This window comes from Sus scrofa, chromosome 1, assembly GCF_000003025.6.
Source record: "Sus scrofa isolate TJ Tabasco breed Duroc chromosome 1, Sscrofa11.1, whole genome shotgun sequence".
Lineage (NCBI taxonomy): Eukaryota > Metazoa > Chordata > Mammalia > Artiodactyla > Suidae > Sus > Sus scrofa.
Window position 1 is genome coordinate 269,748,323 of NC_010443.5, and position 56,930 is coordinate 269,805,252.

Here is a 56,930-nt window from a genome sequence, read left to right on the forward strand (position 1 = left end):
AGCCACAGCAACGTGGGATCCCAGCTGCGTCTGTGACCTACACCACAGCTCATGGCAACCAGATCATTAACCCACTGAGCAAGGCCAGGGATCGAACCCACAACCTCATGGTTCCTAGTCGGATTCATTAACCACTGCACCACAATGGGAACTCCCCAATTCTGAGCTTCTGAGCAGACTCTGTATGCAAAAACCAAGGATCACCAGGTACATGAGAGAAGTTCCTAACTCAGAGCCAAACAATAATAAACAGATTAAAAGCAACTTGGAGGGAACACAGATGATGATAGTAAGAAGAAAATGCCAAAACAAACAAACAAAAAAAAAACAGTTATCATCAAAGACATGAGCTACAGCACACATTAAACAAGTACAGGATATTTTTCAACAGGAATGATCTGAGAACAAAAACTGTCTATAACTTAAGACAAATTAAAAGAGTAGTGGAGGAGTTCCGCCGTGGAGCAGTGGTTAATGAATCTGACTAGGAACCATGAGGTTGTGGGTTCAATCCCTGGCCTTGCTCAGTGGGTTAAGGATCCGGCATTGCCGTGAGCTATGGTGTAGGTCACAGACGCGTATCGGATCCCATGTTGCTGTGGCTATGGCGTAGGCTGGTGGCTACAGCTTTGATTAGACCCCTAGCCTGGGAACTTCCATATGCTGCGGGTGCAACCATAGAAAAGACAAAAAGACCAAAAAAAAAAAAAAAAAAAAAAAAAAAAAAAAAGAGTAGTGGAAAATTTGGAAGATAAGGTTGCACATGAGGCAATTTCCCAGAAAGCAAAGCAAAAGGAGAAAGCAGAGGAGAGAAAAGACATCAAAATGAGAATCAACCTGGGAGATCCAACATCCAAATAGAAGGTGCCCTAGAAAGAACAGAGAAAATAGAAGGAGGGCAGGGGTTACTCAGCAAATATCTCTTCATTTTTATTTTATTTATCTTTTGGCTGTGCCCATCAGGTTCCTGGGCCACGGACTGAACCCAAGCCACAGCAGTGACAATGCCAGAACCTTAATCCATTGAGTCACCAGAGAACTCTGTATATTTTATTTTATTTATTATTATATTATTTTGCCTTTGGGCCACACCCATGGCATATGGAGGTTCCCAGGCTAGGGGTTGAATTGGAGCTGCAGCTGCTGGCCTACACCACAGTCACAGCAACTCAGGATCTGAGCCGAGCTGTGACCTATACCACAGCTCATGGCAACGCCAGATCCTTAACCCACTGAGCAAGGCCAGGGATTGAGCAGCATCCTCATGGATCCTAGTCAGTTTTGCTAACCCCTGAGTCATGAAGGGAACTCCTCTGTGATATTTTAGATCACAAAAAACAAATGAGAAATCATACAAGTTCCCCAAAAAGGAAAAACTAAGTTTAACACAAAGCATCAAAAATCAGAATAGCATAAGACTCCTTATCAGCAAAACCAGAAGTTAGAACACAATGGAGCAAATGGCTTTAAAATTCAGAGAAAAATATATTTCAAACTTAGATTTCTATACCCAACCAAACTATCACATGAGTGAAGAATAAAGACATTTACAGAAATGAGCAATCTCAAAAATTTTTTAACTCCAGTGTATCCTTCCTCAGGAATTTACTAGAGGATATTCACCATGAAAACAAGGGAATAAACCAGGAGAGAGATGGTGGGAAACCAACGCATAAGAGACATTTTGTGAATCCTTAAGCTATTGATTAAGGGAGACCCCAGCGGGCCTGGAAAGCACCCAGAAGGAACTGAAACAGAACAGAAAGGATCTGTGGGAAATATTTCCAAGATGATACAATAGGAAATGCCTTGGATGTATCAAGAAGCAGCTGGTACTACTGGGGAAGAATTTGGGATGAGTTCATGGTAGTTACAAAGAAAACTAAGCAAATAAATAAATAAAAACTAGGAAATACTAACCATAAGGAGTCAAAAGATTGTGGAAGAAAAATAACTTATGTTCTATGTGACACAAGGATGAATAGCATTTATGTTGTCGTAATAATGTAAACTTTACTTTTTTTTTTTCTTTCTTTTTAGGGCTGCACCTGCAGCATATGGAAGTTCCCAGGCTAGGGGTCTAATCAGAGCAACAGCTGCAGGCCTACATCACAGCCACAGTAAAGTGGGATCCAAGCCACGTCTGCGACCTACACCACAGCTCATGGCAATCCTCAAACCTGCATCCTCATGGGTACTAGTCAGGTTGTAACCCGCTGAGCCACAATGAGGACTCCTAATAATGTAAACTTTTTTTATGATTTAATCTGATGGAAGAATAGTGGGACAGGAAGTGTGTGTTTGCAAGGTAGAGGGAGGGGTGGTGCTGGGGAAAGTTAGATAGTTTCTCATCTTCTGTTGTGGAAAGTTGAAGGATAATGCCTAAAACTTGGGGTGGGGGGGAATGGGGAAGGAATAATAAAGCATGTTATTTAGTGATGCAGAGGTAAACTTCAAAACCAATAGTTAAAAGAGTTGAACTTGCTTGCCCTTGGGGAAAAGAAAATGGAAGATTTTGAGGATAGGGCACAGGAGGCTGTAATTTTCATAATTCCTGTGGACCTACTTGATGTCTCAAACTATATGCCTGTATACAAATGAAACTTTAAAAAACAGATGAGATAGATTTGAACAATACATTTCTCATATATGTCTATGTGCCAGCTTGAATCCTCTCATCCCAACTAGTCTACAGCAGTACCTGGCCTATTGTTCTGTCTCAACCAATTCTACACAGTCTCTGATCAACTCCATATAGAAACAACCTGATAGCATGTCTGCCCCCTACCTCTATGGGCTTCTCTGTGGCTACTGATGCCTGAAATGCCATGGATCCACTCAATGCTCAGGCATGTGCAAGAAAGTTCCATGAGATCAAGCCATCAATTGTAATTAACATCAAGCAGCAGCCAGTCAATACTGTACCTTCACATTAGTTGTCCCTCCTTTCCTCTCCTCCCACTCAGAAATTTTCTGAGACTGAACTCCCTAAAACATTAGTTGTACTTCACTTTCACCTTAATTCTGCTTCCTGAGGCCCTGTAAAGCAGATCTTTGGTTTGGGATTTGATGTTGGATTATTCATATCATACATCACTATGACAGACTGAATATTTTCCCCTTATGATCAGGAATAAGGATACTTGCTCTCATTACTTCTCTTCAACACAATAAGAGAATTCCCAGCCAGGGCACTAAGGCAATAAAACAAAGCATACAGCTTGGAAAGAAAGAAATCTTCTATTCATATGCAACATGATTGTCTATGCAAAAATATCCTACAGAACTAATAAATTTAGCAAGATCACATAAGCCAATATACAAAAAGAATATTTCTAAAGACTCACAGTGAAAAATTAGAAATTAAAATTAAGAAATAGCATTGGAAAAACAAAATACTTAGGCATAAATCTGTATGCTGAAGACCATAACATACTAATGAAAAAAAGGTAAATACCTAAATAAATGGAGAGCTATACCATGTTCATGGATTGGAAGGCTTAATTTTTTAAGCTGTCAGTTGAGTCAATTATCTCCAAGTTGATCTACAGATTAGTCTAATGCTAAAGAAATCCTAGCAGGCTTTTTGGTAAAAATCAACAAGTTGATTCTAAAATTTACAGGGAAGGGCAAAGGAACCAGAATAATCAAAATGAATTTGAAAAAGCAGAACAAAGTTTCAGGGCTCACACTACCTATCTTAAGACTTTCTATAATGCTATAGTAATTGGTTGGAATTTGTCAAGGGATAGATACATGATCATGGAGCAAGGCATAGAATCCAGAATAGTGTCACACAAATTTGGCCAGTTGATTTTTTACAAGGTGCAAAGGCAACTTTATTGAGAAAGAAGCTGGTTATTGTGTTTGGGTTTTCTCCAACAAATGAGGTTTAAAAATTTGGATAGCCATGTTAAAAAAAGATCGTCATTCTTTATGTCACATGTTATACAAAAATAACTCAAAATTGGTCATAGACCTAAATGATAAAAGTCAAAAAAACCAAAACAACAAATAAGACTTCATTGGCATAAGAACATTTATTCATACATACAACACACACAAAAAACATATCAACAGAATAAAAATTCAAGTTAGAGTGGAAGAAGATATTTGCAATAGATATTTTATTTCTAATAAAGAAGTCATGTCCAGAACACACGAGGAACTTCTACAAGTAATGTGGAAAAAGGCAGCTTCATTTAGAAAATGGGCAAAAGACTTGCATAGGGACATAAAAAAAAGAGGATATCCAACTGACCAATAACTATTTGAAAAGGTGCTCAATATAATTAATTGTCAAGAAAATGCAAGTCAAACCATTAGAGGTCAGAAACAAATATACTCAATGATTCCACTTATAAAACGTTCAAAAACAAGGAGTCCCCACTGTGGTGCAGCAGAAATGAATCTGACTAGGAACCATGAGGTTGCGGGTTTGATCCCTGGCCTCACTCAGTGGGTTAAGGATCCAGTGATGCTGTGAGCTGTGGTGTAGGTCACAGACGTGGCTCGGATCTGGTGTTGCTGTGGCTGTGGCATGTGCTGGCAGCTACAGCTCCCATTGGACCCCTAGCCTGGGAACCACCATATGCCACAGGTGCAGCCCTAAAAAGAAAAAAAAAGGCAAAAAAAAAAAAAGTTCAAAAACAAGCAAAACTTGGAGTTCCCATCATGGGGGTGCAGCCCTAAAAACGCACACACAAAACAAAAAAAACAAGCAAAACTTACCTATGCTGATACAAGTCAAATTCATGATTACCTTTTTGGAGTTAATGACTGAGAAGACAAGAGGGGAGGCTTCTGGGATGCTGCTAGTATCTAATTCTTGTCTGGATGGAAATTACATAGATGGGTTCACTTTGTAAAAATTCACCAAACTGAACATTGAAGATGTGTGCCCATTTTCTGTGAGTATGCTATTATTTTTCAACAAAATGTTTACTTTAAATGAATGGTTAGGCTGTTTCACATAGATATCATATTTAAAAATTTGGTACAATAAAAAGTACAGAGGAGGATAAAATAATCCATGTTCTCCCATCCATACATAATCACTATTCACATCTTGGTGGATTACCTCATTCATTGTACATAAGTTCCAAGAGCTTCACTCATACTAAAGACAGAACTTATAAGCTAAAAATCAAATATAGGACATGTATAATTAATTAGTCCTCTAATCTTCAAACAAAGGATTCCAAATCTAATGAGTTAAAACAACACACATTTATTTTCTCATGATTTCTGCAGGTCAGAAGTCCAGTCAGGGGTTAGCTTCTTCTGACTAGGGTCTCACATGGTTGCAAAGTGTCAACTAGTCTGTGCTTTCATCTGAAGGCTTGACTGGGGAAGCAGTCATTTTCAAATTCAATCAGGAGGTGAATTCATTACGCTGAGATTCAAAAAATAAAACCTTCTTAGAAATGCCTTCATTTATTTATTTTCTTTTTATGGCCACACCTGCAGCATAGGGAAGTTTCCAGGCCAAGGGCTGAATCAGAACTGCAGCTGCCAGTTTACACCATGGCCACAGCAACTCAGGATCCAAGCTGCATCTGCAACCTACGATGCAGCTTTCAGCAATGCCAGATCCTTAACCCACTGAACAAGGCCAGGGATTGAACCCGAATCCTTGTGGACACTAGTCAGGTTCTTAATCCATGGAGCCACAAAAGAACTCCAGAAATGCTTTTATTTATTTGTTTGTTTATTTATCTATTTAGTCTTTTTAGGGCTGCACCTATGGCATATGGAGTTCCCAGGCTAGGGGCTGAATTGGAGCTGTAGCCACTGGCCTACACCACAGCCACAGCAATGCCAGATCTGAGCTGCATCTGTGACCTACACCACAGTTCATGGCAACACTGGATCTTAACCCACTGAGCAAGGCCAGGGATCAAACATGTATCCTCACGGATCCTAGTCAGATTCATTTCCATTGAGCCACAACAGGAACTCCTAGAAATACTTTTAAATAGACATGCTTAAGCCCCTCAAATAGATAAGGGAAAGAACAACAACACAAAAAAAAAAAAAAAAAAAACGCATGATACAAAAAAAGATATGAATCAAGAATAAATGGGTATAAAAATGTATAGTCACTGACATAGTAGGTCAAAAAAAAATGGAATAAACTGTAAACTAGACACAAAGAAAGAGCTGGATAATAGAAAGACAGCACTGAAGAATTCATTTAGGAAGCAAAATAGAAAAAGTGATGGAAAACATGAGAGAAAAGTTAAGAGAAATGGAAGATAATATTAGAAGATCATGTATACATATAATGGAAAATTTCAAAAGTATGATATAGAAGGAATGACAAGAGAATAATAGTGAAAGAGATAGTAGCTGGGAATTTTCAAGAATTGAAAACACTCAAAAACAAAAGAGTTCCCTGGTGGCCTAGTTGGTTAAGGACCCACTGTTATCACTGCCATGGCTCAAGTTTGATCCCTGGGCTGGGAATTTTGCATGCCAAGGGAGCAGTATGCCTGCATGCCAAAGGAGCAGTACGCCCCCCTCAAAAAAAAGGTGGGGGGAGTTCCCCACATGGCTCAGTGGCTGACTGGAACAATGAGGTTGCAGGTTTGATCCTGGCATTGCTCAGTAGGTTAGGGATCCGGTATTGCCGTGGGCTGTGGTGTAGGTTGCAGATGCGCTCGGATCCCACGTTGCTGCAGCTCTGGTGTAGGCCAGTGGCTATGGCTTCGATGGACCCCTAGCCTGGGAACATCCATATGCCTCTGGAGTTGCCCTAGAAAAGGCAAAAAGACCCCCCCCCAAAAAAAGGGAAAAAAGACATGCGTTCTCAAGAAAAAAAAAAAAAAAAGCCTAAAAAATGCCGTGCTAAATAAATAAAAATAAAAATTCCACCTAGAGACATTCAGAATATCAAAGGTGAAGGGAGGGAGCTCCCATTGTGGCTCAGTGGGTTAAGAACCTGACTAGTATCCATGAGGATGCTGGTTTAATTCCTGGCCTTGTTCAGGGGGTTAAGGATCCAGCATTGCCTCAAGCTACAGCATAGGTCACAGATGCAGCTCAGATTCCAAGCTGCTGTGGCTGTGGTGTAGGCCAGCAGATGCAGCTCCAATTCAGCCCCTAGCCTGGGACCTTCCATATGCTGCAGGTGTGGCCCTAAAAAGGAAAAAATACATAAAAATAAAGGCTGTAAAAAAAATGTAGAGAAAAATACTTAAAATCAACCCTGAAGGGGATTACCCACCAAAAAATGATAGAAAGGTTACCACAAAGAAATGATAAATAAACTGAAAATGACACCTCTCAACCATAAAAAGGGAAGAAAACAATGCATTACTACCTTCAGGTATTCAGGGTGTTGAGGAAAACTAATGACTAACTTAGAATAATATACCTAGCTAAACTATCACTAAACAAAATGAATATTTCATCCCCCAAACTTTTGATGAAAAAACTCCTAAGAGATGTTTTCTTCCAAGAGGAAATATAAACCAAAAAGGAAGGAGTAACAAGAAGCAATAGTGAATAAGTTAGTAAATGATATTGGCCAATCCAATTATCATATTAGGACATAGGTTTGGCTGATCTGACTATGGTCCAAAATTCTAGTGACTCACAAAGATTGAAATGTGTTTCTCCCTAAGTAGCAGTCAGGGCATAAATAGTCATATAATAGTTCCAAGTGTCTGAGCCTCAGGCTCCTTACATTTTGTTTTGTGCTTCATGACTCCTGTAGTGTTGCTCTCGTCTGCAGAGTTCAAGATGGCTCTTCATTGCGTCTACCTTCCCATTAGCAGAAACAGGGAAAGGGAAAGGCACGCTGTTTCCTTTAAAGAGCAGGATCTGTAAGTTGCACAGATATCACCTCCACTTGCATCCCATTGGCCACAGAAAGCTCCAAGGATGGCTGGGAAGTGTAGTCAAGATGGCCATCTACCCAGATGAAAGTTATCTTACTTTGCAAAAGGACAGAACAGATAGTGAGGGACAACCAGCAACTCCACCACAACCACTGACAATAATATAATCCTAATTAAATTTCACCTTAAAGAATAAAAGTAAATTAAAAAAATATGTCCAAGTAGAAGAGTTCAGATCTGGCATTGCTGTGGCTGTGGTGTAGGCTGGCAGCTGCAGTTCTGATGTGACTTTTGAAAGAAGGCAAATCAGTTGGTTGCTACCTTCATTCTGATAGTGGTTGTGTGGGTATATTCACTTTTCGAAACTCACCAAAATTATACATGTATTATATGTAGATCATATCTCAATAAAACTGATAGGAGAAGAGGAGAAGGAATTCAGAGGATACTAGAAAAATCCTCAAGTGCCTGTCTTCTTCTCCTGAAGGCATACAGAGCTGCTGAATAACTTTGTGCTGTGTAATCCAGCCACAAGCCAAATGCGGCTATTGAGTATGTGAAGTGTGACTGGCCCAAAATGAGGTATGCTGTTAAGTGTAAAATCCATACCAGATTTCAAGATTTAGCACAGAATATACAAACGATTCCATTAGTAATTTTATATTGATTCCATCTTACAATAATCTTTTTGCTCTATGATGTTAAATAAAGCATATTATTAAGATTAATTTTACCTGTTTCTTTTTACTTTTTAATGTGGCTACTAAAAAATATAAAATAACACAGATGACTCATATTTTTATGGGATAGCACTGCTTTGGACATTATTGGAAAAATATATATCTAGGTGTCAATGTTAAAAACTGAAGGGCAACCAGTTAAACAATAGAAATACATCTATAGTTTGGAAGTTATGAAAGAAAAGAGGTGAATAAAGAAAAATGTAAATTTACCAGATGCCAGAACACGAGAATCATTTTAAAAGGTAGGGTAAAGAGAACAAAACAAAATGGTAGAAGTCGGTCTAAATATATCAACAGTCAGTATAAATGTAAATTGATTTCATTTGTCTCTTTGAAGACAAGAGAATGTCTTATTGGATCAAAACAAACAAAACAAAACAGGATAGCACGCTGGTTAGGAGAAATGCTCTAAAGCAAAAGAAAAGGGAAAAGCTGATAAAATAACAGAAAAAGGTGCACTAGGCAAATACTAACCAAAAGAAAGCTGACATAGACTCTGTTAATATCAAGCAAAATACACCTGAGGCCAAGAAATATTAATGGAGATAGAAAGAAACATGATGGGATAGGTAACGATTCACCAAGAAGATCCACCAATAATAAGATTTTTAGACCTAACTACCAGCCTTGAAATAAGTGGAGCAAACACTGGAAGAATTACTTCCAAAAAATCAAGGAATTCACAAAGGGAATGAGTTCATGGTTGTCACGAACATTTATAAAAACCATCCTTGTGTTGGGTCGTAATGAAGCCTACACGAATTTTGTAGTGGACGTAAAGCAGACCACATTCTCTACCCACAACGCAGCAAAAATAGAAGCAAAGGCCGATTAAAAACAATAACAGCTGTATCTTTGAAAAGTGAAAACACACTCCTCTCTCATGGGTTCAACAGGAAATTGTTGCAGGAACATTTCTTTCCTATCCCTGATGTTTCCTCTTTCCGGAGGGAGCCAAATCAGCGTGGCACTCCCAGCCTCTCTCTGCCCCAAGGAAAATAATAGCGCTGCTTGATTCACCAACTTCCTTTCTCTTCTTGGGAGTGAGCTGCCTATAGGCAGCGGTCATTCTCTGTCCTCCATCCACCACCCACAGCATCCCAGTGACCAGGGGATAAGGTTGCCAAATCCCCAGTGTTAAGAAATTCACTTAGCTGTCTCATCTACCCTCATCCTCCAACCTTATCTTTATCAGGTAAACACCCCCCATCCCTACCCTTTAGCCTGTCTCTCTGTATAGAACTCTAGAATCCAGGAGAGGAAAGGGAAATTATTAACTGAGCCCTTCAAGGACATCAACAGAAACCACAATGGGAATTATGAAAAATTTGTACTGAGGTAAAGAGATGAATATAAAACAAAACTTAAGAATGGAACTAAAATGATGTTTGCAGAGAAATATATAGTCTTAAGTGCATTTACTCTAAAACAAGAAAGACTTAAAACATACATGAGTGAGCTTTCAACTAACTAAAGAAGCTTAAAAAAAAAGCTGAAGGAAGCAAACAGTAAAGATAAAAGCATAAATGAAAAGGAAATCAATAATCACAGAAATGATCAACAAAGCTAAAACCTGACTCTGAAAATTTCAGACAATAAAATAGACCAACATCCAGCAAGATTAATCAAGGAAAGATGAAAAAAGGCACAAATATCTAATATTAAGAATGAAAGGAAGGACGTTCCCTTGTGGCCTAAGGATCCAGGGTTGCCACAAGCTGCAACAGTTGTGTGGGTTCTATCCCTGGCCCGGGAACTTCCACATACCACAAGGCACAGCAAAAAATAATAATAATTGAAAAAAAAAGGTTGAATAGGATGAATCTATAGATATAGTGGAAGTTTTAAGGATCACAAGCAAATACTATGAGCAGCTTTATGACACTACGTATGAAAATATATGAAAGAGAATTTACAGAAAAATAAAGTTGATTAAAATTTACTCAAGAAGAAGAAAACACTAAATCCATCAATGACCATTAAAGAAAAGAAGTCAGTATTTTAAATCGCCCTTCTCCACTCGCCACCTCCCGAAAGAAAGAACACATACAGCAGAGAGGAATGAGACTGGGCTGCTCCTCGGAGGCAGAAAGAAGCAGCTAGAGATCTGGACCTCACTGATGTCTACTCCATTCCTGCCCTTGTCACTCTTTGGTTTCACGTGTGAGCTCATAAGCTCCCCTTTTTTCCTAAGCAAATGCAGCTGAGTTTCTGTCATCGATGTAACCCAAATACAAGCAGAGGTACCACACGTCCCAGTAAATTTCAAGACACGGAAGCCACAAGAAATAATGTAGGCGTGGCATCAAGTCTCACACAGTCCTAGGACTCCCCATACACTCTTCAAAATGTCACATTGTGGCTACTGCAAAAAACAAACGTTTCTTCTCTCTCTGCTTTCAAACTCCTCCACAGGGCCCCTCACTCTCAGTTGGTCCTGTTTACTTCTTCCCTTTTTTGGTTGCCACATCATCTCAATCCTGGAGTGGGGTCTGCTGCTCCTGCCTGCTGTTCTGCTCAAGGATGTCCAGGGGATCTCGGATCTCCATGCCAGGCACCCTATCCCATCACTCCTGTGCCCCGGGAAATGCAGAGGAGGAATTTCAGTTCACTGATGGCTCAGCTCCTGCCTGATACATAGCAGGCTCTTGTTCAGGGTATGGATCCCATTCAGCCCCACCCCAAAGCCATCATCGAACTTGGCCAAGCAGTGCTTTCTTCAGGAGGCAGAGAAGTGGAGATGCTCTAAACTTCAGACCAACCCTTCAGAGGATTACTGAATTCAGAGTTTAAGGGGACTTTAGGGGAGCTTGGCAGGAACAAACCCAACTAGTATCCATGAAGATGCAGGTTCGATCCCTGGCCTCTCTCAGTGGGTTAAGGATCCCACGTTGCTGTGGCTGAAAGGTGGACTGCTGCAGCTCTGATGTGACCCCTAGCCTGAGAACTTCCATATGCCACACACGTGGCCATAAAAAGCAAAATAATAAGAATAATAAATAAATAAAAATAAAATAAATAAATAAAGGGACCTTAGGGACCCACTCACTTTTCAAAGAAGAAGTGTAAGGGGAAAGATTCATCCTGCAGGGGTGGTGACCTGGCTACTGCTCACCTAGAACTTTCCTTCTGGAGGAGTCTGGCAGGCATGTTCCATCTTAGTAACCTCTCAGCATAAAAAGAAGCCAAGGGACAGAGAATGGACAAGAACGGAGGGCCCATGCAGAGTCCTTAGAACTGATGACCCCGGAAGGCAGCATCCCCAGCAGAGTGGTCCAGGCACAGCGCCAGAGAGGAACCTGATTTTCTAATGCCCTTGGGCCATGAAGTTCAAACACAATGACAGCGGGGTTAAGTCACAATCAGCAAACCAGTAGCCAGCTGAATGTATGCAATAAATATATTTTCAGTTGATAACTATTTAATTAGGGCTTAATGAGTGTTCACGGAGCACTGGAGGTGCTTTTCAGCAGTGGGTTTGTTTTGGTTTTTTTTTTTTTTTTTTTTGTCTTTTTAGGGCCGCACACATGGCATACGGAGATTCCCAGGCTAGGGGTTGAATTGGAGCTACAGCCGCTGGCCTACACCAGAGCCACAGCAACACAGGATCTGAGCCACATCTGTGACCTACACCATAGCTCACAGAAATGCCAGATCCTTAACCCACTGAGTGAGGCCAGGGATCAAACCCGCAACCTCATGGTTCCTAGTTGGGTTCGTCAACCCCTGCGCCACGACGGGAACTCCAGCAGTGGTATGTTTAAGGCATTCATACTGATAACTGTGAAAGACCCCAGAAGGTTAATGTTGCTGAATGTAAACACGAAAATGAGTGCCCTTGTGTGACCCCCACCTCTCTCCACACCCCTTCTTTCCTCCTTCCTCCTTCCACAAACATCACGGGTCTGACAGAACCACTCTTGCGTGAATGAGGCTCTCAAGACTGGTAACATTTGACTCGTAGACTGAAACTAGACCTTGGCCCCGGGAGCTCCATGAGGGCAGGCATGTTTCTTTCACTCGCAGCTGCACCCCAGACTCTGGCGCAGGGCTGCTGCACCAACTAGGAGCCTAATAAATCTCAGCAGAAAGCATGAGTGCAGAATGTATGCCGCGTCATCAGAACAATCTCTCAACGTCAAGGTTACTGCAGATTAGTCGCCCAGCTTCTCAGGCTGAAAAACCTAGAAAGGTGATTGGCACTCCTATTGTTCAAGGGCAAAACTGAGATGCGGTGGCTTCAGGGACTTCTGCTGAGCCTCTCGTGGCTGCTGGAGCAAAGGGAGGGATGGAGAGAATGGAGGAGAAAGGGTACGGGTATCCGGGGACTCCTAATGAGCTGGGACAGCAGTGGAAGCCCGCATTGCCAAGGACCCCGAACCCGTCCATTCCCCTGCCCTGTCCCCCTGTACCCTCCATAGGGCCAGGGAGGGCAAGTCAGCTCTGGGACTTGGGAGGACCCGGAAGACAGGCTGTGACCTTGGCTGACGTAGGCATTCGGTCCCTCTCCCCTGCTGCCTCTCCCATCTTGGGAAATTCCAGCAAGAGACTTTGGCAGAAGGACTTCTCTCGTGGGCCTCTGGATGACAACTTTAATTGTTGTTCTCTCCATCTATCTTCCAGTTCCTCTCAGAAGCTCCATGGAACTCATGCAGGGGTGCAAGCCCGAGATGACTGAGAAAGAATTTCAGCAGGTGGCCGGGCCCTGACCCTTTGGGGCTGCAGGCTTCCGGTCAGGAAAGTGAGCTTTGGATGAAAGAGCTCTCAGACTCCTTCAAGCTCTAATAGGCTAGGACTTGGCTTTTGTTTTGTTTTGGTCTTTGTTTTTTGGGGTCCCCACTTCTTAGCCATGCCGCCTTGGGCAAGTCACCAAAGCAAAGCTCCTGATAGCGCATCCATGAAATGGGCACATTACCAGAGGCAGCCAGTCAGCTGGAATGGCTGTGCACCCCAACGTATGTCTTGCTGCTGGTCCATTGGGTCCATCACAGAGGTGGCTCAGGCACGCAGTACGAAGAGCTCAGGAGTTCCCATCGTGGCTCAGTGGTTAACGAATCCGACTAGGAACCATAAGGTTGCGGTTCAATCCCTGGCCTCGCTCAGTGGGTTAAGGATCTGGCGTTGCCATGAGCTGTGGTGTAGGTCGCAGACGCGGCTTGGATCCCGCGTTGCTATGGCTGTGGTGTAGGCCGGCGGCTACAGCTCCGATTCGACTCCTAGCCTGGGACCCTCCACATGCCGTGGGAGCTGCCCTAGAAAAGGCCAAAAGACAAAAAAAAAAAAAAAAAAAGAGTTCGGACTCTGGGGTCTGGCAAGGCTGGCTTTGGGCTCCGGCCAGCACAATGACTGACGACATGACAAGTAGCTTAAACTCTCTGACCTTCAGTCTCCTCATCTGTGAAAAAACGATCTTAACAGATACCTACTTCCTAGGACGGCCGGGAGACCAGATCTGTGAGCTTACAGCAGAGGCTAAGTGCCCGGTCAATGCCAGCTGTCACTTTGCGGTTGGCTGAGAGCTCCAGGGGTCAAGGCAACCACACTGGCCCGGAGCAAGTCACCAGCTTGGAGACAGAGCTGAAACCCCCTCTGATTGCGGACCAGTTCTTTTTTCTTTTTAAATTTTTGACCCCCAAAATGCCCTTTAGGATCAATCTTTTTTATTTTTTTTGTCTTTTTGCTATTTCTTGGGCTGCTCCCGCGACATATGGAGGTTCCCAGGCTAGGGGTCGAATCGGAGCTGTAGCCGCCGCCTACACCAGAGCCACAGCAACGCGGATCCAGCCGTGTCTGAACCTACACCACAACTCACGGCAACGCCGGATCGTTAACCCACTGAGCAAGGGCAGGGACCGAACCCGCAACCTCATGGTTCCTAGTCAGATTCGTTAACCACTGCACCACGACGGGAACTCCAGGATCAATCTTTTTTTTTCCTTTTTCTTTTTTTTGAAATTGAAGTAGAGTTGATTTACAATGTTGTGTTAGTTTCTGGTGCACAGCAAAGTGATTCAGTTATGTGGTGTGTGTGTGTGTGTGTGTGTGTGTGTATCTATATATTCTTTCACAGTACCTTTTTTTGTTGTTGTTGTCTTTTTAGAGCTTCTTCCCGAGGCACATGGAGGTTCCCAGGCTAGGGGTCAAATCAGAGCTGTAGCTGTCGGCCTACACCACAGCCACAGCAACTCGGGATCCGAACCACGTCTGTGACCTACACCATAGCTCATGGCAATGTCAGATCCTTAACCCACTGAGCGAGGCCAGGGATTGAACCCGCAACCTCATGGTTCCTAGTCGGATTCGTTAACCCCTGCACCACGACAGGAACGCCACCAGACCAGTTCTGGAGGCCGTGGGGAGTGCACCAGGGAGCAGCAAGCACGAGATGTTCTTGACCCCTCCCCTTCCCTTGCCCTTGGACCATTTCTGAGATGCCCAGGATCCCACGGGCCCCAAGCTACTGCAAGGACCTGATGAATTTCTGGAGGGAACTGCCTGATAGGCCTCCTTCCCTCCCTGGCCTGCCCTCCCTCCATGGTCTGTCCCTGCAGGGGCTCACAGAGGCCAGGGCTCCCTGGGAGGCAGCAGCAGGGCCTGCCCCTGCTTTGCTGGTTCAGAGAAAACCCTATTCCAGCTGGGTGACAGAAGATGCCCTCCAGAGTCACAGCCCCCTAAGCCAAGCGGCCTAGCTCCACCACAGCTAGTTAAGGGAGAACTGCAGCCTTGATCTTGGTTGGTCCCAGGTGTCCCTGTGCCTTGGGGAAGTCATGCCTGGACCTGTAGAGGTGTGCCCACCTGGAGTGCCATGACACGCCCACCAGCCCCACCCCAGATCACCCTGCCTTCTGAACCTTTGCTTAGGCTTCTGCCAATGCACCGGGCTCTAGCTATGGGTGGACTCCCCTATAGCCCCAACAGTAATAAAATGTCTCACTGAGAGAGTGCCGCTGTGTACCATGCCAAGATCTACCGGTGTTGCCTCCTTAAATCTGCCCAGCCAAGCCCCAGGAAGTGGCTCTTACTGCTATTCTATTCCCATTTGACAGCTGGGCAAAGTGAGGTTCTGAGAGTAACCTGCCCAAGAACATACACGGCCAGGAAGTGGAGGAGCAGAATTTAAACTCAAATCTACTGGATTCCAGATTTAACCTCCTTACTGGGCAGCCCTCACACTGCCTGCCAGGGCCTGAATTCCCTTGAGGGCTGGGGCTGCTTCTGGTGCAGGCCAGGCTTCCTCCACCACCCAGGGCAAGGCCCAGAATCTGGTTGATAACTGGCTGACACCAAATGAATACAGCATCTACTGAGAGAACCAGTTCAATGAAAGAAAGAGAGTGACGTATGGGCCTCTCACAGGGTGGATGGGTGTCTGGTCAGAAACCCTTCAATCCCAGGCACAACCAGACTGGGGGACCCCTGGTGTTGGAGACTTTTGACATCACACCCCACCCCCAATGTTGGACAGGACCCAAGGGTGTCAACTAGGATGCAGAGGCGGTAATAGGGAGACGAAGATGGTCTGGGAGCAGAGGAGTAATGCAAAGCAGGGGGCACTGCTTATACCAAGCGAATGGGCCCGGGAGCTACATCCCAGTTCTTTGAGAACTGGGTAGATCCAGGAAGTCACGAGGGAAGGTGGATGCAAGTGGCCAGACCCCTTTCCAAGTCACTGCAAACGCAACAGATCCGGTCAGCCCTCACTTCAGGGCCTGGCCCCAGCCATCCATCAGCCTTCTGGCGGAGAGGGGGACAGCCAGCAGGGAGGCCGGGACATCAAGATTTGGAAAATCGGAGTTCCCATTGTGGCTCAGTGGTTAACGAATCCGACTAGGAACCATGAGGTTGTGGGTTCCATCCCTGGCCTGCTCAGTGGGTTTAAGATCTGGCGTTGCTGTGAGCTGTGGTGTAGGTCCCAGACACAGCTCAGATCCCAAGTTGCTGTGGCGTAGGCCAGCGGCTACAGCTCTGATTAGACCCCCTAGCCTGGGAACCTCCATATGCCTCAGGTGCGGCCCGACAAAAAGACAAAAAAAAAAAAAAAAAAAAGACTTGGAAAATTGAGGCTGTTTCACCTGCCTTCGGAGGCAGAGAAGGACTTTAGACGGCAACGCGACGCCCCAGAGAGCACGGCTGGGCGCACAGGCTGGGGCGCACAGGCTGGGGCGCACGCTCAGGCGCACAGGCTAGAGCGCACCAGCTGGGATGCGCAGGTTGGGGGGCGCTCGGGCTAGAGCGCAGGGCGCACCGGGGAGCCGATCCCCGCGCCCCTCGGAGAAGCTGTGTGTGCCGCCGGCGCGTAACCTGATATTTTCCTGCGCGGCCCCCAGAGGAATGTTTCCATTACCCAGGCAGCGCCGCCCGCCGCAGCCTTTTCCCTCTCCCCGCCCGGCTCGCCCGCCGCCCCGCGCCGTCCCCCGCCCCCCGCAGCCCCTCCGGGCCGCCGCGCCGAGGCACTTTGTGCAAATGTAACCTTTCAGCAGGCCCCGCCTCCGCCAGGAAGCTGCGCGCCCCGTTGCCAGGAACGCGGCGCGGCGCGCTCGGAGCTGGAAGGCGGCCCGTTAATCAGCGGCGGCTGACAGAAAATCAGACAGCCCGGGCGGCCGGCCGGCCTCGGCCCGCTCCCTCCCGGCGCCTCCGCGCCTCGCCCGCTGCGCGCCGGCTCTTTGTTCCCCCTCCCGGCTCCGCGGGGCTGAGCCTCTCCATCACGCCCCCTCTCCTCCCCGATTCTCCCGTCCTCTCCTCTCTTTTCCGTCTCCTCCCGGCCGCGTGTTTTCCGCACTCTCCCCCTCCTGCCAGATTGCCTGGTACTCGCTTGCTCTCCTTCTCCTGGACAGCAGAAAGTCCAAAAAAAGCGGCTCACTGCCCCCCCTCCCCGATCTCCGCCAGCCCACTGCGCCCGCCGGGGAGGTTGGGCGCCGCAGTGCCTCTGGCTAACATCTTCCCCATCGTCTCCCTGGGATCTCAGGACCGGCCCCCGCCTCCAGAGACGAAGATCTTAAGCTGAGCTTTATGCATGACCTTGGGGTGGAGGGACCCGTGAAATCTAGGAAGTTCTATGTCCCACTTGGAGTGCACCGCGAGGCGAGAGTGGGCGTGGGGGTCCAAAGATGTGGATTTTTCAAAACAGTAATTCAGAAAAGGTTAAAAACCACAGCCCCAGAGATGCTTCCCATGCGTCTTAATTAATCTATTCAACAAATATTTATTGAGACCTACTGTATGTGCTAAGTCCTGGAGAGAATAGCCTTGACCTCTAGCCCAGGACCCTGACATTAGACAAACTATAAAGAAATGTCCTTGGAGGCGCTGGGTAGGAACTGGGGAGAGATTGGGCAGAAGGATGGATGAGCCCCCGCTGGGATGGGGACCAGGGTGTCTCAGGACTTCAAAGGTCCCCTGAGCACCTACTCAGCCTGCATCCCAGCCTGCCCACCCCCAGCTTGGCGCGAGGAGCCACTGCAGCCCTTCCGGTCCTGTTCCCACAACCACCAGAAACAGTGCTTAAAGCCCTGCTCCAGGCAGGGAGGGGCGATGACCCCACCCTATGCTCTCTTGCAAGTAGTAAGGCGAGGAGAGCGACCCATCCAAAGGTCACTGTGTTCTGTGTAGACAGGCTCAAAATGTGAGTCCGTGTTTGTTTTGTAGTAAGAACATTTGCTGGGATTCACTGAGCAGCTGCTCTGTAGCAGGCGCTGGACTAAGCTTTTTACATGATGTCATCTCTTATCCCATGCATCATTTATTATTTGCCACTTCAACAAGCATCTATGGAGCCCCTCTGCTTGCCAGGCACCCTGGGGATACACCACTGGGGCGGCGGGGCGGGGGGGGGGGGGCGCTTGCCCTCATGGAGCTCCCAGTCTGCTAGAGAAGAGAAGACAGATGATAAATGAATGACATAGCCAATGACTAGGGCTGGGGATGAAAAGCAAGGTAACAAGAGTGACAGCCAGCAGTGGGCAAGGCAGCAGGTGAGGGGTCGCTACTCTAGGCAGGGATGGTCAGGGAGGGCTTCCTTGAGGAGGGGCATTCGAGCTGAGACGGAAAGAATGAGAAGAAGGTGGTCCCCTGAAGAGCCAAGAGGAACTTCCCAGGCAGAGGGCACAGGCCACAAACAGGTTCTGCCATTCCTACAACTACTTTGGGAGATGACACCACTACTGTGCCCATTTGACAGATGAGTAAACCAAGGCCATTTCAGAAATGTGAAAACCCTTCTGGCCTGGGGTCACCTCTCTGGGACTAGGCAGAGCAGGCCCTGGCATCCAGGACTTCTCCCCACACCCCCTTCTCCTCCTGTCCCCCACCTCCTTACTGAGGCTGGGGCAGCCGTGGGTGGCAGTGTACAGTGCCAAGTGCTCTAGTCGGGACCAGAAGGCCTGAGTGCTAATTCTGCCTCTGCCTCTCCCAGCACCATGATCTTGGGCAATTCACCTACCGTCTCTGGAAGTCAGGCTCCCCCTCTCTCTCACAAAGCTGCAGTCCAGCGAGTCAAGGGCACAGCGTTCAGCAGAGGTCTCTGCTCCCAGAAAGCGCTCAGTGGGATCGTAGCTGATGCCAGATTGAACGAAATGTCGCTATAGATGTGGTGTCTATACCCTGGCGGAAATTAGACAGGATTTTTTGTTGCTACGAGTGGAAGCCTCTACCTTTGGCTAAAAGGTCTGTGGTCTGAGGCCCCCTCCTCACTTGCCTCTCCAAGCACCTGGCCTTTGTGTATCTCTCCACACGCAGCTGTGGTTCTGCTGTTTGCAGGTTTGCCCATCAAGAGGTGGCCAGGAAGAGATTTTGGTCACTGCAGGGTTGGGGAGCTCCCCCCCCCCACCCTCACCCCCATCCTCAACGAGAACTTACTTTTTACAGTTCATCATGTCCCCGGGGTGAGTGCAGGAGATGAGGGGCAAAGAATCCCCATGAAGGAGGTCCCACTGTGGTGCACTGGGTTAAGAATCTGACTGCAGTGGCTTGGGTCACTATGGAGGTGCGGGTTCGATCCCCAGCTCGGCACAGTAGGTTAAAAGTTCCAGTGTTTGTGAATCAGCTATAATGGAAAAAATAAAAACCATTATTATTAAAAAAAAAAAAAAGTTCCAGTGTTGCTGCAGCTGCAGCTGTGGCGTAGGTCGCAGCCGTGGCTCAGATTCTGTCCCTGGCCCAGGAGCTTCCATATGCTGTGGGTGCGGCCATTAAAAAAAAAAAAAAATTCCCCAAGGATGGGGAATTAAATTCTGAGCCTGGAGAAAGAGGACCCTCAAGGTTGGTGGTTAATTTCCAGTGTGAACTTGGAGCCAGGCAGACCTCGGGTCTGCTGTTCGGCCTCCACCTGCTCATCTGTAAAATGGGAGTGATAACAACACTTCCTTCATAGTTGATCATGTTGGAAAGGCCTTAGCCAGCTCCCCGGCCGCAGCAAAGGCTCTGTTGTGTCAGTGAGCCTCGAGGCGGGGCTCCTTCCCTGGGGAGGTTGGGAAAGCGGGATGCAGGAGGCACCATGTGAGCTGACACTGCAGGACAGAGAACCAGAGGGCTCGAGCAAAGGGAGGGGGGACAGAAGGGGTGCCTGGGGAATGGCAGATGGGGGAGGGGGAGCTGAGGAGGAAGAGGGGCTGAGCCTGGATCTGAGCGGCCTCAGGGCACACAGGGCAGGCCCGCAGCACCACTGGCTGCCTCTTCCACACGCGTGAGGATGCTTCTAGCTGCAGGTATCAGGCATCCCGACTCGGGCTGTCATATGCAATAGGCACGCTGGGACAACACGTCAACAGGCAGCCCAGAGCTGGGGCCACCTCCCTGGTTGGTGCTGTCCCTTCTTCAGCCAGAGCTTAATCCTCAGGGAACAGTGGAGGCCACCTGCTTGACCCCAGGTGGAGAGGGGGGGGGGGGGGGGTCTGGAGTGTTTGCTCGTTGAAGGTTTGATAAATGAGAGCTGAACGGTGCCCTATTTCTCGTGAGTTCAGAGGTCACCGAGTGAGCGGCCATCAGTTAAATAAACAAGAACGGGGCTTCTCAGAATATCTGGTCCTTTTACTTTGTAATCACTAGGGGGATGGGGGATCGGCCGAAGAATGGCCCCCAAAGGCACCAGGTTATGATCCCTGGAACCTGTGAATGGTCCCTTACACGGCCGACGGGACGCTGCAAATGTGATGAAAGGAAGGATCCTGAGATGAGGAAGTGACCCCGGATCGTGTGGACAGGCCCTAAATTCACAAGTGTCCTTGGAAGAGGAAGGCAGCAGGAGATCTGACAGAGGAGGAGACGTGCTCTGAAGACAGAGGCAGAGACGGGAGGGATGCAGCCGCAAGCCAAGGAAGGCCAGCAGCCACCAGAAGCTTCAAGTGGCAAGAAAGAGACTCTCCCCTGGAGCCCCAGAAGGAGCCAGCCCTGCCACCACCTGCCTTTAGCCCAGGGAGACTCCGTTTGGACGTAAGCCTCCAGAACTGTGAGAGGACGAAGCCACCCAGCTCAAGGTCAGGAGTTACGACTGCCCTTGGAAAAAAGACGGGGTGCTTAGGAAGAAGCGGATGACTGGGTTTTATCCACAAACCGTCCAAACGGGAAGCATTGGGTGATGGGCCAGGGACTCTGCGCTTTAAACCGGCTGTTCCTCCCCTTCCCCCTTCTCTGCCCACATGGCTGATGCGCACGGGAACAGAAAGGGGACCTGGGCTTGATCTATCGAGGAGAACACTGACCAGAACTGATGTCGGCTCATGGCAGCCTCTTTGGGGCCCTGAGGACCCAGCCCTGTGGAACTCACCAGCCCTCCCAGGAGCCCTGCCCCAACGCCATGCCGAGGCTAGTCCCGGCCTGGGCCAGCCTGCACCCGCCTCCCCTCTGGACTGTGGCTTCCTCTGGGGCTGTGAGCCCCTAGGGCAGGCCAGGTCCCATCCTAAGCAGCACAGGTCCCCACGTGACTCCTGGCACATGCTGATGGCCCAGTAAGCACGTGAATGTGCCTGCGATGTCACTGATGCTTCTGTACCCCCGGGAGCTTGGCAGTGAGACGGGGGCTGGGGCAAGTTCCATCCGGCCCCCTCGCCCTGCGGAAGCAGGCCAGCCCCCTAAATGCCACACAGGAATGCAGGCAGAGAACCTCCATACCCTCCCTGCCTCTCCCGTGGCACCACCCTGGGCGGCCTGCCAGCGGGTAAACAGAGGAGGAGCCTGGGGAGGGAGAAGCCACAGCCAGGCTGGAAGGGATGGGTTGGGGGAAGGGCAGTGTGAGGGCAGCCTTGGAGTCGGGACACCTGCTTCTCACCCATCCTGGCCACTAAGCAGCTGGTTGACCAGCCCTGGGTCCATCCCTCAGGAGCAGGGTTCCTGCGTCCTGTCGGAAGGTACAGTGTCCAGATGTCTTTTGTGGGAACATGAACGACTGCCCAGTTCAAAGCAGGTCCGCTGCTCCCCACTGGGTTACCTCAATCGGCCGCTTTTTTTTTTTTTTTTTTTTTTTTTTTTTCCTGGACCAGGAATCCAGATCCGAGCCTCAGCGGCAAGCTACGTCACAGCTGTGGCAACGCGCCATCCTTTTTAACAAACACCCTGTGCCGGGCCGGGGATCAAACTTTCGACTGCCGATCTGCACTGCACACAGTGGGAACTCCTCAATCTGCTGCTTTTACTCGCTGAACCCACCCAGCCCTGATAATTTTGGGGTCTTTCCCCTACTCTGCTCCCGGATCTACAGCAACCAGGCAAATGAGCGGGGCAGTTTCCCAGCCGGTGGAAGGCTGACGGCAAAACCATCAGGGCCAGCCCTTCTACTGGCCTGGGATAGATGGCCACTGCTGACTATGCTGGGCTTCAAGGCCCCTTCGAGGAGCTAGAACACAAAGCTTCTGGCCAAGACAAGAATTACCAGATCCTTCTCATCGCCCCACCTGTCTTATTATAAAGCCCCTTCCCCCACCTTGAGCGACTCAGCCCCTCCTTCCTGTCCCCTACTAGGAAAGGTATGTGGCCCACTCCTCTCCCCCCACCCCCGCCATAGGGCCTTATATGCCCCCAAGAACCAGCAACTGTACCATAAGACTCCTCCTTCCTCAACCAACCAGCAGGTCAGCAGGTGTATCCTGAAACCTCTCTCTCCCCGGGCTATAAAAACAGACACCACCAAGCACCCAGGGTGGGCTCTCTCTGTTCATCAGGAAGTCATCCCACAGCACCAGCAGCGTCTCTTATCTCCATAAACTCCTCTTTCTCCACACCACGCCATGCCAGAACATTCTTCTTTCCGACCTGCGGGCATAGACCACAACAGCCACCTCCAATCACTCTCCCCCTTAAACCCTCCATGGCTCCCCACGGCCTACAGCCATCCTTTCCAAACCTCCCATTTTCGCAGGGAGACAGTCCTAGCCCTGCATTTATAAAACAGATGATCGCTGAGCCGCTCAGGTTGAGACAGGGATGGGCGTGAGGCTGGACTCTGCCTCCACCCTCTCCTCTCCTTGAAGGGTTTGCTAATGTTGGCAAACCATTAGCCAGAAGGTAAGAAGGTATAGATGTAGCCATAGTCTGCCACCCCTCCTCGGCTCCCACCCCTCCTCCGCCGTCCTCCTGGGACAGGGGCCATGGTTGTAGGAAGCCTCCCCAAGGGGGTGTATGTCTGAGCCCAGCAGGATCGCCCCCTCCCTGTGCCTACAAATGCACCTACAGGTATTCAATGGGCCACCACCCTGCACTAGGTCCTGTGCTGGGCACTGGGGTACACGAGGCAGAAGCGGCTGCCTTCAGAGAGAAGGAACCTTTGGGTAGGGCCTGACACCCAAGCAACAAGTTCAAGGATGAGACGGCTGAAAATCATAAAACGGGCCACAAAGACAACAAGGCCAAGAATGGGAATCTAGTGTGAAGGGCTGGGGACATCCTTACACCAGGAGGTCAGGGAGGGCCTTTCTGCGAAAGACAGGGAGCAGGGTGGCCAAGCAGAGGACACAGCACATGCAAAGGCCCTGTGTCTCTGCCTGCTCCTAGTCCAGAATCACAGGATAACCAAGAGCATCACAGCAGGTGCGCCCCTCCACACAAAGACAGGTACAGGACATTCAGGACAGCGTCACTCATCAGAGTCTAGAAACCGAAGGGCCACTGACAGACAAAGGATAAATAGTGATATTCAATCCAACCATAAAAAAAAGACAGGTATGGATGCGCCAGTGAACTGGGAGGCTCCCCAAAATATGCTGAGTGAAAAACCCGGGCATAAAAGATGTCCCCTGACACCTCTTGTGTGAAAGGGGACCCGCGACAGTGATGATGGAGTTGGGACTCACAGATCCGTTCGGGTGGAGCACGACGGGAACGTTCCCGAGGGATGGGAAGTTCGGATTCTTGCTCGTGTTGGCAACACACCAGGACACGAGGATAAGAAATCGCGGAGCCGCGGACGGAACGCAGCTCCAGAAACGTACCCAAAGGAAGGTACTGTGTGCCAGTTTGCAAAAAAAGACTCCTCCTCACCCCAATCCACCTTGTCCAAATCAGGAGTCACCCTGCAGGCTTTGCCTGAGGTCACACCCTACCGAGAAAAAAACCCACTGGAGCCCAGGGTCGCCCGCCGCCGCCCCATGAATGAGATGCGGGTCCGACTCGCCCCTCCCTGCTCCTCTCTCTCGAGGACCTGGGAAGGGGGTGGACCCCAGGTCGGGGTGGGGGTGGACCTGGAGACCAATCTTCCGGAACGTTCGCTGGGTGTCAGGCCAGGAAGGGCCCGGCTCCTCCGGAGTGCCTGGCCTGTAACCCGAGCCTCCAGTTAAGCGGATTTCTCCCGGGGCCGGACCCCCTGAGGTTCTGGAATGCGGCCTGGGGCGTAGGGGGTGGGGCCGGGAAGGGGTAACAAAGGGTGAGGCCGCTTTGAAATTCTGCTTCCTGCCCCCCCAGCCCCACCCGCCCAGCCCGAGTTGAACAAACACGCCCTCTCCTCCCGGCTGGGCCTTTGTTGGGAGGGGAAAGGGGCCCGGCTGAGGCCTGCCCCTGCCCGGGCTGGGATTTCTGTCCCAGCTCCCCTGCCCCCGCATCCCTACATTCCCCCCCATCCCCCACCCCCCACCCCCCATCCCCCACCCCCATCCTCCTGGCCCAGCGCCGGAAGCCCACCTCCAGCCCCAGCGGTCCCTCCCCACCTCTGGGCTCCGATGTTGGGCCAGTGAGATGCAGCCCCACAGGCTGGGGGCCCAGGAGGAGGCGGCTTTGGAGGCATCCCTTGATGGTCCAGGCTGCCCAAAGAGGCCAAGGCTGAAGTGGTGGGGTGCCAAGGCCAGCTTGGGGGGAACATGCCCCCTGATGTCCCCCCCCACTGAGGGGTGTGTGTGTGTGTGTGTGTGTGTGTGTGTCCCCAGCACCAGGATTCTGGTTTTCCAACCCCCACAGGCTGAGACAGGGGCTTTGAGCTGTCCCCAGTAGGGTTTGTTTAGTTTCAACAAGAGGAGCCATCTTTGGAGTTCCCGTTGCATCTCAGTGGGTTAAAACCTGACTAGTATCCATGAGGATGCGGGTTCGATCCCTGGCCTCGCTCAGTGGGTTAGGGATCCAGGGTTGCTGTGAGCTGTGGTGTAGGTCGCAGACAAAAGTGCTTTTCAATCTCAGCAAATAAGTGAGGGGGTCGGGGCCACAGTGTGGCTCCAGGCGCCTCTGCCTTCCAGCTCCTCTGGGGATGGTGGGAAATGCCAGACGGGGACCTGGTGAGACTTGAACCACGAAAAGACGCTCAGAAGGGAGCCATCTATCCAGTAGGCACGAGAAGGGGGAACCAGCAACACACACACACAGTGACACACGCACATAATGACACACAAGCACTGCACAGGCACCGACCCCCACTCCCCCAGCTCCCAGGCCAGTCCCCACAATGGACCCCCCCCCCAGTGTCCTCTGGAAAGCCTGAGCAGCTCCCAGAAGACTCTTGCCCCACCCGCAGCCCCTCCCTCTGCCCTTCCTGCCCTCCCACTGCTGAACCCCTTCACCCCCAGTTCAGTCCCCATCTGCACCCCAGCCCTAACACCAGGACTCCCCCAAGCCCAGGCTGTCACCCCCTGGTGCCAGATGGCCCCCCGAGCCGCTCCATCCACAGAGCCTCCCCTGGGACGGGACCTGCTCCTCAGCTGTGCACACACTGGACTCCAAGGGAGGCTTCCCTGCCTCCCTCCTCGCCTGCACCTCCACCCCCCTGGGCCCTTCCCTGTCTGTCCATCTGTCCTCCGGGAGTACTGCCTGCCTGGGCCCAGGAGCTGGCCTGATCCTTGGAGGAAATCCCTAAGTTAGTCTCCTGGTGAAAGGAAGGCAAAGATAGCAGTGGGCTTGGTGGCGCCATGGCTGTCAGCAGGGATTTACTTACACAAGTCGAGCAGGGCAGGGGGATGCTGAGGGCCCAATAGCCCCCGCCCCCCACCAGCTCACAAACCAGCAGATGTGGTCTCGCCACATGAGACCTGCAGGTCCCCTTGGGGGCCTCACCCTCTCCAAGGAGCTTCTCGCCTCCACCAAGCTGGCCTTGGGGGGGTCTCCTCCGCACTCCCCAGACCCTTGTGCTACCCCTGCCACTGTACTGACCACTCTGTCCCCCCAGAAGCTGGGCCGCCAAGGTTCTGCTCACGGACAGGGACAGAGGAGAAGCGGTGAATGAATGAAAGAATGAACAAATGAGTGAGTGAAGCGCCTTTCCACCCGCTGCTCCCTCACAGACCTCCCTGCCCTCGTAGGTCAGGCCCAGGGGAGAATTTACCCCCTCCCCAGCCTTGTGCTGGTCATTAGCTCAGTGCCTGGACTTGCCTGGTTAATGAATAATTCAGCTGGGCAGGTGCTGACCTCAGGCTGACCTTGAGCCTCCCCCCACGTCCTCCCCTAGTTGGATGTGTGACCGCTTCAGAGTGGCCCTTTTCCTCCTCTCCTCTATGGGTGGGCTCTGAATCCCGGGGAAGGGCCAGGCACACAGAAACCCTGATCCCTGCCCGGAGTGCCCCAGACACCCAGAGGCCACCCCCCAGGATACCCAGAGTGGGGACTCCCTTTTTTTTCACACTCCTTACCAAAGCCCAACATTGCAGAACTGAGCTGGCACATGGGCCTCAAGCTGGGCTCTGCCACGGATGCACTGAGCCACCTGGAAGGTCCAGCTCTCCCCCACCGCTGGGCCTCGGTGTCCCCGTCAGCCAAACAAGGAAGATGTGTTGAGCATGACAGGGACTCATCCCACGATGCCGTGGAAATGGGTGACTGTTGTGACGGATGCAGAAGAGACCTCAGAGGCCGCAGCATCGTGTGCAAAGAGGGCCTGAAATCACACAGCAAGCTGGGGAGGGCTGGGAGGAGGACACGGTCTCCGAGCCATAGTTCTGGCCTCCGCTCCCATCGTGGCAGCCTTCCCTATTGTCCATTCTTCTCTTCTCATCATTCATTCATTCATTCATTGAGTGGATAAGTTAGGCAGGAATCAGCACGAGGGGCCAGGCTCTTGCCCTCAGGGAGGCCCAACACAGGGGACACAGCCACCCTAGGTGGCTACAGTCCAGGGCAATTGGTGCTCAAGGGCAGGGTCACAACAGGGAGGGGTGAGCAGCCTTCCTGGAACAGGTGAGGAGGAAAAGAGGAGGAGAGGGCAGGCGGGAGCTCCTGGCAGGAGTAACAGCATGAGCAATGGCCCCACAGAGCAAGGATAACCCCTTGGAGAGTTACACGCAGTTCCGTTTGGTTGGCTGCATCAAGACCTGAGGAGCCACAAATAGGAGTTTGAAATCAACTCTAAGACAATGAGGAGTAAAAGGATTTCATCTAGGGCGAGGCATGGTCAGACTGCAGTCTGGAAAGATGGTTCGGGCTGCTGCTGCGGCATGAAATGACTGAGTGAAGCAGAGACAGCCTGGGAGGCTATGGGTGTCACCCGCCAGGGCAAGAGGTAATAGGTGGGTACGGGAGAGAAGCAGACAGATTCAAGAGTTACTATGAAGTAGAAACATTAAGACTTGGTGTAACTGACTTCTTTTTTTTTCTTTTTTCTCCTTTTATTTTCTTTTTTAGGGCTGCATCTTTAGCATATGGAAATTCCTGGGGTAGGGGTCCAATCAGAGCTACAGTGGCTGGCCTACATCACAGCCTGGCAACGTGGGATGTGAGCCGCATCTGTGACCTACACCCCAGCTCACAGCAACACCGGATCCTTTAACCCACTGAGCGAGGCCAGGGATCGAACTCACATCCTCATGGATACTGGTTGGGTTCTTCACCCACTGAGCCACACTGAGAACTCTCAAGACGTGGTAACTGACTTCTGATTTTGGCCAAGATGGAGTAACAGAGGCCAGATGTCCTCTTCCACTTGAAACAATTAAAAAAATTCAGGGGAAAAAAAAAATGAAACAGTGGTTTTCAAGAAACAACCAACTGAAATGATTAGAGGGAACTGTGTCTGATGCTCATACGAGGCTGGGAATAGTGCCTGTTCCCACCAGCCAGACTGGAAAACTCATAATTCACAGGGAAGCGGGTAGAGCACTTAGGAAGGTCTTGTCTCAGAGGTGGGGAATAATTATCCCTGAGCTGAGCATTGCTAACAACCCACCTAATAAATCATAAAGCAAGACCCAAAAGGATCAATTGGTTCCCAAGTAATTTAACTGCTTCCCAGAATAAAGCTCAACAAGATTTATAAGAATACAAAATATCCAAAAATCACAATGCCAGGCATCCACTAAAAATTACCAGGCATGTAAAGAAGCAGGGAAACACAACCCACGAAGAAAAGAATAATCGATCAATTAAAACTGACCCAGAAGTGACACAGATGTTAAAGTTAGCAGAGAAGATTCTAAAACCATTTGTATGACTGTATTCCATAGTTTCAAAATGTAAGAGACATGAAAATATAAACAAATCCAAACTAACTTTTAAGAATTGAATGTTACAATGTCTGAGATTAAAAAATAAAAACATGAAACAGCGGTGAAACATGAAACTGAATGGGAGTTCCCATGTGGCTCGGTGGGTTAAGGATCCAGTATTGTCACTGCAGTTAGATCCCCGACCGAGGAACTTCTGCATGCCTCGGGTGCAGTCAAAAACAAACAAATGAAAAATGCACGGAATGGAATTTGTGGCAGATTAGACAAGACAGAAGAAAAGTTAATGAACATGAAAACGTAACAATAAAAACTATCCAAAAAGAAATATAGGGAAGAAAGAATTTTTTTTTTTTTTAAATGGAAAGTGCCAGTCAGCTGCAGGGTAATTCCAAGCAATGTAACATATGAATAATTGGAGACCTGAAGGAAAGGGGGAAGGGAAACAGGAAAAAATACTGGAAGGAATAGTGGGTGAAATTTTTCCAAAGTTAATAAAACTTGTATCCAAGAAGCTCCACAAACCCCAAGCACAGATGCTTGGTGACTGACTGGATATGGAGGATGAGAGAGAAGGAGCAGGCACACCTGACATCCTGGCTTCTGGGTACCATTCTCTGAGGGGGAGGGCTGGAGGGGGGGCACGTAGGGTGGGATTAGGGTGGGTAGGCGGGCTTTAGGGACACAGACGGGGGTGTCAAAGGCAGAAAACATGATGGGTCTAGCATTCAGAAGGCAATGTACTGGAGAGAGAAGTCCAGGGGTCATGGGCTTGGGGACACTGCCAGAGAGAGCCGAAGGCCAGGGGCAGACCCCCCCACACACACCATCAGTGAATCAAGAGGCAGAGCCAGGAGAGCCACAGGGAGAGCCTGAGCGGGGATGTGCAGAGAGAAGCACGGTGTCTGGGTAGAGCAGCCCTGGTGAGAGACTGGTCTGCAGTGGCCATGTTGTCACTCAGAGGCAAAGGCTGATGGGCTGGCCTGGCCCTCGGGTCGGACTGTCTTAGGATATTGTCAAGAAAGTGGGAGATGTCCTGGGAGGGATGGAGGAGGGTGGCAAGCATAAAATATGCTCAGAAGAGTGAGGGCTAGATAGAGAGTTTGAGTTTCTGATCTCAGAGGCGTGGCTGTGCAAGCGAGGACCAGGTCAGAGTGGACCACGGTGCAGGGGCCCAGCCAAGGTCTCCAGAAACAACAGGATAGAGAAAGGAAGAGGCCAGCATGTTGGCCAGGGGCTCCTGGTGGTGCCAGAGCCAGGAGAGGAGGACTGTGGGAGGCTCCAATGTCTTCTGAGCACGAAGCATTACACCAGGGGCAAGGGGAGGACCGCACACCAGCCTCCATCAAATCACCCAGGCCGGCTGCTCGAGGAAGGATGTACCTGCGCTTCTTGTCTTCACAGGAGGCTCCAGCCGCCTGCGAGGAGAGCCCTGGCCCAGCCCCCACCCAGGCCTCAATGCCAGGACTGTAGGATGGAGAAAAAGTCAAGAGGAGCCAGGCCCCACAACCAACCACCGGAGCCTGATGCTTGAAGCTGACAAGCCGGATGCAGGTGTGAGAAGCCCAAGCAGGGACGTGGCAGGTGGTGGCCTGCCTTTCTGTGCTTAGGGGCTCCGGAGAGCCTCCCTTGGCAAGGGGCCCGGGGGAGGCCTCAGCCTGCTGGGCAAGGCCACCTGCTGTCTCCTGCCCCTGCCAGCCCTAGAGGCCCCAGGGGTGCAGGGAGGAGGCCGTTTCCCTGGACCCCAGGTGGGCGCAGGGGGCAGCTGGCAGTCCTGGCCAGCTTCTACCTCCGTCTTTCGCATCTTCTACCAGGGAAGCAGTGGCCAAGCCCCGTCCTGGTCCCTCTGTCCTCTGTCCTCTAGCGGCAACTTCCTTTCTGATGCTTTCTGACCCAGGGCACTGTGTGTGTGCTCAGAACGTGCATGAAGACAAACAGACACAGGACCGAGCATGCACTGGCGAGCAGCTGCCTACACTGACACGTATGCAGGTGGAGGAATTACATCTGTCCACAGGCAAACACACCAAAGGTGTGAAACCACGAAGGTGAGTACTGACACCTGCATACCCACGCATGCCAGTGTGCACAGTTTATGCACCCAGAGTGCAAATATATAGCAGGTGTCCAGGTGCACACGGCCATTCATACCCATTCCTGCAGCTCTGCGCAGCCCATTCCCCATGCTTATTAAGCATTTGCAGACACACAAATGTGCCCTGAAAACTAAGTACAAACAGGTGTACACAGGCACATGCAAGACGCACATACAAATACGCGCAATGATGTACAGTGACATAAATGTACACATGCGTGTACACACAGTTATCCATGCATATATGGACCTACTCACACTTACACATATGTTCATGCAGACTCAGTAGTACACACATGCACATGCACGGCCAGGCCCATGCACACGATGCACAAATACACGCAAAGTTGCGTGTGCAAATACGCACATCCCTGCGGATGCCCATTCACGCTATACCGCAAGTGCCACGAGGGCAGGGACTGGGGCCCCCCGGCTCATGGCTGCTTCCCTGATGCCCAGCTCAGGGCCTGGAGCCCAGAGGGTGTAGGGAAGAATATCGGGAGACAACTTGGGCAAAAGCTCAGAGGCCAGATGGCCTGGTGGCTGAGGAAGGGGGCATTCAGGATGGTTACTCTTGGAGCTTTGGTGAGCTGTGGTGTGGGTTGAAGATGTGGCTCGGATCTGGCGTTGCTGTGGCTGTGGTGTAGACTAGAGGCTACAGCTCCGATTCAGTCCCTAGCCTGGGAACCTCCACATGCCGCAGATGCAGTCCTAAAAAAAAAGATTGGTTACTCTTTTTTTTTCTTTTTTTGTCTTTTTGCCATTTCTAGGGCCGCTCTTGCAGCATACGGAGGTTCCCAAGCTAGGAGTCTAATCGGAGCTGTAGCCACTGGCCTACACCAGAGCCACAGCCATGCGGGATCCTAGCCGTGCCTGTGACATACACCACAGCTCACAGCAACACCGGATCCTTAACCCACTGAGCAAGGCCAGGGATCGAACCCACAACCTCATGGTTCCTAGTCGGATTCTTTAACCACTGCGCCATGACAGGAACTCCCTGGTTACTCCTTTCTTTTTGGCCACAGTGATAATAGCATGCACAAGTTCCCAGGCCAGGGATCAAATCCAAGTCACAGGAGCAACCTGAGCCACAGCAGTGACAACGCCAGCTCCTTAGCCAGCAGGCCACCAGGGAAGTCTAGGATGGTTCCTCCTCAACTTCTTCTCCCCCTCCTTCGGCATTCACACTCCTCTGCTCACCCTCAGGGGTCCTGATGGCAGGTGAGATGTCTGATGGGGGGGGGGCGGTGGAGGCTGTCACAAAAAACGCATGACCTTGAGGCTAGCGGGGCAGGTCTAATTTCAAGTCTTGGCTCTATCTCAGTGTGGGGGCACCTGGCCAGGGTACTGGCTTTCTCTGGGCCTCAGTTTTCTGAGCAGAGATGACCAGATGGTCTGGATGCTTGTGTGCTACTGTTTCCTCTCTCAGCGACCTTGCTAGTCTGAACAAATCTATGGTCCCAGGAATCCTGGAACTGGCTGGCCAGGTGGACTCTTCAGAGCTCCCTGTGGATCCACTGGCAGGTTCTACAATGAGATTTAATTCTCCGGGGGCCTCACGCTTGCCTTCTGCCAAATGGGATGCTGGTCCCTGCCTCACAGGCTGTTGCCATGAGCCACCAGAAGCTCAGAGGAAGAGCAATGGAATTTATTCAAGGGCAGCATCCATCCACACGCAGGGACGTGCCAGGGGTTCAGCTGTAAGAATTTTCACAAAGTGAACCCAAATGTATAACTAAGCGGCGACCAAAGCAAGAAACAGAACATATCTGTTCCCCAGAAGCAGGATGAGGGTCAGTCTTTACAGCTCATAAGGCAGCCCCAGCCCCCTACAGGCTGGCCTGCCCCTCCATATAGGTTTCTGGTTGCCCTCCAGCCAGTGAGGGGGCACTACTGTCTCCTTAGCACAGGACTCCTTTGCCCAAGTTGACTCCATCCTCATCTCACCTTACCCAGGGTCCTTGCAACCCACAGGGAGAAGAGGCAGGAAGAGCCCTCTGGCTCCAGCATTTGGCCTGCCTCTCTTCAGCATCAGGCCTGGGCCAGGGCTCCTGTGGCTGGTGGACTGACCACCTGCCCCATCAGGGAGACACCTTTGGAGCCCCAGGTGGGGAGCAAGGACATCTTGGGAGAGGGAGCACGGAGACCCCAAGTTTCTATGCCACCCTGCCCCTTCTACTGAGCCGCTTTTTGATACCACCCAAGGTCCTATGGCTCTAAGGGAAATCTTGAAGGCAGGGCCTTTCCAATCCAAAGTCCACAGTCCCTACAGTAGTCGTCATTATTCCATTTTACAGGGGAGAAAACTGAGACTCGGATCAAGAATGGAGCCAGGATTCCCATGCAGGATTCTGCACACCAGGCTTCCAGGTGGAGGGGCAGACGTGACCCTGCCATCTACCTGCTCAAAGCCCTCCGTGCGCCCCTTCACTGGGACTAATCACACTCCCAAGCCTTCACGACCAGACCCTGCCGACCCCTCCCTGGGGGACACAAGGTCCAAACCCCTTTGGTAAGCCTGGGATGGGGACAGGGGCCTGCCCAAAGTCACATGCTGGTGAGTGGTGGGACAGGATTAGGGCTTAGATCCCCGCCCCACTAACCTAGTATTGGCAAAGGAGAGGCCACCCACACCCATTCCCTGCCAACCCTTTGCTGCCTCCCTGGAGGCTGCAGAGCCCAGCTGCCCTGAGCCAGGTAGGCCTGGGGGCTCCGACTGACCCTGCTTCCTCCCTGACCACCTCCCCAAGCCTGGGATGTGTCAGCACCCACTAATGTCATGGGGGCCACTCGGTGGCCATATGGGGTGGAAAAGGACCCTCTTTTCTGAGCTCAGTTTATTCATCTATAAAACGGGGATATGACACATCTCCTAGAATTGGTGGTATAAACGTGAAATAAACCCCTAACACGCTTCCTTCTGGGCGACAAGCCCAGGCGTTCCTCACGAAGCTTCCCATTTTATCAAACTTCCCGGCTTATAGGGGAGGACACTGAGGCTCAGGTCTCGCACAGGCAGTTGGGCTCCAGACCCCCGATCTCCTGGGGCAAGGGGTTTGTCCTTCCTCCAGCCAGCTCCAGGGGCGGGGGGGGGGAAGAGCCCATAGTGGGGGCGTTCTCGGCACCTGCCCCCGCCCCGGGTCCCTGTGCCCAATGCCCTGGCGGTCCGCGCCGGGGGGTGGGGGTCGAACTGGGGAAGGGGGTAGTGGGCGGGGCGCCCATCCGCGCGGTCGGTCTTGGGTCGGGGACGAAGGCAAGAGGAGACAGCAGAGCTACCGGAAGGGCGCGGGGTGGATGGGGGAAGAGGGGAGGGGGAGGGCTCGCCCCCGCCCCCACCGCCCACCCCCTCTTCCCCGCCCCGCGGGCCCGGCCCGGGTCTGCAGCCGTCAGCGCCGAGCGCGGCCCCGCGGCCCCGCCGAGGGATCGATAACTAATTTCACCGCAGCAGCCGCCCCAGTTTTTTCCCGATAATTGTGCGCCGGCAGCTGCGAGCGAGGCCCCCAGCCCGGCGCGCGGCCCCCGCCCGCGCCCGATCAATTGACACCGCCACCGGGCGGCAGGAAAACTCATTTTTCTCTCCCTCCCCGGCTCCCGGTGGGCGCGGGCGAAGCTCCGCCTCGGGCTGGGGGTGGGGGCGCGGGCCGCTTCCCGGACTGACTCGGGTTTGGGAAGGAGGCTTCCGGGGAAGCCGGGGCAGCCGGAGCGCCTCGGTCGCGCGGGTCCGCACGGAGGGGCGTGGCCGCAGGCCTGGGGGCTGGACTGACCCCGCCCCCTTGGCTTTCACGAGTCCGACCCCCGACGCCCTGCCAACCCCCCAACCGCCCTGGGAGGGAGGGCGGGCCGAGAGCGCGGGGCCTGGCGGAACGTGGGGTTCGAATCCGGTTTCCACCAGTTGCCACTGCGTGACCTTGGACTCTTCCCTTTGGGCTCTTCCTCTCGGAGCCTCGGTTTCCCTATCTCCCTAGAGGGGCCTGGCATAGTCACGGGATCGGACGGGGATCTGAGTGGGACAGCCCTGAGGATGGGGGGGCAGAGGGGCGTGGCCCATAGAGGCGCTCCATAAATGGCCGTTGTCATTCGAGAGTTCAGGGCACCTTCATCCCGCGATTACTCACTGAGCATCTCCTGTGCGCCAGGCACTGTTCTGGGCGTGGGGGACACAGCAGTGATGGCAGCAAACAAAAAATCCCTGCCCTAGCGGAACGGACCTTCTAAAGAAAGGATGGACACTAGATAATATGTAAGCGAAGTAACTAGTGGGAAGATGAGAAAAGTTAAGGAGGGCCTGTGGGGTGGAGGGGGGTGTGTGTGCAAGGGCAGGGCAGCCCCCCAGGACTACCCGAGCAGGGCTTCATAGCCAGAGGCCCCTCTGCAGAGCTCTGACTGCGGGCTCCCAACCTGCGGTCTGCTCAAGGTCAGGGAAAGCTGCAGACCTGGCATTCTCCGAGGAGGGGGAGCAGAGGAGGGCGAAGGCAAGAGGGGGGGGTGGGGAGGGCACAGCGGGGCCTGGAGGGGGGTAGAGAGGAGGGAGAGAAGGGAGGACAGAGCCGCGATGGTCAAGGTCGGAAGGGACTCAGGTAGCTGGCCGCCCCAGCTGGGCCACTGAGGCTCAGAGAGGCAGGGCCAGCTCAAGGCCACAGTACCTGTGGGAGTCAAAGTGGGCTCCTGGGCCCTGGCTCCAGACCCTGAAGAAGGGTGAGAGGGGCCAGAGAGGAAGAGAGGAGGGACTCACGGAAGGGAGAGAGTAGGGTGGGGGCCTGGGAGCCCTGGGTGCCTCTCAGAGGCCAGCTGGAGCTACCCTGGAATGACACGGGTTGTGTCAGAGCATCTCTGGGAGGGACTGGGAGTGCCTCGGGAACCCAACCTGCTAACCAGACTCCCCCCACCCCATCCCAGCTACCCAAAGGGGCCAGAGGAGTCCTAAGCCTCCCCCAAGGTGGGGGGTGAGCCAGGCAGGGGCAGGGGCCCAAGGCTGCTGGGGAGGTGGGGCGTTCTGCCGCCCAGCAAACCTCAGGACCCTCCCCCTGCCTCAGTTTCCTCATCTCGAAAATGGAACTAGTGGTGAAGTTCTGAGGTTCTGTCTCCTTCCTGGATTCCTGGCCCAACCAGCCCTGTCATGGGGTGGAGAGCAGTGACTCGGCAGAAATGGAAGCGGGAGACTTACAAACCAACTGAGGTTAGCAGAGGAGGGAGGGAGGGGCTGCAAGGGGGTGCTGGGGTTTGGAACAAACGGAGCTAAGCCGCACCTACCTGTTTGTCTGTCCATCCACCCACCCACCCACCCGGACATTCAGTCAGTCATTCAACAAACACTTGGTAAGCACCCACTATGTGCGAGGCACCATGGAGGGAAGTGGACATTAGGTCCTCACCTCTCCCACCCTCTCCCTCTTCCCATGCCCCCCATACCTGAGGAGTGGTCGAAGGAGCACTGGGTTGGGTGTCAAGACAGGACTCAGGCCCACTGGGTGGCCCCTCTGGGCCTTGGCTGGATTAACGAGAACCATGTTGAGGGCCTGTCTCGCAGCATCTCCTTCAGCCCCCCAGTTCCCCTGAGGTAAGAGGAGGACACTGGGAGCAGCACTCAGCCGAGGTCCCACAGCCAGAAGGCTGTCCCTGTCCCCAGAGCCGCCACTGCCTGTCCCAAGCCTGAGAGGAAGACTGCCTATCAGGAAGGCTTTGAGGATCCTGGGCAGAAACCAGGCCACGGGGTGAGGGTGAAGGAGACTCAGAGGCCCCTCATCCTGTCCCTCACTTGGTGGCTTTGGCTGCCAGTCCTCGCAGAAAGGCCTCTGTGGGTCAGCCGAGCCACTGCCTCTCTGCCCACACCCAGCGCTGGCTGCTGTCCTGAGCGGCCATCCAGGGCTTCGGCCTCCACGCCCTTCCCCGAGGCAGCCCAGGTGGAGACCAGGCCTCCTTTCTTCGAGACACGTGTATTCGCCCCCCCTCGCAGCCAAGAGCATAGGCTTTGTGAGGCCTGGGTCCCCAGGCCAGCCGCTGCCCACTAGCCCTGCGCTTTCGTGTGCACCGAGCCTCGGGTTCCCCGTCTGTCAGATGGGCACATTGCAGTTCAGTAGGAGCCCAGCAGGCCAGGGCCTGGGCTGGACCCACCCACTGAGCCCTTTGAGGAGGCGAGGGGCCCCTCTTAGGTGCCCCAGACCCTGCCACGTATTCCAGCCCAGCGATGGTGCTGGGCCACCTGACAGAACAGCATAGCACAACTACACCCAAGGCCTTACGGAATTCTTTTTTTTTTTTTTTTTTTTTTTTGCTTTTTAGGGCCGCACCAGCAGCATATGGAGGTTTCCAGGCTACGGGTCCAATCAGAGCTATAGCTGCCAGCCACGCCACAGCCACAGCAACACAGGATCCAAGCCAAATCTTTGACCTACACCACAGCTCACAGCAACACCGGATCCTTAACCCATTGAGCGAGGCCAGGGATCAAACCTGTGTCCTCATGGATGCTAGTCAGATTCATTAACCACTGAGCCATGACAGGAACTCCGTCTTATGGAAATTCTTGAACTGGAGTCGTGGGATCCTGTCCACCGGGGCCTTGGACCAAGGGCCACACTCTAGGGCGGGGGAAGAGCACAGTGGACCCACAAGCCACTGCTCTGACCCTGGAGCAATGGGCCTGGCGGAACGCCGGGGCAGCCAGCCCACAGGACATCCTGTGCCCAGAACCCACAGCCATCAAAGGTGCTTCGTCCCCAAGCACGAGGACACAGGGTCCAGGAACAAGCTGTGGAACTAGGATCAGTGCCACCTCCATCACTGCCTGTGCCTCACTGGTGGCTCTGTACTTCTCCTGGCATCCTTAGATTTTGTCTGACGAAAGGTCCTGGTTACCTGGGACTGGAGAGTGGGGAAGGGGAGCTGAAGGGAGGGGACAGGAAGTGGTGGGGGCTCCACCGGGCACAGAATGGGTCCCTCTGACCTCAAAGCCACGACAGCCATCTGACCGGTACGGAGTCCTGGTGCCCGGACCGGCAGGCCAAGGAAGGAGTTGCTGGTTGGAGGTGGGTCATTTACCCAAATGCAGCTGCGGGGACAATAGTTTTGCCTCAGTAACAGGCTTATGTCACGTCTTTGCAGGGACTGTGGATGGTCAGCTCCTTGAGAGGGACTCTCATGGACCTGGCGCAGCGGAGGAGGCCTGGGCTAAACACCTCCCCAGCACTACTTCAAGCCTCCTGGCTTTGTCTCTGTCCTTCCTTTCTTTCTTCCATGTTTTTTGTTTGTTTGTTTTTGTTTTTTTAGGGCCGCACCCTCAGCATATGGAAGTTCCCAAGCTAGGGGGCAAGTCGGAGCTGCAGCTGCCGGCCTACACCACAGCCACAGCAATGCCAGATCCAAGCCACCTCTACAACTTACACCACAGCTCACGGCAACTCTGGATCCTTAACCCACTGCGCGAGGCTAGGGATCGAACCCACATCCTCACGGATACTAGTCAGGTTTGTTACCACTGAGCCACAATGGGAACTACCCCCGCCTCCCTTTTTTTGCCTCACTCAGGGCATGTGGAAATTCCTGTGCCAGGGAGCAAACCTGCGCCGAAGCAGCAACTTGAGCCACTGTGATGACAATGCCTGATCCTTAACTCACTGTGCCACAGGGGAACTCCCTGGCTTTCATGCCCTCTTAATCCAGGCCCAGCTGTGAACAAATAGCCCCTACAGGGTCTGGTCAGGCAGCTGCAAGCCCACAGTACCTCACTCTGAGTTGCATCTCATTTCCTGCCCTGCAACTTCTCTGATGCCCCATGTGGGACATCCCTCCTGACCTCCCCGCCCCCAACACCCACCCAAGCTACTCAGCAGTCACAGGAGATCACCCTCAGGCCAAGCCTTGATCCAAGAGAGGCGGGGCTCTGGGGTGCCTTCCCCTGGGCGGATGGTCCCGAGATGCACTTTATAAGGAATCTCTGACAACCCCGGGTCCTGCGCGCCCAGTGGTAACGGTGAACTTGGGAACGTTTGTTTTGGCTCTTTCATTCCTGTTTCACGCTTCCCTCTCCATCACCCCCTCACTCTTGCCCCTGCACCTTTACTCCCAAGAAACTATGGGGGCCTCAGCCTTTATTTCAGCTTGCTTTCAGGGAACCCAGACAAACAGGTATCAGAGCTGACTTAAGGTCCCTGCCCCCCACCCCCCGATCTGTGCGTGGAAGCCGAACCTCCATACCTTAGATGTGTCTATATTTGGACAGAGGGTCTTTAAGGAGATAATTAAGTTAAAATAAGGTCATCGGGTGGGCCCTACTCCAATAGGACCAGTGTCCAAGAAGAGGAAATTAGGACCCGGACACGCACAGAGGAAGGACCACACGGAGACACGGCAGGAAGACGGCTGTCTTACAAGCCAAGAAGGGAGGCCTCCGAAGAATCCAACTCTGCCGACCCCTTCATCTTGGATTTCCAGGCTCCAGAACTGGGAGAAAACCAGTTTCTACTGTTTCAGCCGCTCGGTCTGTGGCATTTTGTTCTGGCAACCTTGGGAAACCGAGATGCAGGTATATCGTGTTGTCCCCGTTTTGCAACCAAAGAAATGGAGGTTTTGAGAGGGAACGGACTCACCCAGGGTCCCAGAGCTAATGAGCAGCAGAGCCCAACTGCAAACAGGGGTCTCTGGGCAGCAGAGGGCAAGCCCTCCACACTGGGGATGCTTGCCTGAGTGAGTCTGCAGACCCCCTGGCCTCCTCTCCCAGTTCTGGGGAGCCCTTCCCTCCATCCAGCCCCCCTCCCTCTTCAGCTTTGACTGCACTGGCCTTGAGAGGCTCCCTCCAGCTCCCCGCCTCTGGGCCTCTGGCTCCGCTGCTGCTGCTGCTGCTGCTGCTGCTGCTGCTGCTGCGGCACTGAGCTTTGCCAGCTTATTCCCAGCCTCCTTTCCTCTGAAGTCTTCCCTCTCAGCTTTAACACACACACACTCACACACATACACACACACACACACACACACACACACACACTCAGCTCCATGCTCACCTGTCTGGCAGCCACTGTGAGGCTCTCACCAGCACCTTTCCTAAAGCCTACTGCAGACCAGCCACAGAGTGGCTTTGGTGGCATGGCTTTAGGGGCACCCCCTGAAGACCCCACCCCATCACTCCCTGTGTCCCCGTTGCCCGGGGTGAGCAGAGCGGTGTGCAGAGAGGATCTCACTGACTCCAACCCCCTGCAGCATGGACTAGTATTGTCTCCATTTTCTATATGTGGAGCCAAGGCCCAGAGAGGGGTAGGGGGTCTGCCTCAGGATGCACAGCAACGAGTGGTGGAGCTGGGATTCATTCCAAAGAGACTCAGCTCTCTCCAACGGAAGCCAAAAATCAAAGAATAGGATTAATACCAAAAGGTCGTGGCTACTACACAGGGCCTTCTCTGAGAACGGGTTATGAAGTGGGCAGAGGGCAGGGAATGGGCACATGCCCCCAGAGGCACCCCCCCTTCACTGTTGCCCCAATCCTCCCACTGTGGGTGCTCCAATCCCCAAAGGACATGCCGAACCTCCACCCAGCCCACGTTCATTCCCACGTGTGCCCTGCAGGGACCCTCAAGGCCCACTCTAGGGGGAGGGGATGCCAGCCATGGCCACCTCTATCAAGCACCTCCCTGGTGCCAGGCTCTTCGCTGTGTTCTGTATCGTAGCACCGGAAGGGGGAGCCAGGCCAGGCCCCACCTCCAAGAGCGCATGGTCTGGTGGGGCAGACACACTCAGTTATCCTCAAGCAGCTGGAACTTTCTGATCACCACAGGTGTAAGGAGGGAGCGACACAGAGGGAGAGGCCGTCAATAATGGGGTGATTGGACCCAGTCTGAGGTTAGGGAGGGGCCCTAGAGTGGAGATCTGAAGACTGAGCGGGAGTAACCCAGCTAAAGAGGGAGGGAACAGCATGGCAGCTTGAGGGAACAGCATGTGTTGTTCAAAGGGCCCGTACAGGGAGGGATACACGGAGAAGCGGCAGAGAGAAGGCCTGTAGAGGGAGCTGGGGGAGGCTTCAGATGAGGCTGGAGAGGCTCCCCAGGGCTGGGCTGTGAGGCCCTGTGAGCCACATCACAGACTCTTGCAGAGTCTCTGGGTCACATTTGTGTTTTGAGACCCCCCCCCCCGCCCCATGCCAGCTCAGAAGCAGGCAGAGAAGCCACAGGTCGGCAGCACATCCAGGTGAGAGGACTGGGCTATACCAGCTGGCCTGAATACTAAAAACAAAACCAAAAAAGGCTCGAGACTCAGGATAGCGGCAACAATAATAACCAGTCCTAATTTCAAACTGGTGGGACTTTGGAGATTCTTTGTAGACAGAGTCTGACCCGGGAAGAAACTGAGGCCTGGAATGAGGCCTTCCCCCCAAGTGAGGCTGCTGGTTCATCCATTTAACAAATTGGAAGCACCTACTAGGCGCCGGACGCTATGCAGGAGGCTGGGAACATAAATATGAGGCAGACAGTCCGGTCCCACTGCACCGGGGGTGCGCTGGGGCCAGAGCGGCGCGGTTCCCAGTGCAGGATGGTCTCAGGGAGGACGGAGGGGATGGCGATGATACAGGATTATACCAGACACAGTGTCGAGCCTTCTGTGAACGTGGTCTCCTTAACCGCTACCGGCTGCAGGGGACTGCTGTGGTACCGTTTCACAGAAGGCACGATTAAGGGTCAGAGAGGTGATGCGACCTGCCCTCACCCAGGGACGAGTGCGGGACCAGGCAAGCTGTCTGGGTTAAGAGGCCGGAGCACCCTCACTGCCCCCTCCTCCGTCAGGTCCTCCCCAGGCCAGAGCTCGGGGGACGGATGGTGCAGGGATCGGGGCGGCAGGGGGGCGCTGCCAGGAGAAGTACCGCTTGGCTTGGCGTCCCCTGGAGATACTGGGAGGTCTCTGTCCCTCCCCCATTTGGTGGCGGAGCCCAGGCCTGGGGATGGAGGTCACGGGGAGGTCAGGGAGGAGGAAGGCCTGGGATGCGTGTCAGCGCTGAAGGCTGCAGGGGTTTTCGCCTTTCTTCTCCCACTTTCCACGCTCTCTTCCCCTCCAACAGCAAAGCAACCTCCACCAGTCCACGGTCTGTGCAGGGGCGAGGGGACCAACGTGGGGTGCGAGGGCTCTGCCCCCTCCCGCTCCAGCCCCCCTCCAGGGCGCAGTCTTGGCCCCTCCCGCTGTTCCCCATCACTAACTGCAGGAACACACCTGCTGCACACCCCTCCTGCTTTGAGCAAGCACGCATGTGCACAGGCGTGCGATGAAGCCTCCTGGCCCATGCACCCAGCATTCATTCATTCATTCATTCAACAAAGTTCTGAGCACTTGTTCTGCACTAGCCCCCGTGCCGGGCACTGGTGACAGGGGAGGACAAGGCATTCTAGGTTCCTGCCTTCAGGACAGGTCCTCAGAAGGAAGAAAGAGGCTCACAAGCAATTACTGTGCCATGTGCTTCATGCTGAGACCCGGGGAGCACATGGGAGGGAGGTGCCTGGAGGTCAAAGGAGGGGTAATCGTTCTGGGGGGGTGGCAGTCAGGGAAGGCTACCTGGAGGAAGCAGCCTTCTCAAGACCCAAAGACTGAGTAGGAGCTGGTCAGTGAGGAGGAAAAGGGAAAAGTGTCCCAGACAGAGGGAACAGCATGGAGAAGGCCTGGACGCCCAGGGGAACATGACCCACTTAAGGGATGGAGAGGCGGCAGGCAGAGCAAGCTGGGGAGCTGGGGAGGCTGAGAGGCTGCAGGTGCTGGACGGTGCTGGGTCCCAGAGGCCATGGTAACGATGTGAACATCTCCCTGGGGCAATAGAGGGCTGTGAGCAGGGGAGTGACAGGTCAAAGGTGAATTTCAGAATGCTCATCCAGGCTGAAGATGGAACACAGATTCCGGCACACGCATCCTGCACACACGTTCCCAGGTACCTGTACACATGCCTGCCCACCTGGACACACGCGGGGAGGCACCTGTGCGCCTGGCCCTGGGCTGAGCTCTTCACACACAGGGCATCCAGTCGGCCCTATAGTAAACTCTACCTACTCTCTGCAGTTTACAGAAGAGGAAACTGAGGCTCAGAGAGGGGGAGGGACTTGTGCAGAGACTCACAGGACAGCTCAGCAGAGGGAGAAGCGGTGCCCGGGGACGGCTCTCCAGGCTGGGTTTGTGACCCTGGGCGCTGAGGTTCCTGGTGAAGAGAGGCAGTGGCAGACAGTAGCCCAGAGGGGTCCCCCAGTCCCTTCGAAACCTTCTCCTGTTTCTCCCCTCGCCCTGCAGCCCACACCCATCCCCCCCAGGCTTGGCAGTCAAATGGACTAGTTTTGTTTCCTGGAGAAACTACAGATGGAAAGTCCCAGACAAGGCTCCTGTGTGACCCTGTGGCCTCACGAAGCTCCCAGCCCTGCCCCTTAATCACTTGCCCCTTGCATCTTTCCTTTCCTGGAACAGCAGAGCTGGCTAAGATCTGGGCGAAGAGCTCCATATTGGTTTCCTATTGCTGCTGCAACAAATAACCACAAATTGAGTGAATTAACACAAATTTATTCTCTTAAGGGGTGGGGGTCAGAAGCCCAGAGCCCAGGTGCAGGAGGGCTGCGTTTCTTCGTGGGTCAGGGGCTTTTTCCCAGCTTCTAGAAGCTGCCCGCATTCCTTGGCTTGTGGCCTCATCCTCCTTCATGGCCAGCAGCATGGTCCACCCTCTCCATCTGACTCTGACTCTCTTCCCTCTCTGGTGATGACAAGGGGGCCCAGCCCTCCCAGCCTGACTATAAACTCCTGGGGGGAGTGGTCGGCAGTGCTTCTCCCACATTCTTCCTCCCCCAGCATACACACACCCGGCCCAAGAAAGGCATAGGGCCTGCCACTGCTGCCCACAAGACAGGGAGCTCCATCCATCCAGCTTCCTGGGAAGGACTCAAGATGCTCCTGAGGTCTCAGGCTCTCTGGGCCCAGACCTGAGCCCCATGGTCCCCCTCCCTTGCCAGAGGTAAGGGCTGGCTAAGGAGGAGCTGAAGTGTGAGTTGGTGGGGACCCATAAGTCCCGTGTGAATTCACCTAGGCCCCATGGGTGCTCCAGCTTTGGGGAACTGTTGCCAAGAAAGGGGAGGGAAGGTTCTAGGACCCGAGACCAAAAGCATTCCATGGAGTTTGGAGCAGGGGCCTCTACTCTGCCATGTTTCTGCTGGGCCACCCATGGGGGGTCTTGCTCCCTCTCTGAGCCCATGGGCCCCACTGGAAGATGGAGATAATTTTGGAGCTCTCCTCCTAGGGTGGGTGGAGATTCAGGGGAACCTGTTGAGACACACTGCATATTAAGAACAGTTCAAGAGTTCCCGTCCTGGCTCAGGGGTAATGAACCCAACTAGTATCCATGAGGATGTGGGTTCAATCCCTGGCCTCACTCAGTGGGTTAAGGATCCGGCGTTGCTATGGCTATGGTGTAGGCTGGCAGCTGCAGCTCCATTCAACTCCTAGCCTCCAATTCAACTCCTAGCCTGAATCAACCTCCATATGCCACAGGTGCAGCCCTAAAAAGCCAAAAAAAAAAAAAGAAGAAGAAGAAGACTTCAAGGGGGAAGGCTGGATTGAGGGTTTGGGATGAGCATCTGCACACTGAGGTATATGGAATGACTGGCCAGTGGGGACCTGCTGTATACCACAGAGAACTCTCCTGAATATTCTGTGATCATCTATGTGGTTAAAGAATCTGAAAGAGAATGGATGTGTGTACATGTATAACTGAGTCACTTTGTACAGCAGAAATTATCACAGCATTGCAAATCAACTATACTTCAAGAAAACTTTTTAAAAAATGGGAGACAAAGAATGTACATATATGTGTGTATGACTGGGACACTTTGCTGTTCAGCAGAAATTGACAGAACATTGTAAATTAAAAAAGAAAAAACAAAAATATTTTTTAAAAAAACCTAACCATATACACTTCACGAAGGAACAATAAAAGAAAACATTTAAACATGTTTAAAAAAAAAAAAAAAAAAAACAGGAAAAACAGTTCAACCTGCCAAGTAGGGAGATATGGGCCTTCGTGGGCCCCTCGCTTACCATGAAAACCGCAGTCTCCACCTGGATCCTGGAGAGAAGATGATTCGCAGCCAAGCCGCTGCCCTCCTGCACCTCGGCTGACCTCTGACTTGAGCAGGAAGTGGAGCTTTGTGGTGATAAGACCCCCGCAACATCGAGGTTGGTTGTTACCGCAGCTTAACCAAGCAAGACCTGACTAAGACACTCTCTCTTCCAGCTGGAGCCACTTCCAACTGACACACGCCTGGCCCGCCCTCTCCCCAACTTCCCTATCCCGTCAGGACCCTACCGCCCAGGACTCCGGACTTAAGAAACCAGGAAGCAAACTGGCTCCTCCCACTGCCTCAGTTTCCACATTTCATTGGTTATTGGGGCCAGATGATTCTCGCGAGAGTCTAAGACTCCTCCCCTTACTCGCGGGAGTCCAAGACTCCTCCCCTTACCTACTGGCCCCTCCCATGGCCCCGCCCCCAACCTGCCTTCCTTGCCCTCCCGGAATTCCTTGATGCAGGGTGGGTATAGCACGGGCACCCCAGTTATGGAGCAGAGTAGGATTCCTCAAGCCGGGGTATGGCGTGGGTGGAATTCAGGGCATTCATGAACTCGGATAGGGAAAAAAAGTACCTCTCATTTTCACTACCCTTGAACTACATGCAGTTTCGCATTTCCTTCAGTGAGGAACGTACTCAACATGCCCTGGATTCAGCAGTACCTGCGGCTTTGTTCCCAGTAGAAATCCTTGATATCTCCAGATCACATCAAAGTTAACGCAGATTTCTCAAAAATCTCACTCATCCCTCCTCCATTTTAAATCCGCTGCTAGATCGTGTTTATGGTTAATAAAGAAGCACATCTATTATTTCATCACAAATGTGGTTTTAAAAAATATTTGATAGCTGTATTTCAAGTTAATTGGCTTCCAGTGTAATCCTATGTATTTGCTATGCATTTCCAAACAAGACCGGGTGTGGAGGTGTCACCAAATGCCACCATGACATGGCACAGAAGATGTCAGGACTCCCCCTGTAGGGGAAAAAAAAAAAAAAAAAAAAATATATATATATATATATATATATATAGGATTTTGGATACAGGGCCAGGAGCCCAACCTGGAAGCCTGCGGGGGATCTAGCAGGGACCCGGCTGGTAGGTGACTGGTGTCCAGGTGGGGCTGGGTGGGAAAACAATGGGGCTCTCTGCTTGTCTGGGCCTCTCTCCCTGAGCAGTGGTGCCTCAAGCCTGGACTAGATGGATTGAGTAGGAAAGTGAACCCAGGAAGAGCTCCTCAGCAGAGACCCCCAGTGGGAGGCAGCCAGCACCCAAGGGAGATGCTGGAGAAATGCTGATGAGGCCACATTGCTGGGCTCCTGCAGGGCCAGGCAAAAGCCTATCCCACCCCAGGCCCTCCTGCCTGTTCCTAAGCATCAGGACACCCCAGGAGCCAGAATCTTTGGCAGGGCCACCTCAGCTTCCCCCTGCCCTGGAAAGATCTTCTTTTCACACTGATTCTGTCCCAGTTTGTGAAGGAGGCCAGAGGCTGCCTCCATGTCCACCCCACCTTGGTTCTCTAGAACCCTCCCTGAGCTGTCCCTACCCCTCTTTCTCTTCCCAGTGGCACAGCCCCCTGCCCCATCCAGGAGGTGGCCTTGCTGAGGTCCCTCCATCAGGCCAGGCTCGGTTCTGGAGGCCACAGCCCAGGCCCCAAGCCAGCCCAAGGAGGGCAGCCCATACTCAGGGATGCCCAGTCCATTTATGGAGATGAGCAAATGCAGTCTGGTCAGCAGATCATTCGGCAGCCATTTAGCAGGCACCACAGAGAAGTAGAAACCTGTCAGATCTGGAGCCAGATGGCCCTAGGTTCAAATCTCTGCTCTGCCACTCCCCAGCCAGGTGGCCCTGGGCAGCAGATTTGACAGTGTCCCTACCTTGAATGTTATTGTGAGGGTTAAATGAATGACTGCAAAGTAAAGTCATAAACACATGTCAAGATTTCCTTTGTGGCACAGTGGGTTAAGGAGCTGGCATTGTCACTGCCGCAGCTTGGGTTCCTGCTGTGATGTGGATTTGATCCCTGGCCTGGAAACTTCCACAAGCCATGGGAAAAACAACAACAACAACAAAAAAAATCCACCTTTATTATTATCATTATTATTATTGTTATAAGCCAGGAGATGGGCACTGTGACACCTGCTGCTAGGTCTCTTTTTTCCTCTTCCATAAGAATAACACGCCCCATTCTTAGCTGGGCCCATAGCCATCCATCCCAGAGACTACATTTCCCAGCATCCCTTGCAGCTAGATATGGCCACGTGACCCAGTTCTGACCAATGAGATATTGGCAAAGTGCTTGGGATCAATTTCTGATGAGAGTTCCTTTAAAGGACTGAGGGGGACTGCTTCCTTTCTTCTCCTTTCTGGGATTAGAGTGTGAGCATGGAGGCAGGAGCGGGAGCAGCTGCTGTATACTCGGAGGTTGCCACTGCCTGTTGAGGATGGCACAGCAACTAGGCAGTAGGAGCCCGAGTCCACAGTGGCCATGAACTCTCATACCAGCCCTGACTTCCAGTATTTACTTCCATAAGGAATAGAAACCATGGTTATTTGAAGTCTGCTCTTTGTGAAGCACAGCAGTGAGGAAGACCCACCATCCCTGCTTCCTGGGACCTCCGATGAGAGTTGGGGAGGACCTGTACCATGTCAACAAAGAAGGAAATAATTGCAGTTGTGAAAAGAGCTACACAGGAAGTGAAACGAGGGGATGGAGAACAATATGGGGAACGGAGGAAGCGTTGATTGACTGGAGGACAGTCCCGGAGGGCCTCTGGGAGGAGGCAACAGTCAAGCTGAGATCAGAAATGGGAGGAGCAGAGGAGAGGAAAAGAAATGAAGCTGCGAGTTCCACTGTGGCTCAGCAGTAATGAACCCGACTGGTATCCATGAGGGCGCAGGTTTGATCCCTGGCCTTGCTCAGCGGGTTGGGGATCCAGCATTGCTGAGAGTGAGCTGCGGTGAAGGTCGCAGATGAGGCTTGGATCTGACATTGCTGTGGCTCTGGTGTAGGCTGGCAGCTGTAGCTGCGAGTTGACCCCTAGCCTGGGAACTTCCATATGCTGAGGGTGTGGCCCTACAAAAAAAGCAAAAAAAAAAAAAAAAAAAAAAAAAAAACCCAAAAAACAAAAAACAAGATGACGCTGGACTCCACCCTGCCAGGAGCACAAGCCAGGGGTGGAGTCAGGTGGTCCCTAGCCTGGCCCTGCCTCCTTCCAGCTATAGGACCCCAGCAAGCCGTTTCTCCCTCTGAGTCAAAGTGCTCAGCAAGTACCTGACACATAGTAGGCGTTCAAAGATGGCTGGAAACAGGTGCAAGAATGAGGTGGGAGAGTTGTGTTCTGGAAGTCTCCCCAGTAGAGGGAACATTTACATTAAGTCCCAGGATGTAGGAGTTTGACCAAGGCAGTGGGAAGAAAGTTCTAGAAGACTGGATCACAGGCCCTTGCTACTCGCCATCCACTTGGAGGCTACTCGTCGTCCCACCTGTCACACCTCCTCAGAGCCTCTTCCGTTTTCTCTGTTTCCACCTCTGGCCAGTCCATTCCAAGGGGCGTCTGAAATCCAGGCTGGGATTTTCTTCCAACCCCAGCTTACTGGCGCCTGCTTCTTTTGGTAGCACCCCTTGAGGTCCTGCAACCAGGCAGTGGGGACCTTCTGGGCTGGATTCTGTGGGTTCCCAGGTCCTGCAAGGCCTTGCACAACCAGGGCCCTGCCCAGACCCCTTGCTGCCCCCGGCCTCTGCCACACGGCCTCCTCCTCCCTCCTCCTCTCTCTCCTACTTACACAATCCAGCCCACCCACTGTGCCCTCTGTACCGCACTCTGCCTCCCCCACACACCTACTCTGGCCCTTGCTTTCAATCATCCATGCCACTTCCTCCAGGAAGCCTTCCCTGATGTCTGGCTTAGTGCCTTGTCTCTGAACTGTCTGTAGTTGCACATCATAGCCTGTCTGTACAGGTCTATTTGCTCCGTGTCTGTTTCCCTCACTAAATGGTACACTATCCTGTCCACAGAGGGAGCCACAGCACTAAGCACAGAGCTGGCACAGAGTACGTGCTCAGCAAACATTTATTAAAGGGAGGAAATAGCAGCATTAGTCAAAACCTTCAGGAAAGATGAGAAGAGAGAGGAGAAGCCTCCTGCCCTGGGAGAAAGCCCCTCATTCCTTCTCCCCTCTCCCCTCTGCTGGTTTGACTCAGCAGAGCCAATTGGGGGGAGGGGGGCATGGTGGTAGGGGGCTGCAGACAGAATGCCCAGTGCCCTGGGGAGGCAGAAAGCAGGAAGGGGAGGTCGAAGCTCACATCTGCTTTGGCCCACCCAGGCTGCAGCTGCTGTGGCGGCAGCAACACATCCACCCTACAGCCCCTTCTGCCTCCTGGGGAAGCACAGGAGGGCCCCCTTTCAGAGCTGCCCTTGGATCTGTGTGTACACAGAGCCGATGCATCTAAACACCAATGCCTGAGACAGAACATTGCAGCCTGGTTGCTCCTGTGTCTAATGTGTGAAAGTCCCGCTGCCAACCCTCCCCCAACCCAAAGATGTGGCCTGGACCCTCTCAGCCACCCAGGAGACCTCGGGTGAACAGAGTCCTAGGTTTGAGAGGGGCTCTGTCTCTTTCCTGAGGCCCAGCATGGCCAGCTCTGTGACCTGGACCCCTCTGAGGGCCTGGCTGTGATCATCTGCCACTTGGAACTAGAACTGGCCCCCGGCCCGCCCCTCTGGGCTGCTGGGAGAGGCTGGGGAGTCACGTGGGCGGGCAAAGGAGAGGGTTCAAGGAGGCCCCTGCAGGGCATCATGGGACTCCAGGGCAGGGGGTCAGGAGGCTGGGGCTTTCTGGAGGCTGTGGGTGCTTGAGCCCCTCTGCCATGAGGGCAAGGCCAGGCTGGAGGTGGAGAGAAAGCCCACCCAGCTTTGTGCCAGGGAACCTGGAATGTGCCCTATGAGCCTGGAATTCTCTGGATGCCCCGCCTCCCCCGACAGACTGCCTGCCCCTAAGGCTTATTATTATGATGGCTCTTAGTTGCTGCAGTTTCTTTCTCCCAGTTTCCCAAGTATGTGCCCACTGCAGCTCAGGCTGGGGGCTGCAGGAGTGCCATCCTAGAGCTCACAGCCCAAGGCCTGCCAGTGGGGTGACCTGAACCTGCCACTGCTGTGGGGGGCACTGGGGCAGTGGACCAGGAGGAGGGCACCTGGAAGGGATGAGGAGTGGTTCTCCAAGGCCCACTGGAAGAATTAAAGCCCCAACCGGAGAGCAGACCCTAAGGCCTGGCGGAAAAAGCTGGGAAGGGCATTTCCGGCAGAAGGAACAGCCTATGCTAGGGCCTGAGCTCCAGCAATCCCTGGGAACCACAGCTATTCTATCTGGCCCAAGGGCTAACTGGGAGCCTTGTAATCAGTGGCGCAGGGAGGACCCCCTCGGGCGGGGCCTTGAATGCCGAGGACAGCCACCTGCCTCGCTCCTTCGGCGGGCGGCGGCGGGGCTTGGGCCCTCGGCACCCCCCACCCCCACCCCGCCTCCTCCCTGCCTCTGGGCGTCCCGGGAAGGCTGGACCGGCGGCTGCCCTTTCAAGTCGGTCTCCCGGAGGCTCTGAGCCGGCCGGCTCTGGGGCAAGGCTCCTCCGCCTACATCAAAGCCCGCCGCCCCGCCCGATCCGGTTGCGGAAGGGGCGGGCGAGCCGGGAGGGAGGCAGGTTTGGGCGGATTCCCCTTTCATCCCGCGGATAGGCGGGCGCAGACCTCCGGGAGGCCCTGTGCGACCCTGCAGGGCATGTCCCTACAGGGCCTGGCGGCAGGGGGAACGCAGGGGCCGCGGGGGGCGGGAGGGGCCTGAGGCTGCCGCAGCCCGGCCGGGCCGTGGGAACGGAGCCTCCATCCTGAGCCCGTGCCTCGGCTTCCCCGGCCGCCCTCCCCACGGCCAAGGAAGCCCTGGCCCCTGGAAAATTCTGGGGAAATTCCTTAGTGTTTGGACTACGGACAGAGATCGCAGCTGGGAACCAGGGCCCCCTTGACTGGCAGCCCACCGGATAGGACAGGTGTACCTATCGTCCCCTTTTACAGATGGGAAAACCTTGGCATTAGGAGATCACACAGCCAGCTAAGTAGCCAAACTGGGTAATCAGCTGGGGTTTTTTTTTTAACTTCAGAGACTTGGAGCTTAGCTGCTGCCTCTGGGATGAGAAGGGTGGGACTCCTTATCCCCAAGGGCCCAGGCAGGAACTCTCAGTCAACACGGGAACCCCAGCTGGGGAGTTCCCGCTGTGGCGCAGTGGGAATCTGTGGCCTCTTGGGAGTGCTAGGATGCAGGTTTGATCCCTGGCTGAGCACAGTGGGGCTGCAGCTTAGGTCAGAACCCTGGCCCGGGAACTCCACATACTGCAGGGTGGCCAAAAAAGAAAGAAAGGGGAAAAAAAAAAAAAAAAAAAAAAAAAAGAACCCCAGCTGGGAGGTACTGTTATTAGGCCCATTATATAGCTGAGGGACTGAGGCACAGAGAAGGGAATGGTGCGTCTCCTCATTTCACCAGAAATGACCAAGTCAAAATCTGAACCCAGCTTGTCTGGCTCCTGAGCTGGCAGTGCCTGATTTGATAGGTCTGGCCATAGCACAGGGCTGTGCCCACCGCCATCCCCCCACAGGCCAAATAACACAGTCATAGAGCCTGGAAGGGTTTCTCTGGTCCAGGGCGGGGGGTGGGAGGGGCTTGTCTGCCAAGAGGGGTCAGTTTCAGTGGGCCTCCCCAGGGCGTCAGGTGCACGCAGGCTGGTGGGATGGGATGGGTGCCGGGTATCAGACAGATGCCACCCCAACCCAGAGACTTAAAATTCCTCCCTGGAAAATCAGATAATCAAGGAAGTCAAATACCGTGAAATGAGTGTGATCCTTGCCAGAAACCCACAGGGAGCAAAAAAGAATCATCACACAAGTGCAGGAGTGTGACCCAGCCTCTGGTCTTCCGGGCACGGAAACGGAGGCACGCAACACAGCAGGGAGCCCCCTTGCCCAGCATTTACTGAGGGCCTCCTGTGTGGCAGGGCCTGGGCTGGGGACCCGTTCAGTCCCTGTGCTTCCGGAACTCAGGATCTGCTGAGAGTGGTCCTGTGGGCTGCCAGTCATGTTACATGGTTCAGTTCTGATCCAGGAGGGCTTCTCTGAGGAGGAGACATCTGAGCTGAGACATGAAGTTAAACAGGAGTCTGGGAGGCTAGTGAAGAGCCTTTCAGGCGGTTGGTGGGAGGGGAACCTGTGCAAAGGCCCTGGGGTCATGCAGTCTGGCCCTCAGAAGATGCAGGGTGGGGGGGACCTTGGGGATCTGAGAAGACAGCTTGGGAGGGGTCGGTGCAGGAGGGGTGGCGGGTGGCAGGGGAGAGGAGACGAGAGGGTGGGGTGGGAGGCTGGCCACCACCTCAGAGGCACCCCAGGACTTCAAACCTCCAGAGAAGCCCTGCTGGGAGCAGGATCGAGGATGAGTTGTCCCAGGGTCCTGTTCTAAACCCGGCTCCTCCGTGGAGCCACTAAAAGGAAAAGGAAGATCAAAAGGGGAAATTTGCAAGTTAGATTTCCTCTCAATTCTGCTAAACCACCAAAAGCTGTTGGAAAATAGTATTAGGGTCTTAACTCCACAAACACTGGAAAACCCGGCCTGGAAGGTCCGTGGAGGCCTGGCTCCATCCTCCCGGCACTGGGGAAGGCGGGAGGGGCAGCCAGAGGCCCCCTACCTGGGCAGCCCGGGCCTGGTCTGGGGCTCAGCCGACTTGCATGGGCGGAACCTGTGGCTCCCCCCAGACGGGGGTCTGGGCTTCTCAAAAGTGTGCTGTGTCCAGGCTTGAGCTGTTTCCACTCTAGGATGCACCAGGGCTTACAGGGTGGGCAAGTCTGTGCCCCCCTCGGGGGATGGGGTGGGGGGGAGGCAGAAGAAAGAGAAGGGGGAGAGGGAAGAGGAGCAGGGCCGAGGGAGGGAGGGCGGGAGCCTGTCTTTTCTGGAGGGTAGCCACAGAGAGGGCTGTCTGCACTGAGGGACTGCCCCCCACTCCCGTGCCTTCCCTCGCAGCAATATCAGCTCCCCAGATGGTGGGGCCCCCATGCTGGCCCTGAGCCAGGGGCATCTCCAGGTGGGTTGTTCATCTGATCCTCAGAGGTCTGGACCCAACTCCTGAACCGGGGGTGCCTGACCTGGGGCTCTTCCCTGCTGAGGAGCCAGGCACAGTGCATGCGTGAATGTGGTGTGTGTGTGTGTGTGTGTGTGTGTTAGGAACTACCCTGAGGAGATGGCTCAGCAGGTCGGGGAGTTCCCTGGTGGCTCAGTAGGTTAAGGACCTGTCATTGTCACTGCTGTGGCTTGGGTTCGATCCCTGGCCCTTGGTGCAGGCCGGCAACTGCAGCTCTGATTCAACTCCTAGCCTGGGGACTTCCATATGTTTTAGATGCAGCCCTAAGATTAAAAAAAAAAAACAACAAAAAACAAAAAAACTTGAGTATGGACTAGACTGGACTGGCTGGATTTAGATCCTGGCTTAGCCCTTACCAGCTGGGTGACCTTGGGGGAGTGACTCAAGCTGTCTGTACCTCAATTATGAAGCATAAATAAGTTCATCTGAGAACCCCCACAGTAGAGCCCCTGAAACAGAGTAATTGCTCCATTTCAGCTACTATGATTATTCCAAAAAGGCTGTGGGATTCCTTTAGGAACAGACTCTAAACTAGGAGAGGGTCTGTGGATGGACCTCAGAAAGTGCTGCAAGTCCTGGAATTGACTGCAGAACTTTGTGTGTTGGCACATTTTTCTGGACACATTAGGTCCTTAGCGTTCATCATAGAGTTCCCCAGTAGCCTCGAGGTTAAGGATCTGGCGTTGTGTCATAGCTGCGGTGTCGGTTCGATCCCCAGCCCAGGAACTTCCGCCTGTTGCAGGTGCAGCTGAGAGAAAAAAAAAAGAAAAAAGAAAGAAAAAAAATCTCATGAGCTCCAACATTGAGCCACCTTGCACCAGCATCAATGGCACCCCAACTTCTGAGGGGCTGCCTGTGGCCTGTCCCGGCTTTGGCATACCCACGGCAGGCACCCACCCTTGGGGGCCATGTGTGCTCAGGGACAATGAGCCCCCAACACAAGGGGAATTATTTTTAAGGCTGCGCATTGTATCCAAACCAGCTCCCTTTTCCAGGATCAGGAGGCATGAAAACAGATTTCAAAGGCGAGCTCTGAATAAACAAAACACAATAAAAATAATGCTTCGAACCCAAATGCTGAATCGCTGCCCCAGGCACTTGCAACCAGCTGATGCCAGCCCTCTCTGGCGACAGGCACAAGCCACCAAGAGGCGCGTGCCAGGAGCCTCAGTGCAGCTGGAGCCTGGGGGCAGGCACCCACACCTGCCCCACCCCCCAGCAGGCCACCTGGCCCAGCCCCGCCCTCCAGGCCTTGCTGGGACTCCTGCCAGCTCCATCCTGGTGGCTCTGTCAGGCTGAAAGAGTCCTTTGCCCAATTCTCACCTGCTGAAGTCGGGGGCCTCCCCCTGGCATAGGGGTGGTGGTGAGCATAGGGCAAGGAGCAGCGCCCCCCTCCCCAGGGAACCTTGAACCTGCTTCCGGGAGTAGTGCACCTCTGCAGTTCCAACCATGGTTCAGCTGTGTGACCCCAGGAAGGTGGCTGCACCTATCTGAGCCTCATGTAGAAATGCAGTCATCACAGTACCTCCTTCGCAGGACAGGGCGGTCCTTGCCATGAGGGCAGGAGGGAGTCTGTCCAGGAGGCTGGGCGTACGTACGTGAGTGGAGGGACCTTGACCCTCCCTGTGCCAAGGCCAGGAGCTGTGCATGGGCCACCAGAACACCCACAGTTGCTGTGACACTCTGAGCCCCGATTCCTCCGTCTGCACAATTAAATGACCTTGAGAGAGCCTCCTCTGATTTCCCAGGCAGACTGTCAAGTGGGAACACTAAAAGCAGAAAGTGTGTGCACACCAGCATGTATATAAAATCGACATTGCACCAAAAAAAAAAAAAATCAGCACCACTACAAAAATACCCGTGTGTAGGCATGTCCTGGATGGTAAGGATTCACCCTGGAAGATGCCCAGGAAATGGGGTTACCTAGTGGGAGGGGCCAGGGCTGGGGTGGGGGGGACCGGCTGGGAGGGGCTTTCTTCTCCTTGGTTTCTGGCTTTTGCCCGCTGCTGCTGTGCCTGCATTATCTAGTCCATACAGACACGCCGGGGGTACTTGCAAAGGCCCTTTGGAGCTTTGCTGGTCCAGCCCTCCTGGGCTGACCCAGCTCCCGAGAGGGGATCTGGGGACCCGTGACAGGTTTCGGGGTCAGGACAAAGCCCACTCCTAGGCGGATCTGCGACTGCCCTTTCCGAGAAACCTCATGGGCCCCTCTGCCAGTCCTCCTTGTGGCCCCAGCCCGGCATCTGCCACAGTTTAGTGTCTGTGTCCAGGACCAGTTACCCAATTTGCAAGGGCCCAGGGCAAAATGAAAACGGAGGCCCCATTGCTCAAAACTGATGCCGAGGAGGTCCTGCTGTTAAGGACCCAACATTGTCTCTGTGAGGATGTGGGTTCGATTCCTGGCTTCGCTCAGTGGGTTAAGGATTCGGCATTGCTGCAAACTTAGGTGTAGGTTGCAGAAGGGGCTCGGATCCTGCATTGCTGTGGCTGCGGTGTAGGCCTGCAGCTACAGCTCTGATTTGACCCATAGGCTAGGAACCTCCATATGCCGCAGGTGCGGCCAAAAAAAAGCAAAAACAAACAAAAAACACCTGATGATGAATCTCAAGATGATGACAGCAGAGCTTTTTTTTTTTTTTTTTTGTCTTTTCCCAGGGCTGCACTCAGGACATATGGAGGTTCCCAGGTTAGGGGTCAAATCGGAGCTGTAGCCACCAGCCTATGCCAGAGCCACAGCAACACAGGATTCGAGCCGCGTCTGTGACCTACACCACAGCTCACAGCAATGCTGGATCCTTAACCCACTGAGTGAGGCCAGGGATCAAACCCGCAACCCCATGGTTCCTAGTCAGATTCGTTAACCACTGAGCCACGACGGGAACTCCAACAGCAGAGCTTTAAACCAGTGGAGGGCCCTTCTGGAAGAGTGTCCTGGGTGACTGACTGCAGAGGAGGCGCGCATGGGCCACCAGAATCTGGGAGGCCCGCCCCACCTGTATCCCCCTGACCAAGACATGGACCCCCTGAGGCAGGAGTGCTGCCTATCTTTCACAGAGCCTGGTATACAGTGGGTGCTTAATAAATGTGTTCTGTGAATGAATGCCGGAGATGAAAAGGAACCGAGTGTGGGCAGAGTTTACCATTGACAGGCAGCCCATGTACCCTGGCTACAGCCCCACCCTCCTGGGCCTCACCCTCTGGGCTGGAGGAACGTTGGGCCAGTCTTCTGGAAGGGGAGACCCCTCCTGACACACACACACAGCCGCCCTGTGTTCCGCTGCACACCTGCCTGTACATCCCCCATCCCAGTGCTTCTCACTGACTTCTTATCCGGAGCTCAGCTGTGTGACCCTGGGAAAGTGTCTTAACCTCTCTGTGTCCTGGTTTCTTCCTCTGTAATATGGAGCTAAGGGTGTGCGCCCTCCTTCGTGGATAAGTCAGCTGGACGCATGGCCGGGTCCGCACAGGCACCTGCTCTGGTCACTCCGCCTCTGGGACCCCCAGCTGGACTCTGAGCTCCACGAGGCCAGGCACAGGTCTGTCTTGCTCACGTGGGTCTAGGCACCCTAGTTAGCCTCACGGAATGGCTAGGGGGCTGTTATTCAGGAGCTGGCCTGGGGCAGCATCTTCCCTGGAGAACACACTCTAGGACTCTGAGCCTCCTGGGCCAGAAGGTTCCTGGAAAAAGATTCTTCAGGGTTTGCTGGCCCTGCAGCTGGGAGAGCTGGAAGTCAGCCCGGAGCCCAGATGGGGGCTCCCTGGGAGCCTGCGGGCGTCACCGCAATCCCCGGGGCTGCCAGGTGCAGACAATAAACCCAGGAAACCCTGGCGGGTGAGTCATTAAGGGTCCCTGAGGCCTCGTGATGGGAGATGGCAGACGAGCCACCCCTGGCTCTTTGGGTCCAAGTGCCACAATTCGAGAGGGTTTCAAAGCCCAATCTGGCGGATCCAATCTCTGCCTCTGGTCCAGACTCCACCCAGCATCCGAAGCTGGCTCTGATGGGTCCAAAAGGCACAATGAACACTGCCAGCGTCTCCCCTTTTCCCGAGGCTGTTTGGAGGGGAATGTTGAGGCTTGTGGGGCTGCCTGGAGGCGGCAGCATGCCTGGTCTCCACGAGGGGTTTGACGGTCTTTGGCAGGAGCTCCTGGAAGGTACAGACCACCTGTCACTTAGGGCCTAT

The 56,930-nt window shown here is 53.1% G+C and overlaps 2 long non-coding RNA genes across 3 annotated transcripts; one reads left to right on the plus strand and one right to left on the minus strand.

Annotated features, from left to right (window-relative positions):
- Positions 17,453-36,753, minus strand: LOC110256398. 2 transcript variants are annotated; one of them, XR_002337846.1, is made up of 4 exons: positions 35,930-36,753; positions 19,442-19,628; positions 19,026-19,186; positions 17,458-18,448 (listed from the first exon to the last, which is right to left on the minus strand). It is a non-coding gene; the product is annotated as an uncharacterized LOC110256398 (long non-coding RNA). The 2 variants fall into 2 exon arrangements; XR_002337845.1 differs by having other exon boundaries at positions 17,453-19,186.
- LOC110256396 lies at positions 34,343-44,061 on the plus strand. Its single transcript, XR_002337843.1, has 3 exons — positions 34,343-34,760; positions 35,554-35,696; positions 44,006-44,061. It is a non-coding gene; the product is annotated as an uncharacterized LOC110256396 (long non-coding RNA).